A 60948-nucleotide genomic window follows, 5' to 3' on the forward strand; every position below is an offset into this window, starting at 1 on the left:
ACATATATAATACAGATATAATAAGTACATATTATATATCAATCATATATAATGTATATCATATGTAATACACATATAAAACAGGCAGGCAAAGTCCTTATGTATACACAACTTATATATAATGCACATGTAATATGTGTGTCTGTATGTAATGTGTGTGTGTGTGTGTGTGTACCCCTCCCATGTTCCCTCTGCGAGCTGGGCTGAGTAGCCTCTATTCACAGGGCTCTGAGGAGGCTCCTGAGGGATTTTTGCCAGCACAGTGCCATGCACACACTGGCTTGTTTTTCCTCCCTGGCAGCAAAAAGGTGGCAGCATTGCAGGCCATTAGAGAGGGCCCAGGCCGCAAGACCCACCTACCGCTGCTGGGTCTGCAGAGTCACCAAGTGGCCTCTGGGCTACAGCAGGACTCCATCCAGGAGGCCTCTATCCAGGAGAGACATTGTGTCCCCGAAGGACCCACATGTCTGATCCCCGTGGTGTTTCTAATGTTCACTGTAAACAAATGTCTTCACCTCCTGTTCGTCTCCAGTCTTCTCCGAGTCAGGTTAATGTGGGTCAGTTTTCTGGAGATAGGGCATTTCTGCGGCTCTCACAGGCTTTGGTTTCTATCTCTGCGAAGTGGACCCACCCAGCCTGGACACCTGTGGGCTTCCCAGGTAGCTTTGTGATCCTCTCTCTCTTGGCTCCTGGAGCTCCCCCAGATGTGGGGCTGCAGTGGGTAACGTGTCTGTTCAAACTATCCACTGTGTGTCCTAGGACAGGGTTGTACATCTCTGCCCTGTGGAAGAGGGGTGTGCATAGGGCTTGACCTGGTCACTGAAATGTGGGTGCAAATGGCCATGTCACATCTAAGCAGATGTGTCAGGGGCTAGCTTATGGTCTGCCACCTTTTTCAATTTTCTCTTCTGTGAGTACAGCAATGTCCCTGAGAGGGGCCATTCTACTGGCCTGGAATGAAGACAATAGAGAGTAGAGAAAAAGTGACCTGTAATGGCATGTAATAAAAGTGAGAGGTAAACATTTTTTAGAGGAAAAAATTGCCTGAGATTTTGGAGTCATTTGTAATTATAGAATCACCCAGCCCATCCTGCCTCTCTGATAAGCGACCTTGGACATGGTACTTGACCTGTTTGAGCCTGAGTGTTCTCATCTGTAAAATGGCCACAATGGTGCTTACTTCACTGACAGGGTTGTTTTGAGGATGTACATAAAACAGTAGGTTAAGAGCGCTTAGCCTACTTCCTGGAGCTCAGTAGCTGCTTAAAAACTGTCAGTTGAGTTTCAACATAATCAGTAATTGGAGAGAGGCCAAATACAGAATGATGTGTGGAGACCTTCCACTAAAAAGAATGGATAAGTCCTGGCTGGTGTAGCTCAGTAGACTGAGTGCTGGCCTGCGAACCAAATGGTAGCTGGTTCAACTCCCAGCCAGGGCACATGCCTGGGTTGCAGGCCAGGTCCCCAGTGGGGGGCATGTGAGAGGCAACCACACATGGATGTTTCTCTCCCTCTTTTTCTCCCTTCCTTCCCCTCTCTGAAAATAAATAAATAAAATTCTTTTAAAAAAATGGAATAAAACACCAGTGTCCACAGTAGCATCATTGACAACAGCCAAAAGGCAGAAACAACCCAAGTGTCATCAACAGATGAGTGGATAAACAAAATGTGGTAGATACATACAATGGAATATTATTCGGCACTGAAAAGGAAAATAATTCCACATGCTTCAACACGGATGAGCATTAAAGACATTGTGCTAAGTGAAATAAGCCAGACATGAAAGAACAAACAACGCACGACCCTGCTTACCGGCGGTGCCCAGAGAGTCAAATCCGCAGAGATGTAATACAGCGGTGGTCGAGGGGCGGGGGAGGGAGGAATGGGCAGTTACTCTTCAGTTTGGAGCTGAAGGTGGTGGACTCTCGGTTTGGAGCTGTTCGGTGGTGGTGGCACAACAGTGCGGATACACTTAATGCCACTGAACTGCACATTTAAAGACGGTTAAAGTGGCTTCTTTTATGTCACATATATTTTATTGCAATCAAGAAAAGCTGGGGAAAGCTTCATTTTCGCTCTTTTTTTACCTCACTTGGAGCTCTTTCTTGATACAGACCACCAATTTTGATCTTTTTATTTATTATTATTTTTATAACACATCACACATGATCATTTAAAAAATTAAAAAACAGATAAGCATTAAAAAATCTACACATGTACTCATGTAATAACCACTGTTAATGGTTTGCTGTATCTCATCCCAAACATTTTTCCAGGCATTTATACATATAATTACACACACATCTATCTATATATGGTAAACTTGCATTTGAGCTGATCATAAATTCGCATGAAATCAGATTCTATTCTATGTATCGATATACATATATACACTGATATACATCTATATACTGATACAGAATTTGCTTTTTTCCTACTAAGTGATAAATATGTGGAAAATTTTAATGAGTATAGTCAGCCCTCTGTGTCCATAGTTTCTGTGGACTCAACCAAACGAGGTTGAAAAATTAAAAAATAATTATGTTGGGGTTGGCATGTACGTATTAGGGCTATAGTGCTTGCCTCTGTGACGCACATGTATGGGCTTGTTTTTCTTATCATTGTTTCCTGACCAATACAGTGCAACAACTATTTACTCACGTTGCACTGACGTTGTATTCGGTATTCCAGGCAACCTAGAGATGGTTTGAAGTACACAAGAGAGTGTGCATCGGTTATAACCAGTGCTCTGCCACTTTATGTAGGAGACTTGGCCACCCTGGATTTTGGTGTCCATGGGGCAGCCCAGAACCCCAGGACCCAACCCCAGCAGACACTGAGGGGCCACTAAATAGATGCTCATGGCAGCACAGAATCCCGTAGTATGTATGATGTAACATCTTTATTCAACATTTTCCTGTTGGTAGACATTTAGATTGTTTCCACTTTTTGTTATCATAAGCAACTGTGTGGCAAATTAACAATGGTGGTACCATCTATATACCAGATACTATTGATTTGCTATGTACCAGATACTATGCTAAGCATTTTGCAAGCATTATATAAGTTAATCCTCCCCCAAATCCTAACTCAGCCCCAAGAGAAGCACAGCAGGCCCTCCGAGCTTTCTCCCAAGGTGGGGCCTGGAGACTGGCCACCCCAACCCCGAGCATCGTGCCTCCCTGCCAAAGAGAGAAGGTGCTCTCGTGAGCCTAGGTCTGCGGCTTCCTTGAGAGGACACACCTGAGAGCAGCAGCCACTAAGAAAGGGAGGTTTTGGTCCAGTACCCACTCGGGCAGCTGCCTCTGTTAACACAGGGCCTGCTTCCTCCCGAGGCCAACCCCAAGTCCAGATGTAAGTGCAGCGGTTCTTCAGGTAGTGCGGGACCACCAGCAGGGGTGCGGGGATATGATTCAGGGAAGGGAAGGCTGCCGATGATGGGCGTGTTACCATGCAGGCTACCACTCTGGAGCTGAAGTCCATGAGAAGCCGTGGAATGTGTCAGTGTGATCTCACCGGAGGGGCGAGGGAGCTGGGCTATGTTTATACCATCCCGTCAGTCCCTCTCAGGGCAGAGAGGTCTTGTGTAGCTTTAGCAAAAGCCTCCAGGGAATGAGATGCAGAAACTGGGAGGTGGAAATTGATGGGAACAGACTGAAGCGATGTGTGCTGAGGGGGCTGTGGGCGGGGTGGAGAACCACCAGTCTGTTACGCCCTGGTACCATTACTCCTGGGGTCAAGATTTCACTGGGAACTAGGTCTTCCCACACCAAGCCACCATCCCTCCTAGCCCCCTGATACATTTTTATTGTCCATATGGATGGAAGTCCACACGTATTCAAATCCTGCATATTCTTATTTATAGTTTTGTGTGCTTATTTTGTCAGTTATGAGAGAGGTTTGTTATTTTGCCTTGTCCTTTCTCCCCCTCCATCAGTTTGTAGAAAGCACTCTCTGTTTCTATTCTTATAGTAGTTACTCTAGTAATTTCAACTTGCAACCTGACTTATCAGAGTCTAAAATTAGTGCCTTTTCCCCCGAAGTATGCAACAACCTTAAAACATTTTTAACTCCATTAACCAGCCTCCAACTTTTTTACTACTGTTGTTGTCTATTTTAACGTCTTATGTTTCTTTCTTTTTTCTTTTAAAGTATATTTTATTGATTATGCTATTACAGTTGTCCCGTTTTTTTCCTCCCCTTTATTCCCCTCTGCTTCACACCCCCTTCCCTCCCCCTACTTCATGTCCGTGGGTCATACGTATAAGTTCTTTAGCTTCTCCATTTCCTATACTATTTGTAACGTCCCTCTGTCTATTTTGTACCTACCAATTATGCTCCTTATTCCCTGTATCTTTTTCCTTATTTTCCTTCCTCCCTCTCCCTGCTGGTAACCTTCCATGTGATCTCTGTTTCTGTGATTCTGTTCCTGTTCTAGTTGTTTGCTTTTGTTTTTGTTTTTTTCAGGTTCAGGTGCTGATGTGAGTTTGTTGTCATGTTCCTGTTCATAGTTTTGATCTTCTTTTTCTTTCTTATGTTTCTTCCTAACCCCAGAAAACATTATCATCATGTTTTTATGTAGTCAGTGATTAACATAGATTATTTAGAAGTATAACTCTTGAGCCCTGGCTGGTATCGATTGAGCTCGGACCTGCGAACCAGAGTTGCTGGTTCGATTCCCAGTCAAGGCACATGCCAGGGTTGCAGGCCAGGTCCCTGGTTGGGGGTACATGAGAGGCAACTACACATTGATGTTTCTCTCCCTCTCTTTTTCCTCCTCTTCCCCTCTGTCTAAAACTGAATAAGTAAAATCTTAAAAAGAGAAGTATAACTTTTTAAAAAAGATTTCATTTATTTACTTTTACAGAGAGGGGAAGGAAGGGAGAAAGAGGAGAGAAACAGCAATATGTGAGAGAGATACATTGGTTGCCTCTCGCACACCCCCAACCAGGGACCTGGCGTTCATACCCAGGCATGTACCCTGACTGGGAATCGAACTGGAGACTCTTCGGTTCACAGGCTGGTACTCAATACACTGAGCCATAGCAGCCAGGGCTAGAAGTATAATTCTTAATTTCCAAATATGCAGAAATTTTCTGGTTAACTTTTTCGTATTAACTGATAGCATAAATGCACTGTGACCTGAACACATATTCTGCATGGTTCCAATACTTTGAAATTTGTCCAGATCTGCTTGATGGCCTAGGGTATGGTTGACTTGTTCACGTTCCTTGTTTCTCCTGCGGGAAGCATGTTAATCATTTAAAGCTTTTATGTTCTTACTGTCTTGCTCTACTTGTTCTTGCAATTACTGAAAGAAGTATGTTAAAATATCCTGCTATGACCGTGGACAGTTTGTTTCTCCTTGTTGTTCTGTCTTTTTTGTGGTTGTTTTATACCTTTTAAAAAAGCATGTTATTAGGTACACACACATTTAGACTTGTTATGCCTTCCTGGCAAGTTGAATTTTGAAAATGGCTTTCCCCCATTATGAATTTTTTTGGCTTTAAAGTTTATTTTGTTCTGTAACGATCAGTAAGTTAGCTATGTCAATGTTCCTTTGTTTAGGATTTGCATAACATGCTTTTTCTACCTTTCTACTTTCAGTCTTTTCTTGGTATATTTACGTTTTTGATGGATTGGTTATAGTTGGATTTTTATTACCCATTCTGGCAATCTTTGTTTTTTAACTGGAGTAATTATTTTTTAAAACCTCAAGATATTATTATTATTATTATTTACAGACAATATTCATTTAGACTTTTTACTTGGGATCATATTTTGTCTGCTTATAATAAAAGGTTTAGAATGTCTTTAGGGTGTTGGATCTGCTAGTAGCAATCTCTTTTAGGTTCTTTTGGCCTGGAAATATCACTTTTATGGTTGTTTTCCTTTTAGCTGTCTACATTGCCCAAAAAGGTCAACTCACAATTCTACACCCAGCACAAACATCCTTCAAGAATGAACACAATGTAAAGACCTATCGTTTTAATGAACTCTTCATTCTTTCCACCCCACACCTGCTCTCCTGCAGCAATCCCAAGAATTTGGGTGGGAAGCACAAAAAAATTCTGAATTCATCTTCTTTTTCCTTCATCTCATATTCAGTTCTTTGTTAAATCTTGTAAACTCTGTTCACTCTAACCACTTCTTACTTCTTCCTCTGCTTCGACTACCTTAACTCGAAACACCACCATCTCCCACCCACACTGTAGCAATAGGCTCCTAATTAGTCTCTCTGTTTCCTTTCTTACCACCCACATGATGGTGACCCAATGTCCTTTTCCAATGCAAAGGAGATATTGTTATTTCCCTGCTCAGAACCCTCTGGTGTTTCCCATCACATTTAGAGCAAAATGCAAACTCTATGCATGGTGTGTGTACACGATGCGGTTCCCACCTCTGTGACTTGATTTCACTCTGTGCCCTCTCTTGTTCACTGAGCTTCAGCCGCACCGGGGGCCTGCTGTTCCTCCCTCATGCCCAGTTCGTTTCCATCTCAGAGCCTTTCCGTGTGCTCCTGCTCTTGCCTGGAGTGCTCCCCTTAGACTGAGCCTGCCTCCCTCTCTCACTTCATTCCATTCTCAAATGTTAATGTATCAGCAAGGGTTTCCCTGAGCCTCTCTTCTAACATAAAGTCCTTTCAGTCTCTATCCTCTTCTCTGCTTTGCCTTTCTTCATAATAACTGGAACCACCTGCATTATTTCATATGTACTAGACTGTAACCTCCACGAGGATGGGGACTATACTTTAGTCACTCTGTTCCGACTTAGTATCTCAAACAGGCCCTGGCACAGAGGTGGTTCTCAATAAATGCCTGTTACATGAATAGATTTGCATAGCTGTCTCTTTTATAATGAGAGTGCATATTAAAATGTTTTAATGCAAATATAGCCCAAGTATCCACCCTCACCAGCTTGCTACTATGAAGTTGGGTTTAGTTGCCTGGTTACCTTTCCATACTCAACTTATAATGACTTAACTCTCCATTCATGTGGTGACAAACCTCTGGTCTCCCCTCGGAGCCCCCTCTCCACAGTTATTTCTGAGAGTTGCTGAAAGTGGGCTCCCAGGGGTGGTGTGCTGGAGTTGTCGTGCACAGGCTCCTGAGAGCTGGTTGTTAAACATTTAAGAATTCTGTGAGTTGGCTGTTATACTCTGGTGACTTGAAACTGGCCACAGTGGGAGCATTTATATGATGGAAATCGGCAAATGCTACAAATCAGGGTGGTTTTTTAAATTAAAAAAAGCTTTTTTTTTTGAACCAGTTTACTGGTACAAGGCTCCCCAAACTAATTAGTAGACTACTGTCCCCAATGTGGCGTAAGCTCTCTTCCAACTGAGGGCCCTCTGAGATGGCCTTTGGAGAGCCCTGCCCGCTGTCACTCAGGTCCATCCTGAGAAGACCAATGTCTCTGCCAGCGCTGCGGTGTCATGTGCTCCGAGGCAGCTCAGGGAGAAGGGAAAGGCCACCCCCCAGTAGACACAGAGAGGCAGCAGGGCTTTGATGACACAGGACTTCTCTGAAACCTTCAGCTTCTTTCACCAGCAGATTTTCAAAGCTCTCAGACTTTTTTTCTTTTAAACCAAAGCTCCATAGTGGTGGTGCCCAGGTGTGGCTTGGTGAACTAACCACTGTACTGTATGGTCATGGCCTGTTGTGGTTCCATGTCCATTCCCCCTCCTTCCTCATGGTGGTTGAGACGCTGGAGCCGCAGAATGGCCGAGCAGGAGATAGAAGAAGTCACCACGAGGGCGCTGGAAACAAAATAAAATCCCTTACTCACTTAAGCCACTGTTAGCTGGCTTACTTGCTGCTGGAATCAGTTCCTAACTGAAGCGCTTATCTGTAACATCCCCCAGCTCTCCAAACCTGTGAAGGAAAGCTGCATATTTTCCATGCAGGTACAACTTCCAAACAAGACTCCAAGGTGTCCTCCCCACAGCAGGATCGCTGCTTCCGGGCCCCCAAATAGGCCGGAGCTGCCCTTGTGGTTCCCTGCAGGTCCCTCTGGCACACGTGCATTATCCCTCCCCACTGACCCACCCAAGCAGGAGGTACCCAGAAGACATTTCTCCTGAACCCGCCCCTCCCTAGGTCAAGGCCTTTACGTTAAGAAGATAGCACAATGTTGGGCCTTCAGGCTTGTAGTTTCAGCCCTGACACTTACAAGCATCCTGGAGAAAGTCACTGGTTTAATTGTCAACACTCCTGATGTCAAACAGTTGATTGCTGTGAGGATTCAGTGAGAAAGGGCCCAGATCAAGTGCTCCATGAGTATTGGCTCTTCCAGACAGCGCCGCAGTGGCTGTCGGGGTCTGCGTGTTGCACCTGATCATTTCCTTTCAACTTCTCACTGATTTGGAAAACAATCTATATCATACATCAAATTCTTTTAGGCACTTTGGTTTTATCTTTCTGTTCCGTTTCATTGATCATTGGTCTACTCTATTGTATTAATCATTTAAAATTTTTCTGTATTTTATGATGCAGTTGACATCTTGGGGCCTTAACTAATCCTGGAGAGACTGCCCCTCCCAGGACTGGTTAATTCCTAGAGTTAGTAAATGGTTGCCCTAGGACCATACCTTTCACATACAAAGCAACCGCTCCACAGCCCACAGCTACAATCATTCTTTAAAAAAATCTCACTCTGGCATACCAAGCCACTATCCCTCCCGCCCTAAATCACCCCAGGGCCAGGTACTAGACAACTCCAATAGCCCAGAGCCACCAATCCCAAACCTGCTTAGCTGCTTGTTCTACTTTGCCCACTCCTTCCTCTGAAACCACCGCAAAGGCCCTGGACCACTGTGTCCCCTCATTCCTACCTCACCTCCGGACCCTGGTGTGACCCCCATGCGGACCCACCTGGGGTGGCATACCCTCTCTTTTTGGGAGTCACAAATAATAAAATCTTCTTTCAAAAGCATTCATCTTTGTGTCTGTCACCTTACCCTACACAATGAAAACAAGATCCCAGGTACCTTGTAAAACAACTGGGCCGGTGCCATATTTTAATTTCTAAAACTTCGTCACATGTTAATGGTGGGAAAGTCCATTCTCACACCCAACCTGTTCAGGCTTTTCCGGAACAGTCTCATAATTTTCTTCTTCAAATTAACTTTAGTGCTGCTTTGTTAGGTTTTAACATAAGGCCTCTGGGGATTTTGAGTTGAAATATGCAAATTTTAAAGTTAATTTGGGGAGAATAAGTGGATTTTAAGCATTAATTTTTTTTCTATTCAAGACAAGATACATATCTCCAAAGATAAGATATGAATCTTCCGTGTCTCTCAACGTGAACACTTTCTGTAGGTTTATTTCTAGTGACTTCCTGTCTTTACTTATTTTGTGAGTGAAACCCTTCCCCACTGCATTTGCTAACCACTTTTTATTGTTCAGTGGGAATGTTATTGATTTCTGTATATTATTTTGCAGTTGGCTGTGTTCCTGGGCTCACTTAATGTTTTTTATAAATTTTGGGTGGATCTCCAGATATACAATCATATTAACTTTAAATAAAGATTATTTTGCCTCTTTTTCCCCCTAGTTCTTATACTTCTTTTTATGTGTTTCCATAACCAAATCACAGAGAGCTTTCAGAACTACGTTAACTGCGAGTTGTGGGAGGGAGCTTTCGTTGTTTTTTACCTAATAGGACTGTTTCTAGAGCTTCGTTCTGAAGCATAATGCTTCAAGTAGGTTTCAGACATTGAAAGAAATTATCATAAGCCCTGGCTGGTGTAGCTCAGTGGATTGAGCGCAGGCTGTGAACCAAAGGGTCACGGTTCGATTCCCAGTCAGGGCACATGCCTGGGTTGCGGGCCCTGTCCCCAGTGGGAGCCATGTGAGAGGCGACCACACATTGATGTTTCTCTCCCTCTCTTCCTCCTTCCCTTCCCCTCTCTCTACAAAAAAATTTTAAAAAAGAAAAAATTATCATAAGAAAGTATTTTATTTCTATTTTACTAAGATTTTAAAAACTTAGTCATGGATATTAAATTTATCAAATGCATTTTTATTGTCTTTTAATAATATTCTTTTTCTACTTATTAATAATATAAGTTCTATGAATGGATTTTTCTAACATTAATCTAGTTTTTTATTCTTATAAAGAATGCCACTGGTACATTTTTATTTTAAACCATTATTGCAGTCTATTTCTAGAATAAGTCATATTAACAGATTCATTAATATTGAACTATCTGAATGTTTTTATAATAAATGCTACCTGATCTTGGTATAGTCACCTTCCAATACACTATTAGGTCTCTCTGTTATACTTTTTAAAGGCCACAAAGTCAGTTGCACAAAAAATATCTCATTTCTCATTCAGAGGAATGAGATCTTTCTGTCACAATTTTATTCAGAAGTTTTGCATCAATACGAGTTAGCGAGGTTGGTCTGGCCTCTTCTGCACGATCCTCGAGCTTGGGGGGCAGGGTCTCCCTGAAGAAAACCAGGACTATTCTCTTTTTCTCTGTACCCATCGCCCCTGTTAATTGATGTGAACTGCCACCCAATATAACACATCTGATCTGTAGGATGTGTTATTTCCTTGCTATACCTGAGGAAACTGAGGTTCAGATCTGCCAGCCTGAAGCCTGATATCAAGGCCCCTGGGAAGCAAACTTTGTCAAGAAAGGCAAAGTAGCACGGCAGTTGAGGGTCTGGGCTCGGGGTTAATGAGCCAGGGACCTTGGGCGGAGTCCCCCACCCCCAGAGTTCTCATGAGAATTTAAAAGATGATTGTGTACAGAGCTGGTAACAGTGCCTGGCACACAGAAAACACTAAATAAATAGACAGGAGCTGAAAAACCGGGCAGGACAAGACAAAATCCACAAGGTTACTGGGTGAACCAGGAGTGAGGCCAAGGAGAAGGGTGTCCTGAGGGCGTCCTGAGGGTGTCTTCCTCCAGACGAGGAAAAGCTTCGGAAAGCATCTCTGCCCAGAGCACTCCCTCTCAGGACCCACTTCCCTGAGTTCAATACCCCCTTGCCTTCTGGATTCAAGGCACCTTCTGGGTTCAATACCCCTTTGCCAGGACAGAGATGCAGGGATGTTCTTGTAACATTGGGGAATCATAGCTCACCCCACCATTATTTTGACATTGTTTCAGTTAAATGTCGACTCTGACTAACAACAGCATGTTTGTATAAGAATCCTAGGAACTAACTTCAAAAGATACAGACTTTGGCCTTCAGACATCCCAGCTCTAGGAGATTTGCTGACCTTCCACTGTGGGGCCAGGATGACTAAGCCAGGATGACGCACGTCGGACCAGCACTCTCCTTATCAAAATGGAATGTGCTCATTGGCACATAGGGAACTTTTCAGCCCCTTCCCTTGTTCTCTTTGTTCTATTGCCTTCTCCCTCTGTAGAAAAACCTCTGCCTGCATTGAGAGGTGGACATGGACTTTGTGACGTGAGTCCCTCATCTTCCCGGGGACATGGGCTTAGTGACGTGAGTCCCTCATCTTCCCAGGGACATGGGCTTTGTGACATGAGTCCCTCATCTTCCTGGGGACATGGGCTTTGTGACGTGAGTCCCGCATCTTCCACATGGCCTGCATCTGAACACACTACTTTCCTTCACATGAGCACCTGCCCCTCCAGTACTGGCTTGCGTAGCGGCAGGCAGTCAGCCTTGTGTTTGGTTTCTGGCTCAACAATAAGCCTTCTCCCTGGAGACCCCAGACTTCCTCAGCCAGGGCCTTCCATGGTCCATACTTTTCCTCTGAATTCGTCTGACCTTCCAACTGCCTTGGAGACTCGTCCTTCGCGCCCAACTCCCACCCCAGCTGGGTGACCATCTTTCTCCTTTCAGTCCTCCCGCCTCCATTCCCTTTCTTCTTCACCCCGTGCCCACTCTCGGCTGGGCCCCAGCATGGCCCTCCCAGCAAGGTAGTTTGTCTCGGGCTCTGATTGCCTCTCCCCAGGATTCGTCGTTGGTCTTTGGTGCCCTGAAGGATGATGATTTTTGTCTGCAGAGAAGACTATGAAGAAGGTTTATTTGGGGTTTTAAAATGGAGTCAGTTTATTAAAATTACGAATTCAAAAATGCTGGTTCTTCTTCAGGCTTTTATGTTCAGCTTACAAGTCTTATTATTCTATTTAGAAGCTTAATACATTTTAAGAGTAATTTTTAATTATTCTTTTACTTGCATAATGTTTCGTCCCATTTGTGAGCTCAGTTAATTAAACACCTTCACCATTGTGAAACTGCACTGATAAATTTAAATATATTTGATTTCTTTTTAAGTATTTTAATTTTTTCACTTAACAAACAAAAACTCCCTCAGCACAAAATAATTTTTATCAATCTAGAAAATTAAACTATAAATGTGGTGAGCCTAAAACTCAATTAGGTGTTTCAATCTTGAGTAGGATTTTAACCTTAATCATATGTCTTAATCAATTACTCAGCGGCACATTTAAATTGGAGTTACATGGTTGTTCTAATAAACCAAATATAAGAGAACAGCAAATGTGAGTAGATTTCTTCTTGCCAGAGATTGTTCATGCTATGGTTGTGTATCTTTCTACACTTAATTTTAAATAACAGCAGCTAAAATTTATGTAATATTTTCTATGTGCCAGATTCTCAGTGCTTTTCATGTGCTATTCAGAAGCTTATGTCAGCCTCAAAGTTTTCGCCCACAGACTTCAAGTGGCCCCAAAGGCTGCTGCAGTCACACTGTGTGCCGACAGGCCCGTCCCTTGCATGTGTGTGAAAGTGGTTGTTTCATTTGTTCTACTCTGACCTTGACCTCCTGACACCTCCTGCGTGTCTCAGTCACAGCACTGACCTGCCTCACAATTCACTGGATTATTTCCACCAACCAACCCCCGTGCTGTGATTTCTTCTGTCTTGTAAGATACAACAAAATCAACGTTTTTAACCAGGTTTCCCCTGCCAGCAACCACCCCATTTTTTAAAAACTCCTTTGCAGCACAAGTCCTCGAAAGCCGTGGTGTGCTTGCAGGTGCCCCCGCCACCCAGCCCCTGGTGCCTTCGCAGCCCACTCCAAGGAGTTCTCTCCCAGCTCACACCTAAATTGCCTTCATTCATCTTGCCTGACCCATCAGCAGCATTTGACACAGCTAATCGCTCTTTCTTCCCGGAGACATGGCTTCCAGGGTGCCACTCTCTCTGGGGTTTCCGCCTAGCGCCCTGTGATCTGGGCCGTGGGAATCAATCACAGTCCCCAACCACTGCAGCCATAGACTAGAGGGATGTGGACTGGAGGGATGTGGCCCAGCCGGGCCAGTCCTGGCGCTGGCTCACGCAGCGACATGAGCCGGGCAGTCACGAGTCTTTGTTGTTGTTGCTGTTATTATTATTGTTATTATTGCTATTATAGTGAACCGGACGGGTGTACTCTTACGTTTATCAGGGGAATGGGGTGTAGATTGCCAGTGGGGTCACCTCTGAGGTCACACAGAGACGGTGCAACAGGAGGGAACCCAACCAGCACGCAAATAAAGGGAGAGAGAGGGAGGAGGAGAGAGAAAGAGAGGGAGGGAGAGCGGAGCTGGGTTTAATGCAGTTCTTTAATAGTCTTTTAAATCTTTTGTTTGATTACTGGTCTGTCCAGCTTTTCTGCTTCTTCTTGAGACAATTTTGGTAATTCATATTTTGATGGATTGTCACCATCCTGTGGACGTACACATTTGTTGCCATAATTTTATCTGTAAATTCTTGTAGCCACTTCTGCGTCTGAGTGAGAGCTCCCTTCCCCCTCTCCCCCCACTCTCTCTCTATAGACTTACTAGGGGTTTTGTACTTTAAAAATATTTTCAAAGAACCTGTTTTAATTTAGATCTTTAACTGTTTTTTATTTCATTAATTTCTTATTTTATTGTTTTAATTTGCCTCTACTTTATTTTTCCTCTTTCGAGGTCTTGGGTTGCATATTTAGTTCATTTGTTTTCAGTAGTTTTTCAACAAATAAAGCAACTTGAGGTCATAAACTATTTTCTAAATAAAAACCACTGTATCTCATAGGCTTTGATATGAAGAGTTGCTCTTTTTCTTATGTTGATTATTAGAATTTCTGTTTTTATTTCCTCTTTACCTAGATATTTTCCTCTACCCACTTTTCCTGGCTAATTCTTACTTGTTCATCAGATGTCAGCTTAGACATTATTCCTCAGGGAAATCTCCCTGACCCCCCAAATCAGGTGAGGGCTTCTTCTTGTAAACTTGATCCTGCTCCTTAACATACATCATGAGTGGTCATCTGTTCACCCTCACTTCCTTCCCAGATTGTAAGTTCCTAAGTTCAGGGACTGTGTTTATCTTTCTCACTTTTTCAATATGGGTGTATTAAATGAGTTACTGAAAACTGGTTATTACAGAGAATGCAAAAATAGGACAACTCTTTGGCGGGCGGGTGGGGGGGGGACTTGACAATACTTTTGGAAAGAATCCATGATTCCTTACATGTTCACCTTTGGCCCAGAGATCCCATTTCCAGGATTCTGACTTAAACGATGTCCTGGAAAGAATGTTACAATGATTTTTGCACAAGGCTGTTCATCATTGCATTATTCGAGATAAGGAAAGGTTGGAAACAAGCAAGCGGTCAGCATCAGGAGACCGGGTGTAGAACCCAGGGCCTGTGAGGCAGTGGCCACTCTGTTCCAGCCCTAAAGAGAAGCGTGGACAGTTCGCCGCAGTGGAATGAGCTCCAGGGCACAGTGTCCACTGTCAAGAGAAAAACGCAGCACGCTATCTTTTGTGTAACGGTGGGATAAGAAGTGGTATAAACATGTATATGAATTATTTATATTTGCAAAAAGAAACACTGGAAGAATAAACCAAAAAACCTCCTACAAAAACAAGCTAACAAGACAAATGACTAAAATGAGGGGAAAGAAGAGAGTGGAGGGTTGGGGATGGAAGCAACATTTTCTAAGTACCTATTATTAGGTGGTTTTGACTTTAGAATCGGATAACTATTTTGTATTCAAAAGTAACATTAAATCAAAAGGAAAGGAGAAAAAAAGCATCTCTAAAATTTGAAAATCTGAAATGAATGATTCTGAAAAATCAGAAATGTTTGGTACACATTGGACCTTAATATATACCAAGTTGGTGATGTGACCACTCGGTAAAGATAATGATCTCAGTGGCTTTACAGCAGATTGACTGTCCACACTTAAATAAATATTTTCTTGTTTTTTTTTTAAATAAATATTTTCTCAAGACAAAAAAGCTGCAAAGAAAACCTTAAAAATGCATTTGGAAGTAATATTGTTAGTGCAAATATTGGCACTATTTTGGAAACCACTTTATATAAATGCCAGGATAATGCAAATAAGTAATTATGCAAATGCTAGAATCCAAGATCTTCTTGGATTCTGTATGAGAAGAGTGATATAAGGATAAGACCAAAGAAGTTAAGTAAAAACCCTAAAATCTAATATTTGAATTTGAAACATGAACAGAAACTCATAATCCTTTTGTTTTTGGACTCAAAAGTCTGTGTTTTCCAGCTCTGTCCACAGAAAATGTTAGAGTCAATAATAACCTGTCATTAACAAGTACCCCTGGTGCCCAGGCTGCGTCTTCCAGCCACCCGGAACCAGCGCTCGCCGGGGGAACGGCTGCTCCCTGGTCTGGGGTGGGGAATGGGCTACAGGAGCCTGGGATGTCTGGTTAGGCCTGCAAAGAAGGACGTGGTCAAAGAGTATTGAGATCATGTCCAAAGGACATTTAGGGGCCGACAAGAGGAGGTGCCCACTGGTTAGGGGTGGGACCATCTGAGCATCAGAAAGGATAATAACTGATAATGATGGAAACACTGAATACAGAAGTGCTCATTTGTTCACATTGAGAGAGAGAGAGAGAGAGAGATTTAAATACCATTAGAGGAAACCAGGGCATCCTGAGAAGTGGCAGTGAAAAGGAAAGAATTAAGGCTTTCTCCTGTCACTCTTCTACTTTGTCCTCTCAACCTGAAAGTCCTGAAAGTTCCACACAAAAAAATTCCAGCAAATAAATATAAAAGAATTAGGGATTTTTAAAAACAACTCTTAATAGTGCACAATAATGGAGCCGGGCAATAATCGCCAATGGAGGAGAGGATTCTGGGAAAGGCTGATGGGGAACTTGACAATGGAAGGACCGGGTGTCACACCACCTGAGCTCACTGGCCAGGGTCCGCCCTGCTACAGAGGCCACACAGCTGACGTGACGCTACAGGGTGTGCACTGCCCCTCCAGTGAACTGTCTGCCTTAGTTTGGACTCCCCACAAAAAACAGACCCTAAGGAAAGGACTTGGGTGCACATAAGTTTATTTGGGAGATGATTCCACGGAGCGCCTTTAAGGGAGTGTGGAGGTAAGGCAGGGAAGGAAGAAATCCAATAAAAAGTGAATTAAGGGAGGGGGATTTCCACTCAGGTAACTGGGGCCGGTTCATTGGGGACCCCTGGAGACTGTGAAGAACACGTGACAGAAACCTCCTCTGACAGATAAGGAAGCTGGGCTATTGAGCTAACCCCTCCCTTGCACAGATCTGAGGCCGCTCCAGGGGTGGTTAATTCCCCAGCAGCTCTCAGCACCAGGGAATGCCCTCTGGTCGTGAGACTCAGAAGAACATTGGTCCAGCACATCTCCGAGTGGCCTCCAGGACTGGCTGAGAGCATGAGCCAGGCACCACACCACCTGCTATGGAGCCTTGCCAGAAGAGTTGAACTTGGGGCTGACTTCTGTTTACAGGAAATACGGGAGGTGGAGGAAACAGTAGATGATACCACAGAGACACAAGCAGGTGAACCTAGAATGGGGATATTTCACAGGACAAATGCTTCGTTGTATGTGAGTGTTCTCTGAGTTGGTCAACCCCGCTGGGGCCTGCCTACGGAACCACCACGAGGACGGGGCCTCAGGAGTGTTCCGTCTCAGGCAGAGAGGGGAGGCTTTTATCCAGGACTCCAGTCTCCCACAGTTGAAGGTTGCCCCAGGGTCATTAGCTTCCTGCATTTCTAAATTGTGTCCCCACTAAAGAAAAATCCCTGAGGCAGAGGAGCCAAGGGAAGCCAGAGGGCACATTTGGAATGGGCTGGGGCAGGCTGTGTAAAACTAGCTCCCCAGCTGCCACCAATTGTTGGCCCAAGGGGCTGTTAGGAGGGGCCAGTGCCAGCATCTGTAAATGTCTTGGCAGATTCCCATATGGGCTCAAAAACAAGTTCCCGCTGCCAAGTGCTTCCACTGTCCTACTGGGTGCCTCCAGCAGATAGCCCTGCCTCCACTGTGCGCCAGAGCCTCTCTCTGCAGGCTGCGACAGATGTGCGTGGGGGGTGAAAGCGACCTGGAGGCCCAGCCTTGCTGGCAGAAGCACTAGGTGCGTCTCACCGTGCTTGCTCAGGGCCAGCCCATTCCCCCCGTCACAGACTGGGGCTCTGTGACACCTCCCAGTTTCAATCATGTCACTTCCTCATTGAAGAGCATCCAAACAGTCCCAGAGGGTTCCTGAGATGCTGGAGCGGGGTGGAGGAGGGGCTGCTGCTCAGCTGCCCAGGTCAGGCCCCTGAGCCCGTGGGGTTGACGGAGGTATTGAGGTGGGCAGGATGGGGCCTGGCCCCTCCACACGCCAGGCAAGGGTCTGGTCTCTGCCCTGGGCCCCTGCCACACTCACCACCTGTGGGAGAGGGTTATCTCTCCCTCTTCCACACCTCTCCATCTCTCCCACCCATCCCTGTCTCCCCCCTGCCCCAGCTCCGGTTTCCCTAGCGTGACCCCTTTGCTGCCTCTCTGTGGTCTCTGACCTTCACCTCTACTCTCTGGTGTTCTTTGTATCCCTCCTCCTCCTTCAGAAGAGTTTTCTGCCTTCTCATAAAGAGCCAGTTAAAAAAAATCATATTAAAGATTTTAATCACACACATACTATAAAGAGACATTGAAAGTTGGATAGAAGAAAAAAATTAATAATCTCCTCACTCTAACTCAGCTGTGGTCGGTTTTGGTTATTTACTTTCAGTATTTTTTAAATGAGTTTTTAAACTCATTTTTTTAAAACATATCATCCTATAATTTGATTTTATATTCTACTTTTTAATCTTAACACTAACCCCCTCCAGTGATTTCCAATCTAAATTAGAGCGAAAACGGCAGTGCCTTTACGATGGCCTCCAGGTTCTGCACGCACCGCTCCACCTCCCACCCAGCACCCTGGGGCCTTACCTCCCAGACCCCTCTCCCCGGTCCCCACCACTCTGCCCCAGCTGCAGTGGCATCCTGGCTTCCTGGAACGTGCTGGGCCTGCTCCATCCTCAGGGCCTTCCCACCTGCTGTTCCCACTGCCTGGGATGTCTTGCCCCAAAACTTTGCATGGCTTACTTGTCAACCCTGTAAGGCTTTGCTGAAGGGTTACTCTCAGTCAAGTAAGCAGCAACCATGCTCCCCCACCCCCCCCCGCTAAATAGCAGCTCCCCCTAACTGCACTCCCAATCTGTTACCCAATTTTTCACAGTAACAGTGTTGCAGACACACGTGATTTTCTCAGCCATCCCCTGGTGGGACATTTTGAATGGAATTGCTGGGTTTCAATGTGTGCATTTAAAGGTGTACATTTAAAATTTCTATGGAGTTGCCAAATTGCCCTTTACTAAGGCTTCACCAGTGGCAGGTGACAGTGCTTCGTGATGCTTATCTGCCTTTCTATGTTTGCTTTCGCCAATGTGCTAAGCAAAATGTATCGTATTATTTTAATTTGCTTTATTCCTAATTAGAACTGATGCTGAACATCATATACTTACTAGATGTTTATATTTCTTCTGTGAATTATATTTTTCAGATCTGTTGTCCATATTTCTACTGGAGTATTGGTTCATTTTTACTGATTTATAGGAGCTCTTTATATATTGTGGATCTATTTAGGCAGGGTAGATTTTACCATTATCTAGTTCTGGCCAAACACAGGTTGCAGGGGTTCTTGACCTCCTCTGTGGGTGTCAAAGATCCCGCCCTTCGGTTTGGGAGGTTGATGAGTGTTCTGAGCCATTTGAAAAGGAGCTACATTAATAGGAATAAGTGCGGATGGGGCTCTCCAGCAAAGCCTCAGGCGTGGGTGGGTATCACTCCTGCTGCGCACTCCAGGCACCTGTCAACAAAGGCTTTGGCAGGCCCTGAGAGACCTGAATGACTGATGTGGCTCTTCAGCCAAATTGGCCTGTGGCACCCGTGGAAAAGGTCAAACCCAGGCATGGGGTTTGTCCCCAGGAAGCTCCCCGGTAGGGTGATGATGGGGGTGTAGCAGCGTCTGGGCACTGACTCCCTCCTGCTCCTTGTGGTCCTGCCTGTTCAGGTCCCTCGTCTCAGATCCCCTTGACCTCTTCCAAGGTCATGTCTCCTCCCATGCCCCTTTCCTCCCAGCCCAGGGACCCCATTTTTCTCCCCAGGTGGCACAGAGTGTAGGCTGTCTCTGTCCTCTTTTCAATCTATAATTAAGGCACACACTCTCTCTCCAGCTCTCTTCGAGACTTATCCTTTTAATTCTCAAGAGCATTTTCTTCTCTCAGGGAAAGCAGCCTCTTGCAAATCAAAGGCTCTGCTTTTCAAAAGTGTGGCTTCTGATGTGGGCTTCTGCAGCCTATCTGGGAAGCGAAAAACAATGGCATCCGAGAGGTGGCAGTTTCTCTTGCTTTATATTCCTGCGGTAGAAGCACGAATCCCCCTGGAGGTAAAACAGAACCTCTGACTGCCGTGAGAAAGTGGGAAACAGGAGAGCAAAAATTTGGTTTTGAGATGTGTTCTTGTTGCACACCTGCACATCAGGGCAGATTTGCTCTCCCAGGGCGGCCTTTGCTTTTAGCTTTGCTCATACAGTCTTCTGTCATTCAGAAGTTGAATGCTTTTATGTCGTCAAGTCTAACCACCTTTCTTACTCTTCTCCTAACACCTTTGTGGCATTTCGTTTCTTACATTGTGTCATTTAAGTCAAAGGTACTTTGTATGTGTGTCTGGTGTGCGGTTGCATTCAAATTTTATGTTTTTCACACTGGGAGCCATTTGCCCCAATGCCATTGTTGAATAGTTTATATTTTCCTCATGGATACAAAATGCTACACTCACAATGACAGACAGACACCTAGACTGACAGAAAGGCAGACACACACATAGAGGGTGCGGCAAAAAGTAGGTTATAGTTGTTTGTATGGAACACAATATAATAATTCATAAATAATAATACAAGAATAAACTGTATTTCATGTGCTCACAACTGTAAGCCTACTTTTGCCCCACCCTGTATATAGAATTTCTCTTGTTTTATAAGTATTTTTATTTCTGGCTTGATAGTTCATTCTTTTATTCATTAACATTTTTTCCTGAGCCCTAGCTGGTGTGGCTTGGTAGATTAAGCGCTGGCCTGTGAACCAAAAGGTTGCTGGTTCGATTCCCAGTCACGGCACATGCCTGGGTTGTGGGCCAGGTCCCCAGTAGGGGCCACAGGAGAGGCAACCACACATTGATGTTTCTCTCCATCTCTTTCTCCCTCTCTTCCCTTTTGTCTAAAAATAAACAAATAAAATCTTAATTTTTTTTCTGGTGGGAGAGGGGGAAGTGGGGAGTTATTGTTTATGGGTACAGGGTTTAAGTTTGGGGTGATGTAAACATTCTGGAGGTGAACGGTGGTCATGGTGGCACAGTGACGTGAATGTACTTAGAATTCTAAGAAAGATTTTTTATACTCTATTCTTTTGTATTTTACTGTATTTTACGTCTAGCTTAATTTGAGGATCAGCTTGTCAAATTGCATAAAGATGTCTTTGCTGTTTTGATTGAAATTACATTAAATTTATAGGCTCCTCTGGGGAGAACTGACATCTTTACAATACTGAGTCTTTCTCTCCAGGACATGGTGTGTCTCTCCATTTATTTGGATCTCCTTTTATGTCCTTCAGTAAAGTTTTATAATTTTATTCACATCAGCTCGTTTCTAGATATATGACGGCTTTCTCTGCCACTGTGAACGGAATGGTGAGCAGGGCTTGGGCACAATAACTCGGGCCTGTCCCCAGAGCCCCTGGGATGAATGCCTGGGCCCTAAAGACACAAGACAGGAAGTAAAAACTGCACAAATGCTTTCACTTAAAGCCTCTGAATTAGGCAGCAGGTAGATCCACACGAGCTGAGCTGAAGGGGCTGGAGGGTCGAGAGGAGGGACCTCCGGAATCAGAGAAGCCGGAGTTTATCATCCAAGGGGTCAGGAAGAGGGAGAAACCAAGAGGCTGGGGGGGGGCAGGACTGAAGCTCAACAGGAATACTGATGTGGCTGAAACATCTCTTTCATTCTGCAGAGCACACTGTGGCTTTGAAGCCAGGACACCCGAACTTGAACCCTGACTCTCGCTCACTAACCATGTGGCCTTGGGCCAACTACTTAGCTTCTTAGAAACCCAGCATCCTCACCGGTAAAATAAGGGTAATTCTAATTAAATATTCGGTTGTGTAATTATTTGTCTGTCTTTCACTAAACTATTACTCCATATGGACAGGGACCATATGGGTTTAATTTATGCAAGTACAGGGCTGCTTCTAGCCCAGACGGTGCTTTTGAGGGGAATTAGAGAAAGACATTCTGTTGAGCAGACAAGTTCTGTGAGCCCACAGTTTGGTGGTTGGTCTGTGGGCTAGATTTTGGTCCCCACTGGTCCCTCTGTTAGGTACTCTTGTGCAGTGGGTGACCTGCCCTGGTGGGTACGCCCAGTATTTAGCACAGGTGTGGCACGTGGAAGATGCTTAAGAAATTAATTGAATAAACAGATGGTTAGACGTGGGGTTTTAGAGAGAAGTAGGTGAGGGAGGTATTTCGGGGAGCCCCTGAGGGCTTCTCACTTGTGCTTAAAAAGAAGCCCTCTGCCGCCAGGTGCAGAATAACTGGGAATCCCCCAGTGCTTTAGTTCCTGTCTTTCTGAAGGGGATGGGGGTCGTGTCCATGGCATCCAGGCTGCGGCCATTCTGACGACCTGGTGGGATGGACACCCCAGGGCTTATCTGCATGGGTCCTAGGGAGCCTGACTTCATAATAAAATCTTGAGCAATCCAGGGAAGCAGAGATGAATGTAGATGAAGAGTAACTGGGGAGGCTCTGAGGAGGGGAGGAAGGGAGCCAGACACGTGAAGAGTGGAGAAGAGTGTTCTAGGCAAGGGGACGGCATGTGCAAAGGTCCTGGGATCCTCACTGCAGGGGCACCCTGAGCCCCTGAGGTACCCAGGGGTGAAAGAAGAGTCTTCTTAGTGAGGAAGGTGGGGGAAGTGCCAGGTGCCTCCCCAAGGGTTTTTAACCCAATGAAGAGGGACAGAAGATTCAGCAGGGTTGTTTCCTGGTATTGTTTGGGCAAAACCATGAGTGTGGGCCAGCGGCAAGGTGGGGCTCTGGTCCGTGGGTTTGGTGGAGGGACAGGAGTTGAACTGCCTTCCTGAGACAGCTCGGGCTGTTCTTTTAGTTGTGTTTTGATTGCACAAATGACATTTAAACAGCACTAAAGGCAATGTTTAAAAAGAAAGAAAAACCACTGGACTCCATCCATCTCCCGCATCTGACGCGTTGGAAAGATGACTGGACTTGGAGCCCAGCACACCAGGGTTGGCACTCTGCTCTGCCAGTTACTGGCTGTGCCACCTCGGCAGGTGACTGTCCCTTTCTGCGCCTTCACTGCCTTCCCTGGAAAGGGGGACCACTCCTGCCTCTTAGGGATTTGGGGGGGAATTGGGAAATTAAGTGAGATCACGTATATGGAAGCCCTTGGCATAATGGCTGGCATATGGTGGACACTCCATAAATTTTCTCTCCTTTATCAAGGCAACTGCTTGCATTTTCTTGTATTTTCTGCCAAGTTTTCATTAAATCCAGATGAACATTTTGCACACTTGTGATCATGCTTTAAATTAAATTTTGCAGTGTGCATATAAACTTATTGTATCATAAGCACTTGTTTTAACATTTTCATAATTATTTAATGGTGGAACACCATGCCGTTGAATCAAAGTATCATCACTTATGTAACGATTCTTCTGCGACTGGACCTTTTTTAGTGTTATAAACAATTCGGTGTTGAGTTCTGTTTATCGTTGCCTTTGTTTGTATCTCATTTTTATTTCTCCTGTTGGAGGGTGAGTATTCTCTCGTGTTTACTTACTACTTCTATTGCCTCCCTTGAGTTGCCTGCTTGTGACCTTTGTCCAGGTCTTAGCAACTCAGATATTGCATCCTGGTGTGCATGAAATATTTACATTAGCCATTGCCATTCTCCCCATTTCCGGGTGACATTTTAATTTTAGGTGTGTTTCTAATATACAAACTTTAAATGTTTTACCTATCAGTCTTTGCACTTACGATTTCTCTGACTGAGTTAATCATTCACCCAACAAAGTGTGCAAGCACCCAGTCTGTGTGACAGATGCATGGAGAGGTATGGGCGGGGCGTTTGGGACACCCTAGTTCCTAATTTCCAGAGGTGTCAGTTAAGTTGGGGACATAGACATGCAAACAATCATAATATTGCCCAGATAAGCACTAGCAGGGCGAGGCTAGCAACAGCAGCAGTGGAGTTGTCTCTCCGGGCCCGTTCTCTCTCTCTCAGACCCTGTTCTAAGAGCTTGCACACACTTTCTCATTCAAACCTCACAACAACTCTATACCGTAGATACTATAGTGTCCCCATTGCATAGATGAGGGGAATGGGCCTCAGAGTAGTGACATGACTTACCCAAGCTCCAACAGCGAGTAGGAGCTGAGGCCAGTGTTTGAAATCTGCCAGTTAGATGGTAGATGTGGTTTTCAACCACCCTACTAACTAGCTCACGAGGGCAGGGTATTTGCAGCAGCGACGATGGCACCGAAAGGGATAGAGTCGTACACCAAGGAAAGCCTCCAGGAGGAGGTGAGTCAAAGCCGAGAGACGAAAGATGAAGACAACTTCGCCATCAGGCAGGGGTTGTGGAGGCACGCACTTCATGAAGGAGCAGCGTTTCCAGACTCCTGGGGCTGCAGTCCCCCGAGGCTGTAAGCAGGCCTGCAGCCTCCAAGTCCAGGTGGCCCTTTGATTACCCACATTTGATTTTATCTGTTTGTTCATCACAGGCTCCATGTTACGTGCTGGGGCTACAGAGGTGAACAAGACATTTAGGATACCTGTCCATTGACCTTTCGTTCAAGGTGGGGGAAATAGACAAGAAGGAAGATGTATTGAATGCTTGTCATTCTTCACTGTCCAACAACTTAAAAAATCCCTGTCTCCATTGTGATCAGTCCTTATATCTTGAGTTCTGCCTTCTGGAAGCAGAAGCCAGCCTCCCTTGCAGCTAGTGTGCAGGTGTGTGACCCAGGTTCCTTGGATCACACTCACTGCCTGACACACCGAGCAGAAGATGAGCTCTATGTGGTGATGGCTGTATGTGGGTGTCCCTTTCACTGGCCTGTGTGGTGGCCAATGCGCTATGGCTCTGGGGTCAGGGGCAGCAGCAGCTGTTCCCCCATCGGTCTGATTTTGCAGCGTGCTTCTTAGAGATGCTTCTGAAAGCTGCATCTAGAGGCTGTCTCTCCATCACCCAGTGAGTCTAACATCCTTATGTGAATTTCTATTCTCCTTAAACTGGCCCGAGTGGACTCCAGTCTGCAAACGAGAATATTGATGAATATGCAAACAAATGAGTAAATGTACACTGAGGAAACTCAGACATGACAGCTCAAGAGACTGGCCCAGGGTCTCCCAGGGTAGAGTTGAGATCCAGACCCAGGAGAGTGAGAATCCAGAGCCCAAACTCTCATTCTAGATGCTGCTGGATGGACTCCCCCACCTGAGGCTCGTGGACACCCTGAGATGATCATATGCTCTTCCTTCTTTCACGCTCAGCCTGGGCAGAAGAACCCTGATCCCACTTCCCCTAGTCAGGTGCACAGGTTGCCAGCGGTTGTTGGGCAGAGAGCCTTTGGACATGATGCCCTGGCCCACGGCCCTTGATCTCTTATGGGGACCGCTGTACTGTCTTCCCTGCTGGAGGACTACAGTGTGATGGGGTTGTATCAGTATATTTTTATTAATGTTATTGTCATGCAATTCTGAATCCATCTTATGGTCAGAAATGAGCAAGGGGCTGGAGCCTGGCCAGGAAGGGAAGAAGGGGAGAAACCAGACAGCATGCATGGCCGTCAGGCTGCGAGCCTGAGCTCCGCGTGTCTCCACAGAGGAGGCTGCGCCAGCACCCCGAAGCCAGATTTAGGACCTTTGACAGTACAGTTAAGACCACCTGTAGAAAGGCGAGTGGGGGCTCCTGTCCACAATGTGGGGTCTGCTTTAATTAAATCAGCCTCTAGTCCTGGGAGATGAAAGAAGTCTCCAAGAGCAGGGGGAAGTCAGTCATACAGAAGTGGTTTATCCACTTGAAGGGCCAGCCCGTTAGCAGCTGAAGATGAGATGTATTTTTCTTCTTGGATGCATTGCTTTGCATTTTCCAGGGCTGGTGGATCGATAGCTAAAAACAGCTAAAATAAATTTCTGTCTCTCCTTCCCATCGGACAACTCAGGTTTCCATCAGATGACACTGCTGTCAGCGACCACTGTCCATGACCTTGCTAGGTCCTCGCAATAGCCTGGGGAGGTCAGGGCTACTGTGCCTACCTATTTCAGAAACTCGAAACTGAGGCTCAGAAGGGGAATGTCATTATCCACAGTCCCAGAGCTTGTCATTGGCCTCAAGGCCTCTGCGCATGTAAGCTGCTTGTTATTCCAAACTACGTTATTACCATTGTTAGTTTCCCAGGCTAGAGAATAATAATGATCCTCAGAGAGGGAAGAAGCATCGCTTGCTCAAGGTCACAGAGCTGGTGAATGGAGGGGCCGGAGTTAAAAGCCAGTTTGTCAGCTTCCAAAGCCCGCTGCTAGGATTGCTCGTCGGCCCGGTCGGGCCTGGCTCTGCATGCCCACCCTGGACACCGGTGGGAGAAAGGCGGGAGGCATGAAGATTTGTGTTTCTCCGAGAGGCCCCTGGGGAGAGAAGCGGGCTCCGTCCCCACCCACAGTATCAAGGGCATCAATTCCAGCTCTGGAAGGACCTACTCCTCAAGGCTGCAGCTCTATTTTTAGCCTTGAATCCATCAATAAATGGAGCCTGGCAGAGCAGGCAAGTCCTGGCTGCCTGGTATTAATAAAAAGAGAGAAAGTGACCGTTTGTGACGTGCTTTCTGTGTGCGGGGCATTATGTGAAGAGCTCCACATGGATCATCTACTTAGATCTTTACAACATTCCTATGAAATAACTATTCTTATTATTGTCGCTTAGGACCTTGCTTTAGGCCACACAGCTGATAAGCTGGAAATGCAGATCACACCCAGGTCTGTGGGACTCCAAGCCCATGCCTTTTCCTCCTTACCACTGGGTCTAATCAAAGATGACCCTGACCGTTGGAAAGCCTGATGGGTGAGGGGGTTGGGACGAGGTGGACACGTTAACACATAATTACTACATTAGGGAGGTGCTGCAGGGCAGGGAGCGGCCATAAACTCCAGAAGGTTGTTTGGTTTCTGTCACTGAGAACAGAGGCCTGGAACTGGCAGTCCCCAGGTGAGAAAGGCTGGAAGGTCGTTGTGGGCAGAGGGAACAGTGCAGGCAAAGGTGAGGTGTCAGTGAGGCTTGATTAGGGACCAGTGACTAGTCTGGTGGGGTTTGGGGAGAAAAGGAAGGTGAGGCCAGGTGCACAGAGCAAGACAGTATTCTAAAAGCTCCTGAATTCGGTGGGGGGTGGGTCCTGAATTCTGGATTCTCGAAGGACTAGGAGTGGAAGAGTGACATTGCTGTGTCTGAGCTGTAGTGTACAGAACGGATTCGAGGGGGAGGCTGGGGCGAAGGAGACAGATGACTACGGTATTATTGTTGTTTCAGGAGAAACTCCCAGAAACTTGGTTCTTCTTGCCAGTGCAGTAACGAATTATGGATCAGCGAGTCTGTTATTGTGAAAGTAGTGTTTATTGGTGATCTGTTCTCGTGGAAGAGAACGGGCCTTGTGGTGGTGGGGGAGAAAGGCAAGGGCAAGGGTGGCAAGGGTAAGGGTGTCAAGGGCAAGGGTGGCAAGGGCAAGAGAGAGATCCTTTGTTCTGAAGACTTAGAGTCGGTGGCATGGGGGAGAGTGTGAAGAAGTTACACATTGACAGGAAAAGGTGGTGCTAGCTTTCCAGGATGGGGGCGTGAATACCCAAAGGTATAGAGAGACTTCGCCCTTTAGGCACTCTGGGCCCTTTCCAGCCTTCCAGACCTTGGAACGAAAGCACAGTTTCAAAGGCTTTCTTTCCCAGTTAATGGAAGACGCATAGAATTTCAAGTACCTGTATGGGACGTGTCTCCCTCCTCCTCCCTGCCTCTGTCCGCTATCTGTCCCATGTGTCACAACTCCTAGCAGTAGTAATAGCTTCCACTTGTTGAGCACATACTATGTGTGTGAGGTGCTTTGCCTAAGTCACCCCCTAATCCACGTGGCGGGTGCTCAATCAGTGGTAGCCGCTCGGAGGCTGTTATTGTCCCTCTTCTCCAGGTGAGGAAACGCAGGCTTTGAGAGATCAAATGACGGCCCAGAGCCGCTGGGATTGGCATCTGAGTCTGGGTGACTCCGGGGCCCTTGATGCTCCATTGGCCAGATGGGAGGCCGTGCAACAAAAAGAGCTTCAGGCAAAAGGACACTGATCCGAAGTCCCGGAATGCAGCAGATAAGGTCAGTTTCAAAGATAATCAAGAGGCAGATTTTTCTGTTTTGTTTCGTCCTTTAAATAAGTGTATTCACACACATGGAGGATATAGTTACATTACTAAGGTTACAGAGCTTTTCTGCGGCCAGAACTGGGCAGACTCAGCTGGGCAGAGGGTGCTGTTTCCAGGGCAGTGGCTGCAGGAGGAAGGAAAGGGCTACGTCTCAAGTTCAGAGCGTCCAGCAGCTCCGAGGTCCCCCATGATCAGAGGCGCAGCCAGGGCTTGGGGTTCAGAGGCTCTGGAGCCAGTTGCCCGGGCGAATGAAGAGGGACCCAATCTGAGCCTCACCCACATCTGACATACGTCATCGGTGGAGTCGAACGTCTCCAAGGAGGTAGGAAGTGTATCCTCCCAAACAGTAATGTCAAAATGTCAAAGGGACAGAGGAGCCGAGCAAAAGAGCTCCCAGCGGCCAAAGCTGGAAGCACTTGAGCTACAAAATAAATAAAGTGGCATTGCATTACAGTCCAAAGTATAAAACAAATATCTGTGAGTCCACATTGCCACAAATAAATGATTAAATAAATGATATAAATAAATAATTTGGGAAGGATCCAATCTCCCAGGAAAAACTCCAATTATCTCGGTCGATATTCTGTGCTCCAGGAGGTGGCACACGCTGTCCAGTGCTTCAGTGTGGGCTGCACGGGGTGACTTCCTTCTTGAGAGTGCCATGTGGAAGGGAGGGGCAGAGGTACCTTCCTAGGGGGACACCTGGCAAACACTACCTCTGCTGGGAGACCAGGTCACCATCAACACCATGAGTCAGGCTTGCTCAATGCGCCAGCAGCCCCTGACAGCCCGGGGAAAGGTCTGCTTTTCATCAACACAGACGTATCTACCTGAGGCACCCATAGCTTCCATTCACTCCTGGCTGTGTCTGTCCATGACCTTGAGGGGTTGGAAGAAGCCCAGAGGCACAGGAAATCCAATCACTTCAGCTGTGGCCCAGGACTTAGAGGTACAGCCAGGTTCAGTGGCATCTCAGGGGGGTTCTGTCAGAGGCCCAGCAGGGGCCACTGAACTTGACCAGGATCACTAGCTGTAACAGAATTCACATTGTCTGGTGGCAGTGGGCATGACCTTAGTGAAGGGGGGCAACAGTGTCTAGAGGAGGTCCCAACAGCTGGGGTCAGGGGGATACCAGCACCTGGAAGCACGAGCAGAGTCACCCTGGTGGCCCTGAGGCTCAGCAGTGTCCATCTTCAGCAGGAGCCCAGCCTCGGGACACAGAGTTGCTCACTGTTCTTGGAAACCTCTTGCCTCGGGCCTAGAAGGTCTGCTTCTGGTTTTCCAGCTCATGAAGTCAACAACATGCTCTTCAGCAAATCAAAGTATTCATGTCAGAGGCAGGACCAGGCTTGTCTCGGCGGAGCCGTGGAGGGCCGGAGTGACCACTGGCCGAGCAGCCTGCTGCTGACCAGCGGCTCAGGGGGTGCTTCTGGGAGAGGAGGGTTCCCAGGGACTTTCTGTTCTCCTCCCAGGTGCTGTGCGCTGGCTGCCCAGTGTGGCCCAGATGGGCCCCTCTTCCCTTTGATTCCACGGCAATGACCGAGGATGAAGGCTGTGCACAAAATCACCCATGGAAAATGAACTCGTGTCCTCCTCCCCCCACCCCGGCAGTGGGAGAGGCCCAGTGACAAAAATCAGCCCAGCTCAGGGAGGCAAGACAGGGAGCATCCCCCAGCGGAATCCACGCTGGCCCCAGCGTTAAGCATCACACGTGACACTTTGTTTGCACCATCACGTATTCTTTGAAAATATCATCTCCCTCCATGTTAAAATTCTTAAAGTAATAACTTTGCAGTGGGGAAGTCTGGAAAACACCGTCTCACCGTGTGATGGAGGTCACTGCCCTTGTGATGCCATGTGGCTATTGCGTGCCCCTGACACGGTGTGACATTCTTGCCCTCTGTGTCATTCTTGCCCCAAACCCTTAAGGCCAGCTTAATCAGGAGAAAAACATCAGAAAAACCCAATGTGAGGAACATTTCACAAAATACCTGCGTATTATTCCTCAAAACTCTCAAGGTCATGAGAAACGAGGAAAGACTGAGCTGCGGTCACCGACCAGAGGAGACTGTGAGACATGCCGGCTGATTGCAGGGTGCATCGGGGCACCGTGTGACAGGTACCCGCCAACGGCTTCAGGGTGCTGCTCCGGACCCTGACACAGAAAACAAAGACGTCAGTGGAAAAACTGGTGAAAGCCAAATAAGTTTGTAGCTTAGTGAATAGTGACATTATTCATGTTGGTTTCTTAGCTGTGACAAATGTACCACGATAATGTGAGATGCTCACAGTGGAAGGAAATGGGTGAGGGTGTATAGAACTCCGTGTGTTACATTTCCAGCCTTTCTGGGAGCCGAAACTTATTTAGAGAAACCATTTATCACAGGGAAAAAAACCCACAAAAACCAAACACTCACCTTGGCTCCCATATATTGTGCCATTATGGTCTTCCTACATGTGTGTTCTTATTTACCAAATGGCAGCTACCACACTGGGTACTGTGAATAAACAAAGTGGCCCAGCAAGGTGGCCCCTGTCTGGCTCCTGCCCTCGTGAGAACATAGTTTGGAGAAGGAACTTCATATTGAGTTGGACTTGAGGTTGCGCCTCCAGTTCTGTTCTTCCCGTATCTCATGATCCTAGGTTAGTGACTTCATCTGCCGAAGTCTCAGTTTCCCTCCTCTGTTAAAAGTGAAGAATGATGTGCATATACTTCATAGTATTGATATGAAGATTCAATGAGATGATATACAAAAATCCCAACCCATAGTAAATGTTCAATAGATATTTATTAAAGAAACCCTCTGACCCCTGGATCAGCCTCCCATGCATTTACTCTAGCTCTAGTTTTACTTCTGCGGAAGGAGCTTTAATGCAGGAAGCAGCCAGGACCAACGAGAGTGAAGAGGGAAGTTCCGGTGATGAATAAGGAAGGCTGTGGAGAAGAGGTGCTGTCGTGAATCAGTGGAGCAATCGGCAAACAGTCTGGTCAAAGGCACTGGCCAAGACCTGAGCAAGACCTACCTGTGCTTGCTTTTTATGGCAATGAGATATTTTAGAATATCAGGAGACAGAGTGACTGGGTTCCTCAGTCCACTCTACCACCTACGAACCCTGGGCCAGTTACTTAATCTCTCTCTGCCTATTTCCTCATCTGCAAAATGGGGATAATAACATTGCATTCCTCATAGACTTGGTGAAAGGATTAATGTAGGTAATCCAAATAGGTAAATAGAGGCTTAAGCTAGGCAAAGCATTTAGACCAGTCCCTGGCTCCAAGTAGTGCTCACATGTGCTGGCTGTCACTGTCCATTTACCCCCAATACCATGTGGTGGGGGAGCGCCTCTGCTCCCCCTTTCTTTTCCCAATGGTGGGAGGCTTCCAGTGTGCAAATGGACCAGAATAACAGTTCACGGAGCCTTAGGGGCCCTGGCCAAGTCTCCGCCATAACGAGCAGGACATTCCGGGGTGAGAGGTCTTTTCACTCACACAAATGATTTCTTCGGAGCAGTAGCTGGATGCCATTGGCGATCCACTCTCAGCTCTTACTTCATCTGTGACCCTGGCAGCCAGAGTGTGATAGCGGTCAATGTGGATTACATAACAGCTTCCTTTTTTTTTTTTTTTTTGTAGTAAACCTTATTTGTAAGACAAATATACAGAAAAATAAATGGAAGACTAGTACAGAGATATTCCCAAATACCTGGCATTCGGTTTCCCTTGTTAACATCATCTTGCCTTTTCAATTCAACATTATGCCTTTGAGATGCGAGCACGCGGACACAGAGATCTAACTTACTCATTCTGACTGCGGTGTCATATTCCAATCACCTGGAAGTTTCTCATCCCCTCACACGGCACAGGTTTTAGTGCCGGAAATCCCATCTTCCTGTTACCGAGGTCTATAAAATCCTGAATGCTGCAGCGAAAATACTCACATAGTAGCAATGTTATAGATGTCACCTGGTTTTTAATGTGAAGAATCATTCTCCAGGCAAAAGCACGCCAACCTGAATTACCTACCCAGGAGAGAATGTGCTCACTAGAAACCTCAACAAAGCAAAAGTAACAACTGAGTCGGTGGAGGAAGGCAAAGGTGGGGAGGCGAAACTGATCATCTCACACAGAGGAGGATCAAAAGATACAGTCTAAAGGAGAAATAGACATGTAAGCCTATTATTCAAAGTCATAATCACAACCAGTGGAAATCTAAAAGTATGAATATAAAAAAATTGGGAGGAGAAAAGGGAAAAGGATGGCTGATGAAACCATCACAGCAGAGAATCACAGATACTGTTAGTAGATCAAGTGATGGAGGGTGAGTACGTTATTCCCAGTTATGAAGGTAACATAAAAAACTAAAACATAGTTAAAAAAAGAGAAAGGAACAACAAAAAAAGCAAGGTTACTCCTGAGTTGGGAAGTGAGAGGATATTTTTAAGTTATTTCTAACTTTTCTTTTGGGCTTGCATGTGCATTTTTATCTATATGTATTCTGTTTTTATATTTGAGATAATTAAGATAATAATTAGGCAAGCATGTGGGTCTGATTCTGACATTCCCCTAGGGGCTCAGGCACTTTCAGGGACTCTCTATCACCTTAGGATCAAGTTTAAACTCTCAGACAGATTCCAGGCCCTTCAACGTGGGACCTCTGGCTTCAGTCACTCACTCACCTGCCTCCGCTCTGGAGCGGGGGTGGGGGAGAGGATAGGCACCTCCTCCGGGAAGTCCTCTGGAGGGAGTGCGCCCTCTGCTGGTGCCAAGACATCAGCACGTCTGGGGGAAGCCCTTTGCGTTTCAACGGAGACTACGCCCCCATCCCTCGCCCAGTGCTCCTCGCCTCACGTGACTCCGGCCTCTTCCCAGCTTGGGGTGGACCCCTGGAAGGGGGAAGCCAAGGGGCTCCTGTTGAGAGCTACTGGACGGTTGGGAGCCGGATTCCTGGAGCGGTAGGGTACTGTTCTCAGGCTTGCGAACCTGGCTGTGGTGTCTAGCAGAACGAGACCGATGTGAGGGGAACCGGGAGGTGACAGGAATGAATGCCCTTCGGTGTCTGCTCCATAAGGAGTGGTTTAGAGCTGGGCTTTCCACTCCCATCTGCGCGTCCTTTGGCGAGTCCCCAAATATCTCTGTGTTTCCTCACTGCCGGTGTGAAATGAAATAATGCATAAGAGAAAGTAGTTAATAACTGGTAACTGTTGATATCACATCCCACTTGAGCAAAGTGTAAACCCTCAGAGATGGGAAGGCCGCAGGTTGCTGCAGCTCAACCCTGCTTGGTGGCGGGGCCTTTTCTTCCCCATCTGGGGCGGGGGCCTTGCTGGGTGCTGACATAAGTGGGTGCTGACCCTGGTCCCTGTGGCCTCCAGGCCTCAAGAGTGGGCAGGGCCTGGGGGTGGTGGCACCTGGAAGGGAAGCTGTTGCCCACGTTACCAATGGCCAGCTGTGTTGAATGGGCTGGTGAGTCAGACCTTCCGTGACGAAGCCTCTTCTCTGTCTCCTCACAGGGCCCACGCTCTGCTTTTGGCCCCTGTAGGTGGACAGACATGTTTCAGGAGGGGGCTGCAGAGGGCTCCAGCACAGAGGACCCTGATCTCAGACCCCGACGAAGCTGCGGGCTTTCCCAGGAGGGCATGGAAGAAGCATGCTCCGAGTCAGGCCTGGCCCCAGACCTGCCTGGGGGAAGCTCTGGGGCCTCAGTTGGGGCTGGCCGAAGAGAGAGGGTGCCCAGGGAAGAGATCCATCAAGGTGCCAGCTTCCAGGCTGGTGGTGCCCACCTGCCGGTCCTTGGTCAGCAAGCTGCAGGACAGAGGCAGGATCTGGTGCCTGGCCCTAAGCTCCACACCCAGCTGCCCGCAGTGCCTGCTCAGGGGAGGGCTCAGGCCACCAAGAAGCTCCAGACTTCTCTACACAACATCTTAGATGAAAATTGGGCCAGGAATCATTGTGGCATGTCCATGGGTCTCCCAGAGAGAGCTTTGGTTGGCAGGGAGAGGTGCCCCAGGCCCAGAGAGGTCAGAGAAGGAGGGAGGAGTTCTCCAGGATATGATGGAAGAAGCCCCACCCTCACTAAAGAGGAACCCCCCAAAAGGGAACTGCCATCCTCACTAGGCTCAGCCCCTGTGCAGCCAAGAAAGAAAAGCAGGAAGCGTAAGGCCTGCTCAGAGGGTGGGGAAGGGGTTGGTGGCTTCTTGTGGCTTGGTCAGAGGCCTGTTAGGGACAACTCCCAGTGTGTGGGACATCCTCCACAAGGTGCTGACTTGGCGTCATTGGGAGACCTTTGCTGGCCTCTTTCTCCCAAGGACACGGGGTCTGGGCCAGGAGGCTCAGGCGGAAGTCGTGTGGGATCTGCCTCAGGGACTGAGTTCAGGTGTTTGCCCGCTGCAGGGGGTGGGGCCCAACCAGGCAGCCCCTACGACCCTGTCCTGTTCCCACTGCCCAGTGGAGGGAAGCGCCTCAGGCCAGCTGCCCAGGATCCTGCGCAGAGCCCTGCATTGTGCCTGGGAATATGTGGAAAGGCTTCCACCACAGAGCGGCAAGAAGCTGAGTGGGTCGCTGTGGCAGCTGGCAGTGATGATGGCCCTGCGACCTCACCCAACCAGGAGGTCAAGGTTCAGCCATTATCCAAGGGGAGGCTGGGGCAAGGGCTCACTGCTCCCACTGACACTCCTGCCGGCTCCCCAGAGTCTGCAGCTGGCAAGGCTCTCTCAGACTCATTCAAAGGGCAGAGGATATCCAAGTGTGCCCTGTCCTGCACGGGCCCAGTGCCCCCTGCCAAGGACCAGGGCGCAGACAGAAGCCCAGACGACTCCAGCCAGGACCAGCCAGCAGCATCCTGCCTAGGAGGCTGCCCCAGACTGGTAAGTTGAGTCTGAGAGGTTGGATAGGAAGGGCCAGACCGGTCTCTGGATGCCATGCCTGGTGGTGGAATTTAATAGAGCTCAGCTGGGTGGACTTTTAGTGACTTATCCTTCATGCCCATTTCGTACATGACTAAACTGAAGCCCACCAAGTCAGGAAACAAAATAAACTACATTGGCTGCCATCTTGTGAGGGGTCAGTATCTTTTGGAATTGGTAAGTCCTGGGTTCGAATCTTGCCTCTTCCCAGTCCTTTGCTGAGTGAACTCGGAACATTTTTTAACCTCTCTGTTTCCTCATCTGTAAAAAAGGAAATACTAGTTCCAATCTAATGGGGTTGCCCTGAGGACTAAATAAGATGATGGTGTAAAATAATGTACCTAGCACAGCATATGGCACAAGGTAAATGACTTAATTTATGTTAAGTTGGCTTTTGTTTTAGTGTCCACAATAGCCTTATAAGGCGGGCATTGGCTCTGTATTTCCAGGTGGGGAAACTGAGGCTTGGGGAAATTCACAAACTTCTCTAAGTTCATGCACAGTGAGGAAGTCAGTTCCCTGTGTTGCTCTTTTACACATTATAATTGTCTTTTATTAATAATTATAGCTAACATGTTTATATACCAAAGGCAGATGATGGCACTGCCTGTTTTTTGGGTGTAGACTTCTCACATAATTGAATTTTTATCACATTTGTGTGCTGGGCCCTTTTCATTGAACCTTCTCACGAAGCCTGGAGAGGTAAGGTGACAGGCCCCAGGTCGCATATCTGGTAAGTGACAGAGCCCGGACGTGAATGTGGCAGCCTGCACTGCCTGCTTGCGCACCTTCCCCGCTGGGGGATTGCTGCTGTGCCTATCAGTGATGCCATCTGGCCTGCCTTCCCTGTGCTGAGCACCGTTCCAAGCACTTTATCTTCAACTTTGCTAACAGCCCTGTGAAGTAGATGCTGTTGACATGTACCCCTTTTACTGATGTGGACGCTGAAGCTCAGAGAGGTGAAATGACTAGTTCAAGGCCAAGCCGTGAGTCAGTAGAACTGGTGTAGGAACCAGCGAGCTGCCTGTGTGATTGACCGCTATGTGGAGCCGTGACTGCATTAGAATGTGTTTACACTGTCTTTGTAAGCATCCTGCAAAACCATTAATTTTTAATAAAAAAACTAATGTGCGTTCATCACAGAAAATGAAGAAATAAAAATCCCCGTAATGTCAACATTCAGAGCTATTTCCTGTTGACATTTTGGTATATGTCTTTTTTGCCACCCTTTTTCTGTGCGTATATCTTTGCCTAGAAATGGGATCACATGTACCAAACTTTATAACTTGGGACTTTCTGGTATTTCAATTTTTTTCACAATGAATTGTTAGTGCGGAATGAAGAAATCTCTCCTACCGCCTCCTGAACCCGTTGCCTTCCACCTGCAGATAACCACTGTTAACCGTCTTCTTCCTGTGAACTTCCGTGCGTGTGTGAACCCCTACATGGTGCACCCTCTTCTCTGTAAATAGGCTCACACTACACCTCATTGTTCTGGGGCTTGGGCTTTGTTTAGTTCACATGCACTGTCATATTTGAAGCTTTTTCCAAGTTTGTACATATTGTTCTGGCAAATCTCTGCTACGGACGGATTTGTCCCAGGCCCTGCCAGGACTAGAGGACGGGCTGGGACTCCCTTTTCTCCCTCTGCAGTGTGGTTCAGAGCACGGAGCCTGGGGGCCAGCAGACTGGCACTGGGTCCTGGCTTCGCTGCTACCCGAGTGACTCAGGCAAGTGACCTCACCTTTCTGGCCTATCTTATGGGCAGTAGTGAGGAGCATGAGATGACGTGTGCTTGGCATGTAGCAGGGTGCCTGGTGCAAGAAAGATATTCAAGAACATTGCCTGCTGTTGACACACAGTGTTGCCTGCTGTAAATAATGCCGGGATGGACATCGCTGCACATCTGGCTTCTCCCCATCTCTCATTAGTTGTTTGGGCCAGCTGCCTGGAATTGGGGTTCCTGGGTCCACAGTGTTTGAGGGGCTAGTTTGAGCCAGGCAGAGGAGCCAGGGCCCAGCTGCCTCAACTGGGAGCTGCCCACGGCTGCTCTTGCCTTCAGGCCCCATCCTTGACTCTGCGGCACAGCCCATCATCCCACAGCATCCCAAATAACCCGTTGCCATGGAAACTGGTGCCAGCTGCAGAAGAATTGAGGCTGGGCACCACAGGGATGGGTGGGTGGTTGAGGATGGGGTGTGGGCACAGTGTCCAGCAGGTCTAGAGCCCCCTTTAGGGCCCTAGCACCTTCTGGAGGCAGCCTGGCCTATGCCAGGGGCAGACAGGTGGATTCAAGGTCAGGCTCTGTTTCTTACTACCGGGCAACTTGAGATGACAGATGTCTCTTCTCTGACTCTTAGTTTTCTCCCCTATGAAATGGGGGAGTCAGCTGAGTCCCAGAACTGCTAGGATCTGGTATGTGAGGTTGGTTGCGTTGTATTCCTCTGGCTTGAGGTGGACATTCTTGAAGGGGTGTGGGGAGGTGGGTTGGAATGCTGTTTTCTTCTCTGTCCCGAGCCCTGCAGTGGCCAGCAAGGTCTGGAGCTGTTCTGCGGACGGCAGGGGACACAGGGAGGGCAGCTCTGACAGAGCTCCCTGCTCTGTCCCTCACAACCAGGGAGGCACAGAACCCCTCTCCCCACCCAGGTACCCAGCCTCAGGTGTCCTGTGCGTAGCTGCAGAGAGTCAGGAGGTGTGTGAGGGAGGACTGTACCTTTCCAACAGATGGGCAACCTAAGAAAAGCGCTTTTTATTGAATTTTTATTGTATACAAGGAGCTTCACATATGTCACCATCTCATACCTAATTCTCAACATAACATTAAAAGCCAGTGTTTATACTCCTGCTTTGCTTATTAAGAAAATCAGGATTCAGAGAGGGTAAATGATTCATTCAGGGTCTCCCAACAAGTGAGTGGTGCAGCCAGGATTTGAATCCAGGCCTGTAAGGCTCAAAAGTTCACATTCTGAGCAAGCTGCCAAAGGCTTGTCTGAGGGGGTTGGCTTTTTACTGGGACTTGGTTACCATCTGTTCAACAAGCAGGAAGTGGGAGGCAAGTCACCAGAGAGTCGATATAGACTGAAGGCCAGCAGACCCCGGATACCCAGAGGGCAATTGAGTCTTCCCTGGGGAGGGCTGGATGGGAGGTTTTAAGGCGTGTAGGGCAAGAGGAGGGGGCTGTCTGAGCTGGGTCTGGGCACAGGTGGTAGGTGTTCAACAAGGTGGGAAGAGTATACCAAGAGGAGGGCAGGGCGTGTGCAAAAGTCTAGAGGCAGGAGGCAGGTTGGAGCCTTATGGTCTTTGCTTCCAGTTATTTTTTGCCTTCAAGTCTGTTTCATCTGGTATTAATATAGCTACAAACCTGTATTCTGGTGGTAGTTCCCTGTTCACATATGATTCCATTTTTCTCCTCTATCTTTTTGCATTGTTGTATTTTAGAAATGGGTCTTTTGAATATTTTATAACTGGATTTTCTTTGTTAAAGCTCTGCTAATAATTTTTATTAGTCCGCTTACATTTGTTCTAATTGCTGATTTATTTGACGCTAATCCTACTGTCTTATTCTGTGCTTTGCATATATCCTGCCTTTTCTATCCTTTCCCTCCTTTTATTTCCACCTTTTAGATGTTTTTCTCATTCTTTTTTATCCCACTAGTAGGTTGGAAGTTTTCTATGCCCCACTTATGTTCTTTTGGTGGTTATTTTAGAAATTTTAAAACAAGTACCGAACTTGTTAAAGTATAAAGGTAGTTACTGTCTTTACCTTCCTCTGAAATGATATAAGGATCTTGGAATACTTGAATTCCAAGCATGAACCTTCGCAGTCAGTGGGCTGCTGTTATCCACTAGTTGGTCCTAAGTTGTTTTTTAATCCCACAAATTACACACGGTTGTTATAGTGTCATAAATCAGTGCTTCTTCCATTGAACAACATATTTATCACTTTCTTTGCTCAGAATTCCTTCTTGCCACTCAGCTTTTCTATCTGGGATCATTTTTCCTTTCTTCTGCCTCCCGTTTATCCTTTACCATTTTGTTTACTGATAAAATTAAATTATCAAGAAAAATAATAACTCAGTTTTCTCTATGATATTTTTATTTTATCTTTTTAAATTATTTTTTTAAAGATTGTATTTATTTATCTTTAGAAGGGAAGGGAAGGAGAGAGGGAAAGAAATATCAATGTATGGTTGCCTCTCATGGGTCCCCTGCCAGGAACCGGCCTGCAACCCAGGCATGTGCCCTGACTGGGAATTGAACTGCGATTGTTTGGTTCACAGGCCCACGCTCAATCCACTGAGCTATACCAGCCAGGGCTATTTTATCCTCATTCTCAGAAAAGATGTTGTCTGGGTCCACCATTGATAGTTATTTTCTTCTTTTATAAAAAATATATTTCATTGATTATGCTGTTATAGTTGTCCCATTTTTTTTCCTCCCCTTTATTCCCCACTCCCACCAGCATTCCTTTCCCCTTAGTTCATGTCCAGGGGTCGTACATACAAGTTCTTTGGCTTCTCCATTTCCTATACTATCCTTAACCTCCTCCTGTCTATTTTGTACCTGCCATTTATGCTTATTCCCTGTACTTTTCCCCTCATTCTTCCCCCTCCCCCACTGATAACCCTCTTGTGATCTCCATTTCTGTGATTCTGTTCCTGTTCTAGTTGTTCCCTTAGTTTGCGTTTGGGTTTTTTTAAACTGTTGTTCAGTTGTTGAAGTTCTGAGTTTGTTGTCATCTTATTGTTCATATTTTTAATCATCTTATTTTTCCTAGATAAGTCCCTTTAACATTTCATATAATAAGGGCTTGGTGATGATGTACTCCTTTAACTTGACCTTATCTGGGAAGCACTTTATCTGCCCTTCCATTCTAAATGAAAGCTTTGTTGGATAGAGTAATTTTGGATGTAGGTCCTTGCCTTTCATGACTTGGAATACATCTTGATTTGACAAATCAGCTGATAGTTTTATAGAAACTCCTTTGTAGGTAATTGTCTCCTTTTCTCTTGCTGCTTTTAAGATTTTCTCCTCATCTTTAATCTTGGGTAATGTAATTATGATGTGCCTTGGTGTGTACTTCTTTGGCTGCAACTTCTTTGGGATGCTGAGCTTCCTGGATTTCTTGGAAGTCTATTTCCTTTGCCAGATTGGGGAAATTCTCCAGTTGTTTTTTCAAATAAGTTTTCAGTTTCTTGCTCATCTTCTTGCCCTTATGGTACCCCTATGGTTTGGATGTTGGAATGTTTAAAGTTGTCCTGGCGGTTCCTAAGTCTCTCCTCATTTTTCTGAATTCTTGTTTCTTCCTTCTGTTCTGGTTGAATGTTTATCCCTTCCTGCTGCTCCAAATTGTTGATTTGAGTCCCAGTTTCCTTCCCTTCACTGTTGGCACCCTATATATTTTGCTTTATTTCGCTTTGCATAGTCTTCACTTCTTCCTATATTTTGCGAACATACTCAACCATTTCTGTGAGCATCCTGATTACCAATGTTTTGAACTCTGCATCTGATAGCTTGGCCGTCTCTTCATTGCTTAATTCTATTTTGGAGCTTTGATCTGCTTTTTCATTTGGGCCATTTTTTTTTCTCAGCCTGCCTGTTACATTCTAAGGGATGGAGCCTTAGGTATTCACTAGGTTGGGGCAACCCATGTGACTGTGTTGCGGTGCTGTTTGTGGGGGAGGGATCTGAGAGGGAACAGTTCTGCTTGCTGGGCTCGGCAGGCGCTCAAGCAAATTGGGCCCTTCTGGTGCTGACTCCCAGGTGGGTGGGTTTGTATACGTTCTAGGACCTTGTGGGTCTCTCCAACAAACTCCTCTGTGATGCTAGGAGTTTTTCCCACAACTGCAATTCCCACAGATTTTTACAGCCAGAGGCTTTATTTCACCGTACTGGAACCCTGGGTTGCATGGTTTGTCTCGCTCCCCAGTTGTTCCTCCCAGTTTATTAGCACTCGAATGTGGGACCACCTGGTCCTCCAGCTGCCACCTTGCTGTGTGTCCTCTCCACCAGGCTGCCTGTCTCTGCCCCTCCTACAGGTCTGCATGAGTGTTTCTTCTTTAACTCCTTGGTTGTTGTACTTCCATACAGTTCGACTTTCTGGCAGTTGTGGTTGTTTTTTTGTTTTTAAATTTATTGTTGTCCTTCTTTTGGTTGTGCAATGAGGCAAAGTGTATCTACCTATGCCTTCATCTTGGCCAAAAGTCCTCGATAGTTGTTTTCTTTTTTTTATTTAATTTATTTATCTTTAGAGGGGAAGGGAAGGAGAGAGGGAGAGAAATATCAATGCATTGTTGCCTCTCATGCGTCCCCTGCTGGGAACTGGCCTGCAACCCAGGCATGTGCCCTGGCTGGGAATCGAACTGCAATCCTCTGGTTCACAGGCCCACACTCAATCCACTGAGCTACACCAGCCAGGGCTTCATATTGTTTTTGATAATAGCTGAATGAGGTCAGAAATTAGGGACCAGGACCCTAGAAGGAACAAATTATCTAAGCAAGGAAAAAGAATAATTAATTAAAAGATACTAGACAGTCCGTGGAAATGATGTATCGTATTTTTTGTTTCCAGAAGCTGTGTTTGGTTCTCAACTAAATCTGCTCAATCATTTTTAAAATATATATATTTTTGCTCTGATGTTTGACTCCTTTCATTTTGTCAAACGGATGACACGTGTGTATTTTGTTTTCTTATCTGAGAAGTCCAGGATCAAGCAGGGGCGTCCAACCCACGGCCCCTGGGCCACATGCAGCCCAGGATGGCTATGAGTACGGCCCAACACAAAATCATAAATTTACTTAAAACATTATGAGATTTTACTGTTTTTGTTAGTGTCAGTGTACTTAACATGTGGCCAGAGCCAGCTCTTCTTGCAGTGTGGCCCAGAGACACCAAACGGTTGGACGCCCCTCAGCGTCTTTGCTGGTCTGATTGCTGCCCATTGTTGGGGGCCCGATAACGCCACTCTGCGGACCCCCTCCATGGAGGCCGGCCACAGGGCTTTCAATTGCGAGGGGCTGTTCTTAATACCTTTCCTGCTTTCCCTCCCAGATGTCCCATTTTCTTTCTCCCCCCAACTCTTTCTCAATTTATTTTTTTTTGGAAGGCTGATTCATTCCCATGGTTTAAAAAAAAGGAAGAGTGAGACCCCCTCCTTCCCAGCTCCCTCCCTTCCTGTTGGCAGCCTCGGTGATTAGGTTCCGGTAGATCCTTCCAGAGATATTTTACGCAGATTCAAGCAAATACAAATTTAAAAATTCTTTTTCCCCTCTTTTTAGTGCAAGTGGTAGCACATGACACACATTGTTCTGGACTTGTTTTTTAGTTTAAAAAAATGTTTCCTATTATAAGCAAAAGACGTGCTCATTTTGAATAGCACAAACACACGAGTGTCTGCAAGAGGAAAGGGAAGGCCACCCCCCCTGGAATTTCATTCCCCAGAGGTAACCTCTATTACGCATCTATAAATATATATTTACATAAATGGGCTTATGCAACAGATTCTGTCAGCTATTCTTTCTCTTTTTGTCCTAATGGTGCAGCATGACATCTTTCCACGCCAGCCAGTGTTTCAGCAGAGCTCAGCAGTTAAGTGGTTTGGAGTCAGAAAGAACTAGGTTCTACTCCCAGCTCACTGCTTAGTAGCAACAGGACTTTTCAGACTCTCTCTGAGCCTCAGTCTCCTCATCTGTAAAATGGGGTGGGAAATAGCACATACCTCATAGTGTTCTGAGACCTTCGTAAGATGACATGTGATGTGCTCCCTCCAGGGCCGGTCACCTACTAAGCCCCTGATGAATCGTAGTTTTTAGGACTCACTCTTTTTAATGGCCACACGGTATAGTGTACTGCTGTTTATTAACCATCCCCCTAGGATGGACATTAGCTCTCACTCATTTCATTTTGGTTGCAAATGCCAACCCAGTGAACACGGAACATACATCTTCCACCTCTATGTGAGTGTCTTTTATTAATTCCCTGCAGTGGGTCGCTGGGTCGTCTGCATTCTAACCTCTGCACCCTCTCTCTCTCCAAGGAGGAAATGAAGATGCCCCACGGGGTGAAGCATGTGTGTTACGTAGGTTTTTTTACTTTTTATTCCTGCCCTTCTTCTTCCCTCTCCCAGGTCTGGTGGGGTGGGGGGTGGGGCTCTCCACAACAGAGGCAATCCCCGCCTCCTGCTTTTCTCCACCTTTCTCGGACTTCCAGTCTTCCCCAGACCTTGGGACCTGGCCATCACTTTCCAACCCCGTTTGCTTTCAAAACAATTCCCCATAGTTTGTAACAAATTAAATGGATCAAAACGTGCTTAAAATGGGATAAATGCCTAAAGAAAGCAAGAAAAAGGGAAGGAGGAAGGGAAACCTTACTACATTAACCACTCCCCTCTCCTCATGTTGGAAAGGTACAACTGCAAGGCTCAAAGTTTACACTGAGCTTCCTGGCAACCAGGGCAAAAGGAGAGCAGGATAGATTCTGCAGCTCTATAAAAACCAAGACCACCTAGCCAAGTAGCTTATTTAGTTAGAGTGTCGTACAGGTATGCCAAGGTATGGATTCCATTCCTGGTCAGGGCACGTACAAGCATCAGCCAATGAATGCATAGATCAGTGGAACAACAAATTGATGTGTGTGTGTATCTCTCTCTCTCCCCCCTCCTCTCTCTAAAAGTCAATTAAGAATTATTTTTAAAAAAAGAAGACCAAACGCCCACTCAGCACCTGATGAGATGCATCTCTGGTCAGGAGGCTGAGAAGGGTCCATTTAACTCTGAATGTACCTGAGAGTGAGGGGGGAAGGCTCCCTTCTTGGGACACAGGTCAGATGGCAAGCATGTGTTGAACCCTACTACGTGCCAGGCTTTTGTAGGCATTGGGAACATATCCGGGACTGAGATGTGTTCCCTGTCCTCTTGAGCTAACAGTCCAGGGGTGGGGGAGGGTGGCATAAGCAGTCACCAGTGAGGTGAGCCCTCTGAGGGGAAGGGCCTCCGCTCGCCCTGCTCGGTTTTGTGAGTAGTGTGAGTTGGGTTTGTGAGTAGGGTTTTGTTCTCCCCCTGCAGTTTGATTCCGGAGCAGTGATCTGCCTCCTGGGTGCCATCAGCCTCGGCCAGGCAGCGGGGCTGCAGCCTCCAAAGCTGGGGCCTCTGGACAACATGATGGAGGTCAGCTCAGCCTCATCTGCCCAAAGGCCCCGAAGGAAGGAAACGCCCAGGGCCCAGGGCCCCATGGGGTGCCAGGTACAGAACAGTTCTTTCCATAGGTGATGTCACTTAATCCTGTTGAGAGACACCTTCACACCCGACTCACAGAGATGCTGCTGCAGCCCAGAGAGAGGCTGTCACTTGCTCACGGTCACACCGAACGCAGCAGCCAGAGGGTTAGATCACCACCGGGCTGGCCAGCCTGGGGGTCTGTGTGCTCTTTCTCCTGGGAGGGCAGGGCTGGGCCTCCCATGCGTTTGGAGAGGGAGCAGTCACCCACTTCTGTTCCTGGTGATCCCAAGTCCCTCCAGTGGCCTCCCTCAGGAGGGACAGCCTGGGGCTCTGGTGTCCTCTCTGACCCCTTCCACCGTCTGGGAGTGGCTCGCTGGTCCTCAGGGACGTCACTTCTCCTTCACATGCTCATTCTCTTGCAGGAGGGGTTTCCTCTTCAGGAGGCCCGTGTTGAGGATCGAGGGGTGAGTGCTTCTGTCCCTGTCACTTGGCTGCCTTCTCTGGAACGTGGGTCAGGGAGAATGTGGGAATCGGGGTGTGGCTGGGGGAAGTGTCCCTGGGGGGCCGGCAGGCTGGGCCCAGATACATGGTCTCGGTTCCTTGCCCCTCCCCCACAGTGCAGCCCAGTGGAGGCTGAAGAGGAGGAGCAGGGTGAACAGGACTGGGGAGAAGACTCAGGTGAGGGGCCATGGGTGGTGCCTTCAGCATTCACCTGTCTTCCGGGGACTGGTGGCACTGAAGGGGACTCATGCCCAGCAGGCCCTGGAAGACAGGATATGTCCCCTCTTCTCCCCACCCCTCTCCAATCAGCTCGTAGTCCTTCCCCAAGAGGCATGGGCTGCTGGCTGCCTCTGCTCAGCTCTCAGACAGATAGGGGGCAGGTCTCTGAGAGTGGGCCCCCCCTCTGCCTGCCTAAGCCCCTCAGGGTGGAGTCACTCCCTCCCCTTGCCCTGAGCATCCCCTGGACTTTCAACCCTTTCCCCACAGTTTGGCTCCCACTCCAAAAGGACAAGCTACTCCTGGATATTGGGACAAGGGACACTGTGGTTCGTGTCATGCAGAACGTGCTGTGGAGTCGGTAAGGCCTGTTCCCCACTTCCCTGACACCCCAACATCCCGACGGGCTACCATCCCCTTCCTGGGCCATGCCATATGGTAAGGGCTTCTGTGTGTGTGACTAACTCACTTTGTAGCCATGAGGTCACTTGCCTGCACAAAAAGTGAGAAGAGAGCTGAAATTTGACCCTGGGCCTCTCTGGCTTCAAGGTCATCCTTTCCCATTAAGCCTCCACAGCTCTCAGCATCTGCTCAGGTGCTGCGGATGTCACCCACAGCAGATATGTTCAGACACAATGAGACTCTGTGGTGGGAGCGCCTCAGAGATCTGAGCCCAGAGCTGTCATTTACCAATGGTGAGACCACCATCCAGAGAGGGCGGGACTTTGCAAAAGCCACCCAGCCAGTCAATGGCAGATTCAAGGCTACATCCAGGGCAAAGGCTCTGACCTCTGCCTTGGCTAATGCCTTACCCTCCCCCAGGCTTCCTCCCCTTATACATACATTTCTCACTTCCACTGGCCAGGGCTGGAGCGTGAGCTGAGCAGTCAGGTCTTGCTTTGCCACTACCCACGTGGCCTCGAGCAAGCCCGTAATCTTCTCTGAGTCTCCATCTGTAAATGGAGAATGCTGATACTTACCCCTCACGGCCTTGGGGGGAGAATAAATGGGTTCATGTAGGAACATGCCCAGACTCTGCTTCCCACCCATCTCTGTCCCTCCTGGGCTGAGTGCCTGGCTAGCCTCACGGTGCAGTGCCATGGCCCTGTCCTTGTCGCCCGCAGCCTTCGGCAGCTCCCACACCTGGTGCTGAGTGAGGACATGGTGGAGGGCGTCGCTGCTGGCATCGAGGCAGCCCTCTTCGACCTGACACGAGCCACCAACTGCCACTACAAGAACAAGTACCGCAGCCTGCTGTTCAACCTGCGTGACCCCAGGAACCACGTGAGGGGGACTCTTGGCTGGGCCGGGCCCCTCTCAGAGGCACGGAGCCCTGGCAGGATGTTGGGGTGGGGGCTCTCAGAGCAGTGTGGTGCAGCCCCTGCCCCTGCCCCTGCAGGACCTGTTTCTCAAAGTGGTTCATGGAGAGGTCACCCCCCATGGCCTGGTGCGGATGAACTCATTTCAGCTGGCCCCCCAAGAGCTGGCCCGCTGGCGGGACCAGGAGGAGAAAAGGGTGAGCTGCTGGGTCACAGGTCTCGACAGGTGACAGGACGTGGGGGAGCTGGTGGGGGAGGGGCGACCCGAGGATGGAGCAGGAAGGGAGACAGCGCCAAGCAGGGAGGAAGGTGGGAGACGTAGGTGCACAGATGGAGAGAGGCGGAGAAACGAGGAGATGAACGAGCAGGCAGATAGTGAGAGTCAGAGACTCCACCAAACAGATTAGGGGAAGAGGCCCAAGTGAGAGGGCATAGGGATGGAGAGCTTGGTAGAGAAGTGACACTCCCAGGAGGTATTGTCTTCCACTCGCTTTTCTCCGGAGCTGGGCTTGGAGGGGCCTGGGAATGGTGGTCCAGACTCAGGAGTCCATCCATGACTGACATCCACCATCCGTGGGAAATAGGCCCCCGGGGTGCCTCCTCTCATTCCAGCCTCAGGAGCCCCAGAAAGGCTGGAAGTCTTCCTGGTGCCCCAGGCTGGGTAAGGGACCCCCCCATATTTCACAATGACCCCTCATAGACCCTGTGTCCATGCCCCCGCCCCTACCTGGGAACTCTTCAGAGGCAGGGACGGTGTGGGCACTGAGTTGGCTCTGGGGTGTTGGCGTGGTGGTGTTTGTGGCCCAGTGAGAGAGGGAAGGGCTGACCTAGGAGGCGGGGGCAGTAGGATGGAGCGGGTGCTACGGCTCCGGTTCTGGTGGACGCTGATTAGGATTAATCACTAGAATCCATTAGGTGAGTCTGTCCACTGTAGGTTGAACTTTTATCCGGGCACTGTGGCGGGGGAGGGGGACCAGGGAGCGGGGGCAGCTGCATGGTTTGTGAGGTCCGTGCTGAATGAAAATGCGGGATCCTCTGTCTGACGACTATTAAGAATTTCAAGGTGACGGCAGCATGGAGCACGGGGCCTTTCTAAACAGAGACCCGTGCAGCTGCGCCAGAGCCGTGAAGTGAAGCCAGCACTGCCGGGGGTGGGGGTAGGACCTCTGTCCTCCAGGGGCAGTTACAAAGGGAGAGATGGGCGTCCAGGAAACATTTCAGGTAGGACGGCATTGATCAAGGATAAGAATCACAAGTAGCCTTTACTATGAGCCAGGCTCTGGGCTCAGCACTCCACATTTGCTGTTTAGTATGATGCTCTCAGTTTAATTCCTAGGGAACAGATCAGCTGAGGCATAGAGCAGTGAAGCACCTCCCAAGGCCACTCTGCCTTGTGGGTCTTACTAATGATCCAGCTGGTACCCCAGAGCCTGCAGTCTTCCCAGGATGGAGGGTGGGGTGCAGTCAGAAGTAGAATTCACTTGTAGGTAAAAGTGAAGTTCAAGGAGGCTTCCTGGAGGAGGCAGAGCTTATGTTGGAGGGTGAACAAGTGGACTGTGGAGGGGTAGGGCAGAGGGCAGAGGACTTGCCAGGTGAAAGGAATGGTAGAAGCAAAAGTGTGGGGGAAGGGAAAGGGCTGTCATGGAAGAGGACCACAGGAAAGAGGCCTCAGTGGAGGACAGTGGGCACTTGGGTTCTTGGTGGCCAGAGACCCCCGAAACCGGCTGAGTTTGGGCTGCTCCTCTCTGCCAGGGCCTGGAGATCATTGAGCAGCAACAGAAGGAGTCCTGCTGCCTCCCGACCTCCAAACTGACCCACAAAGGTGAAGTTGAGATTCTGCGGGACACGGACCAAATGCTAACCCTGGAGGACCTGGTGGTGAGCGGGGGCCTGACCTGGTGCCGGCAGGGTCCGTGGCTGGGGAGTCCACTCCTTACTTCACCGGCCGTGGCAACTCATCTGACTACTCTGTGGCCCACGGTCTTCATGGAAAAGCTGGGTAATGACCTAACACACAGGGTCCAGCTGAGCCTGGGGCGAGACAGCTGCTGGCCGGAGGCCTGGCAGCTCCTTCTCGATGCCTGTCCCCCTCCTTTAGTCCTAACCCCAAAGGATCCCATGTAAATGGTCTGGTCCTAGAACTGCAGTTTCCCCCAGATCGCAGATCTTCGATTTGCAGGAGGGCCGCATTGTGTGAGGTGGTGTCTGTGCGTGTAAGAAACCCAGACCCGCTCTGTTCAGCGGAAGGACCTAGGTGCTCCAGGCAGGGAACCACCGGATGGCGGGGCAGTTGGTACAGAGAATCCTCTTACTGCTGGGGATCTGTGCTGTCTGAATGTCCACCCTGCTCCTTCCTCCTTGGCCCCTCCGTCTCGAACATGGCCTGACAGGGTGGCCCAGCGGCCCTCCAGTCAATAAACCCATCAGCTTCCTCCCTGCAGCTGTCAGAACTTGCCCGTGGCTCCCTTCAGTCGCTCTCAGAAGGCAGCTCTGGCTTGTGTCGGGTGTTCCGTGGGTCAGGCGTCCACCCCAGTCGCAGCAGTGTGCCTAGGACGGGAGTGCAGGGAAGGCCCCTTGAGCATGCTCACTGGGGAAATGGCAGTGAACATGACAGACAGAAATCCCTGCTCCTTCCAACCCATAGCAGCAACCAGAGCTGCTGCCTGTGCAGAGAGGAGCCCTCAGGGGTGGAGATGAGTGTAAGTGGAGGGGGAGGAGCTCAGAAAACCTGGAGAGAAGAGAGAGAGGAAGAGCAAGGGGGTGGCAGAGTAGGAGAGGGAAGACAACACACAGCAGCCTTTACTCCTTATTGAAACACCTACTGTGTGTGCCTTTTACAAACAATGCCTTCTTCATTCAAATCTCACAGTGACCCGTGAGGGGGGTGATGCCAGTTTCCTGGGTGAGGAACCTGGAGCCACGTGCCTGGGTCAGCTGGTTGGCAGAGGGGCAGCTGAGGTTCGAAGCCCGCTGTCTGACTCCGAAGCCTGGGCTTTGGCTCCACTCTGGAGGTGGCTTATAGGGGCCAGGGTCGAGTTCTAAAGATCTCCTTGAATCTTCCTAAAGCAATGCTTGTGTTTGAAGCTGTTTCTCTTATGAGCTTGAAAGGCGATTTGGCAGTGGGCATCAGGAGTCTCACAAACATTCATCCTCCCTGCGCTGTCATCTGCTTCTGAGAACTTGTCCTTAGGAAATAACTGGAAGTTTAGGAAAGTCCTTACTGAATGAGGATGTCCTTGGGACCATTTGTAATAGGGAAAACCTGGGAATGAGCCGAAGGGACGCATGCGCACTGCGACCCACCCCCGTCCCTGCGATAGCTACAGGGCCCACGGGACGTGGCAGATGCCTTCTACTGTAATTCACAGAGTGAGGGCACGGGCTCACCTTGTGCTGTTGCACTTTGCTGTACTGCGCTCTGCAAATATCACTTGCTTTATTTATTTATTTATTTGCAAATGGAAGGTTTGTAGGCGCCCTGTGTCAAGTGAGTCTGTGGGCACAATTTTTCCATTGGGCTCAGGCAATGGCTAGGATTTTTAACAGAAAAGTATTCTTCCTCTTTTGATTTGGGGGAACCTAAAATGTATTTTGGGGACACCATGATATTGTCTTCCCATATTTTGTATTTTGCTCTAGTTTTTAAAAAAATTTATTGAATGTATTGGGGGGGGACATTGGTTAATAAAATTAATAGGTTTCAGGTGTACGATTCTATAATACATCATCTGTATACTGTACTGTGTGTTCACCACAATAAAGTATTTTTAATTAAGGTAGGTACATTCATTAATACATGAAGCTATTGAACACTCAATAGACTGTAGAACAGTGTAAACAAAACTTTCGCATGCACGGGGAAAGTTGCTCTGACTCCCTGAATTGCAATATTTGCTTTGTTGTGGGGTCTGGAACCGAACCCACAATGCCTCTGAGCTGTGTGCCTGTTGGGTGGAGTATTTGACCCTAGCTATTTCAGTGCAAGGATCCCCAGAACCTGTGTATCGAAAAACTATTCTAATGGAATACCCAGAACATCAACGGTTGTCTCTGAGGACAAGGGGTGATTTCTTTTCTTTTTAATTTTGGAATTTTCTGTGGTTTCCAGGTTTTCTTGAACAAGTTCACAGTACTTTTGTAAGAAAATAACATACTCTTTGGAAAAATAAAACCGCGCCCCTGAGGCTTTCTGCTTGTGGAGGGCCTCTGACTCCCGTGCTGCCTTTCCAGTGCTCCCCTCTCCTCCTGTGCCTCCCAGGAACCCACGGTGTCCATCGACTGCCGCCCACTGGCCTTGCCTGCCACGTCAAAGGAGCCCACAGAGCAGCAGGAGGGCCCCACGGAGCAGCAGGAAAGCCTCACAGAGCGGCATGAGCACTCCTTCTCAGACCTCAGCAGCCACCTCTACAAGGGTTGTAGGAGACACGGGGAGGGCCCAGGTGGGGGCAGGGAGGGGCAGGCTGGAGCCGAGCGTGGGGTTTGCAGTAAGGGATGTGTGGCCTGGGAAGAAGGTGGCAGGGTGGGGAAAACCCTGGGCTGGCTTCAGCCCAGCTGCCTGCACCTGTTTCAGCTCCTGCCTCTCCTGTTTGCAGACTGGAAGTCCTTATGTGAGCTACGAGGCTTCTCCGAGGCCAACAGAAGGGTGGAGGACAATGTCTTACAGAGAGCCCTAAGCCCAGCCTCTGTGTCCTCTTCAGAGACGCCCCAACTCGGGGAGAAACCTTCCATGGAGCCCCAGGACAGGTGGGGAGTGGGGGGCAGCGAGGTGGAGGGGAACGTCACTGGGGCAGCAGACTCAGCATGGGCTTTTCTTTCTGTGGGGCCTTGGACAAATCTTACCTTTTCTGTGGGTATCAGTTTCTGCTTCTGTGCAATGAATGGATCTAATCGTTCTGGCCTGCTGGTTTCCCCCTACATAAGACTGTGCTGGGACCCACAGCGAGGACACAGGATTTCCTTTGGAAAGGAAGGAGATGCTGGGGGAAGCCCTGAGGATGTGTTCCGCCTAGCCCTGTCCCTCTGTCCCTCCTTCTAGGCTCCAGATGCCTGTGGGCCCTATAAAGGCCCTGTCCAGCCCGCCACCCTGGGAAGGGGCTCTGCACATGTTCTCCATCAAGCAGTTCCGGGTCAAGGCCCAGCTGGTCTCAGGACTCAGCTGTCAGCTCATCACGGTACTACTGCCCTATTCGCCAGGGAGTCCCTCACACACTGACCAGCTCAGTCAGCTCCTCACACCCTCATTCACTCACTCATTAATTAATTAATTAATTAGTAACTCTTTTATGCGTTCTAAGATTCTCTATGCCTGGCTCTGCACTACACATGGGGACAGCTGGGATTCCAGCCCCCTCCTGCAGAGTTACCCGTGGGCTGGGGAGCCAAAGCTTAAAGCAGGAAGGCCCAGAAGAGGGGTCTGTGCCTCCCTGGCCCAGAGGGGATTTTAGGAGTGCTTGTGAAGTGACTGATGATCAGCTAAGAGGTGGGATGACAGCAGGAGGTTAGAGGAGGGAGTGAGGGGCTTCTGAAAATTGTAGGAGACTGGCTGCGACAGTAGGACCCCAGGGGTGATTAGGACTTCCGGGGCAGCCACCTGGGGTCCTGGTAGGTTGCCTGCTCATCGGCTTTGCCACGGCCTGTGGCCTTCACTTAGCTGATATTTAGTCTGCCCTACGGGGATGAGAATCTGGACGGGCCTGACTGGCCATGCCCCCTGCCCTCAGGCCCTGCCCCAGGTGATCTGCTCAGCAGGCTGCATCCCTCCCAACACCATCTGGGACCTTCTGGCCAGCATCTGCCCAGCCAAGGCCAAGGTAACTGCCCACCCTTGGGCGTCACCTCTTCTGCTAGCACCTGAGCCCCAGCTCTGGGTGCGCTCCCTCTCTCTCCCTGTCTGGAGCAGAGGCCTGGTGTAGAATGTTTGGGTTGAGTTCCCACTGGGACTACAGGCTCCCTGTGTGGCCCTGGGCAAGCCCCTCTGTTTCCTTCTCTGGGAAATGGGGACACACTTCCTCACAGTGGGTTGGGTGAGAGCAGGGGCGTTCGCAGGAGTGAGGGATGACTGCTCCTAAAGCTGCCCTCTCTCCTGTGACTCCAGGACTTCTGCGTGGTCAGGCTGTGCCCGCAGGGGGCTCGGGACGCCCAGAACTGCCGCCTGCTCTACTCCTACCTCAACAATAAGCAGTGCCACGGCCTGGCAGACGTGGAACACGTGGTGGTGGTCCTGCTGCCCTTGCCTGCCTTCCAGCCCCTGCCCACCAGACTGCGCTCTCTTGGAGGCCCAGGTGGGTACCCCGATGCCCATCCAGACTCTGCCTCCCCTCCCTTGGTGACCAGATGAGGCGTTGTTGACACAGTCACAGTGTCTCTCTGAAGGCAGGCATGTCTCAGAAGAGAACTCTTGTGATAGGAAAATGTGATAACAGTAAGAACAGTAGCCCATAGTTGTATATTGCTTACCACATGGCATACAGTGTTCTAAAAGCATATTTATAGTCCTGGCTGATGTGGCTCAGTGGTTGAGTTCTGGCCTTTGAGTCAAAGGGTCGTTGGTTCGATTCCCAGTCAGGCACAAGCTTGGGTTCTAGGCCAGGTCTCCAGTAGGGGGGACCACAAGAAGCAACCACACATTGATGTTTCTCTCTTTCTTTCTCCCTCCCTTCTCCTCTCTAAAAATAAATACATAAAATCTTTTTTAAAGTGCATTTATAGTAATTCATTCAGTCCTCAGGATAACCCTAGCAGAATGGTGCTACTGGTTTTTTCATTTCACAGATGAAGAAACTGGGGTAGGGTCAAACCATCCATGCCCACCTTCAGCCAGGTGAACCCTTTCCCACACTGAGAGCAGATCTTCCGAGGCTGGAAGATCACCCTCCCACTTACCTTTCCCAGCATCTCATGGGCCACCGTCTCACTACTGGAAAGCTCTTCTTGGGGTCTAACCTCCAGACCTCCTGCCACAGCCAGAATGCAGCTTCTGCTGGGCTGTGCATTCTTTCCCACCGGACCTTTGGTTTCTCCTCTCGTCTTTCCCAGGCCTGGAAACCACCCACTCAAGCCTGCTGCTGGCTGTGCTGTTCCCCAAGGCAGGGCTCCCAGACACAGCAGAGTTCAGCCCCTTGCTGGGGAAGGTTCGCAAGACGGTCTCCTTCAACAAAAAAGTGGAGATGAGACGCTACCAGCAGAAGGACAAGAGGCCAGATGTGGCTCAGAAGGGGTCCCCTCCCCCAGGGGGTACCCTTCAGCAAAACCAGGGCAAAGGCAGCCTGGCTCCGAGGGGAATTTGTGCTTGGCAGAGGCCCTCTAGAGGCAGGGGGAGACTGTGGGAAGAGTCTGACACCTGGCAGGGTCCCGGGCAAGGGCAGGGGCCCACAAGACCAGGCTGGTGCCAGTCCTGGCACCCCTATTCAGCAGCACCGGCTGGTCACGGGTGGCACCTCCACAGGGCTTCCTGTCCCCAGCAAGCCCTGCTCCAGCATCTCGAATGCCTGGTGACTATGAGCCACCAGCTCCAAGCCTCCCTGAGATTCTCAGGCCAGGAGCTTCTTCCCCAGCCCCATGCAGCCCGTGGAATTCTTGGCCTCTTTGGCCAGCCCCCTGGCCCAGCCCCTGACTCCTCTCTGAGACCTGCAGATGGAGCTGGCTCTGAATGTCCCCTCCCTTAAAGAAACATGACCCTCATTACCCACCAGAAGAGGGGTGTTGATTCTCTCACCAGTGCTGAACCCTGAGCTCTTCCAGGGAGAGGCAGGGGCAGAGGAGGGGAGAGCCAGCTCAGTCCACCTGCCCCTTCTGAGTTTCCTGTTCTGCAAGCTATTTAGCATTGATCGTTGGTTCAATAAAAATTTTGACAAAGTTGAGACTGCATGCATCTGCTGGCTGTGCAGGAGAGATCTTGAGCCTGGCCAGGCCTGGGTTGGGGTGGGTGTATCTGTGAGTTTTTTGTGCACAGGTGCAGTAGCAAAGCCAAAGTGCCGGGGTGGAGGGGGCCACCTTGCCTGTTGCTTGTCTGAGGTTCCTAACCATCACTTTGCGCTAGGTCACAGCTGTTGCCACAGTAGGTTCTGGAAGCATTTTGTAAGTATTCTGAACTAAGAGGAAGAAAAGGTAATGGGAGAGAAGGCAGGACCAGGGTGGGGAGAGAGAATTAGGCTTTTGACAGGGCAAAAGCACGTACAGATTGTTAGGGAGAAATGGGACAGCAAGTTGCGATGCTGGTAAAAATGTTCAGTTACCAAACTTTTTTCCTTTGGACAGTTGGGGTCGGGGTGGGGCCGCCACCAGAGTCCCTATGTGTCTCTGTGTCTGTGGGCATCAGTCCGTGAGTGCGTGTGTATATCTGTGTGTGGGTGTCTGCTGAGGAAGTCAGGAGAACCATAAAGGATGACTCCTCTCTGTATCTCTTGCCAGCTCCTGGACACTGGGCCTGGAGAAAGTCTCTAGTCCTTGGCCTGGCAGTGGGACACTCAGGCAGGTGTTAGGGTTGGATGGTGCTGCTTTGCCTGGGGCCTGGGGTGAGCTACTAACTGCAGCTACAATTGTAAAGCATATCAGTGTGGGGCGCACCTCGGGTGAACTGAGTCTGGGGACTGATCTGCAAACTCGCTGCCCTTGGCTGCCCAACCCATGCCGTTAAGCAGGGTCTGGTTCTTGGAGAACTTCTGACAGGACTACACCCTTCATCCAGGCCTAAAGGGGTGTACCCATACGCATCCCTTCTCAAAGTCTACCTGTGTACCAGCCTCACCCTGGGCCATGCTGGACTGGGAAAGATAGGGTGCATGTCTGGGGGAGTCCCTGTTCTCCGGCCCCATGAGCTCTGCTACTGTCCTACCCACGGACGACAGCAGAGGGGGCCCTCGGCCTTGGGATGTAGGTCGGGGCTGGCACGGCTGGAGGCTGAGCTGGGGGTGGGGCGAGGTGTGGGATTTTAGCCAAAGACTTTGTAAACCCGGTGGGGCGCGGGGTGGGACAGAGACAAGGAAAAAGGTGAACCAGCAGAGGGCTCGGGGTTCCTTCGGGAACTTTTCCTGCCTGAGAAGCTTGTGAGTGCCACAGCCTCTGTGCTGTATGTAAATGACACAAATTACTATGCAACCTACGGCTCTATTCCGAGTCGGCAATTTGGGTCATTTTCCTAACGCAGTTGAAGCTGGAGCAGTTGGAGCAGGAGACGCCTGCCTCCCCCGAGGTGCAGGGCTCTTTTCCAGGGAGCCGAGAGCATTCGCTGCCTTCCGGGGCACTCAGGAAAGAACAAGCTCTGTACTCTGGGCTGGGACTTCCTTTCAGTTTTCCCCTCCGTGAGGAGAGGGCTACAGATGGGCCCCGAAATCCTGCAGTCTGCTTCGGGGCTAGGGGCTGGTCAATATGACGCCCACCCCACGTTTTGGACTTAGTCCACAAGCCTCTTGTCTTTCTTTGGGTAGAGGAGGCCAGGACAGTGGATTAGCCGAGCTGTTGCTAGGGGGCGAGGCCGGCGGTTGCTAGGCTCGACGGATGTTGCTAGGCAACGCTAGGCGGGGCTCACGTCGCTAGGCTGGAGTAGAAGATGCCAGGTTCTGGAAGGGCTACGAAGGTCCCCTCGGTTTTAGTGGAAGGTGCCCAACAGCGCTGCTCTCCCTGCGACTTTCTCCAGGCATCGGCTTCATCGGCTGGACGCTGGCTCTGTCGGACCTTGCGGTTCACACCCTCTGCGACTCCGTGATCCTCTGGGCTCTGAGCGAGGAACCCTGGGTCTTTTTACACATGTCTTTATGATTGCTTGTGCAGTGAGGTGGGAGGGAGTGTCGCTTTTGGGTTTCCATAGCAACTTCTAGGTCATCCCATTGCTTCCAAAGGTTTGAGCTGTTGCTTGTGCAAATTTACATACATCTGCATGTCATTAACATAGAGGCCCGAAACTAGTTTGGGCAACTGTCCCTTGCTTCTTTCTCATCCTGCCTGATGGGCACGTGGGCTGCACATGCCTGCACACTCATGTTTTTCTTATTAATGTTCCCAGACTTGGGTTGGGTGGGTAAAATGTAATAGTGATCACCAGTTCCCATTCCTGGTCACCCTATTGAACTATTAGGATGAATCAATCCAGGTACCCCTGACCAACAACAACCAGCCCCCCAGGCAATGGTTGGAATCCCAGTTCTGCCCCTTGCCTGGCTGTGTGACCTTGGGCAAGTTTAGTTTCCCTCTTTGTGGCTCAATTTCCTTCTGCGTAAGAGGGTCACTAATCCCTAACTCATCAGGTTATATGAGCGTTCAGTGAGATGTCACTTTTGCATACACTTATTTCTGCTCTGGCACACAGTAGGCATTTGATGGCAGCTCCCTCCCTCTCTCCATAGAGCCCAGCTGCTCTCAGGACCCAACCAAAGCAAATCAACTTCACCTTTGCAGGTGAAGACATGACAGTGAACAGCTTCCAGATGTCAGGGCAGACTGGAGTTGGGGCACAGGATGTGAACTATTGGTTTGCTCATTTGTCCTTCTTGGAGGTTGCAGACCAGGTTGGTGAAGCATGAGCCCAGCTCCCTACTCATCCCTGTGTCCTGACCTCTTCACCACCGCTGCCGCCACACATGTACACACTTAACACACTTGTCTGTCTCTGGGGCCAGGTCTTTCCAGAAACCTTGCATTCCTGTTTGCAGCTTGAGGCAGCTGCAGCTGTGCCAGCTGAGGTTGAGAAGCTTAAAGACCAGAGCTAAGAAGGTGGTGACGGAGAAAAGTCCCCACCAGGTCTGAGATGTGTGGGCTGGAGCAGGGTCTGCGGGGAGGAGCAGAAACTTTGCTTGGAGACCTGCATATCTGAGCCCTTACCAGAGGGGACTGTGGGACCCTGGAGTCATTCCCTTTCCCCTTTTGGGCCTCAGGGTCCCATTGTGGACAATTGGGACTCCCCTGCTGTGACTTGGGGCAGGGGAAGGCAGAAGTCAGCTCAGTACAGAGAACCTCCCACTGCTGCAGCGCATAGGAGCTGTGCCATGGGGAGGAGGGGGCTGAGAAAGCAGAGGCTGAGAGGGGACCCCTTGAGCGTGGCTGGGATGGAGCAGTAGATCTCCTGGAAGCTCTCAGTCTTATGCAGCCTCTCATTGTTCCAGGTGAGTGCTCCAAAAGCTGGGAAGTCCTTCCTGGGTCTGAGTTCACCTTCCTGCTCTGCCAGAATCTCCTTTGTCTTGCCCTCCTTTCTCCTTTCAGACACTGGTGTCTCTGTCACCTTAACAGCCTTGACAGCCAGAATCAGAGGGGAGGTAGGGGAGGTGTTGGTCTCTTAGGTCTCAGTTAGGTTCAGATAATTAAAATAAATGAGGTTGGCTACTATCCTGGGTAGAGGAAGGTTGTTGAAGATGAGAGGGAGTATAGGATCTGGATTCTAATGGGTTGGTTGGCTTCTGGGAGGAGGGGACCACACCTTGTAGTCATGACTTGCTTCTGTGTGCTGGAGTACTCACTATGTGCTAGTGAATGGCGATGGGCCAGCTCCTTCCCTGGTAGCCACCTGTGCTCCATAGCTTAGGATTCCAGGGACAGCTGAGAGCATGGCAGTGTCCTGCTGGCCTGCTTGTGTCCCACTCTGGGGGCCAATTATATCTCCATCCCTAGCGGCGCTGATTAACAGTTAATAAAGCAGTGAACACCTGCAGCTATGAAGGCGAATTAAAAGCAACAGTCGGCATAATACACAACCCGATAAGTGAGCAATTAACAACCAGAGAAAGATTAATAGAAGCAATTATGCTCTACTCTGAGCTCTGTAAATACGACTGTCAGTGGTTGAGGGATCCTGTGCAGCCCCACCTGGCCCCACCCCAGGCCACAGCCTCTGCTGGGCAGGAGCCAGCCCAGCTGGGTGACTTGCAGACCACAGAGCCGTGGACACATGAGCAATACACACATATGCAAACGTGCACATGGTCATACATACACTGACATGCTCAGATAGTCCATGAAATGCAGTTGTACGGATAAACAAATTCCGCACCATCTTCCAGTCTCACATCCGTGCAAACGGGTGCACACAGCTACGTGTAGGTCCTGCCAGAAATATACACAAACATGCACAGAAAAATGCCCACCATGTCCCAAAGAGACACTTCCCTGTTGTACACAGAGTTAGAGCCACACAAGCTGCCAGACTCACAGTGACAGCCACATAAACAAATTTGGACAAGTGGACACACAGAGCCACCTACTCATAGGGCCCCTCTGCATACGGCATCTGGCCTTCTCTGACGCCACCTTACAAAGGGCCACCTGCAGTGGGTGAGCGTGGCAGCAGTCGGTCAGACTGAGAACTGGAGCAAGGGTGGGAGGGACAGGACATGTGCGAACACACATTACAGCATGTCTGCAGGTATGCCACGCAAGCACGTGTGTCCTTGCAAGAGTGTGCTTACCATTGTATAAGCATGTTCCTACATATAAAGAGCATGTGCCTATACATCTGTGTCTCTCAATGAATGTTTGTGTGTCGTGGTATGTGCGTGGGCTTGTGTGCATGTGCTTGTGTCCAGAAGATCTGTGACTACACACCTGGGCTTCTGGTTCGTGTGTGATGCTGTGCCAGTGCCCGTGTCTGGGTAATTGTGTGACTGTACCTCAGAGTGGCTTTACATGGGACCTGTCTCTGTGCCCACAAGGTGCTTCCTGGGGGGCCCCAAACGAGGGCCCACCTCCAGGAGACAGGGCTCGAGGACAGTCAGGGATCCTCCAGGACTCCTGGGGCTGCATTGGTTTCCCTCCCTGGGATTTCCAGCCCCCCCTAGTGTGATTCAGCACTACAGGGCCTCTCCCAGGACAGAGGGGAGAACTGTTGCTGATGAAATGCCCCTGGGGGTTAATTTCTCCCAGTGGGAAAGTGGAGGTGGGAATTCACCCAGAACAGGCACTTTCCTCTTGAGACCACAGCCCCAGTCCCACAGGGCCCGGGCCCTCCCCGCCCCTGCCTCCCCCTCAGAGCTCCCATGGAAAGCCCCCAGACCCACGTACTCAGAGACACCCCGTAGTCTGAGACATACACTGTCCTATGCAGAGGCCCCAGACCACCAGGAGACAGCCATGCAGACACACAAACACAGTGTCGTGAATACAAATGCATTGAATCCTACCCATAGCTGTCCCCAGACCTAGCCACCCACACACGAAATCTCTCTCTTTCTCACACACACACACACCCTAGAGCACTTGCTGTGAGACACACACACATCTGCATTCCCACATGTCCGTACACCCATGACTCTTGAGACAAGCCTAGTGCCAAGCCTGTGGGCCCAGCAGGGCGTCCTGCGACAAGGCCCCTCCCCTTCCTCAACACTAGTCTGGCCCGGTGGCCGAGGTAGCCAGGCCCTGTGAGAGCTCTGGGTCACCAGCTAGCCCACCAGCTGACAGGCGGGGGCACAGAGGCCTGGCTCGGTCAGAGGGGCGCAGGGGTGTCAGTCAATAAAGGGGTAATGAGGTTCACTAACATCCCCCACCCCAGATCCTGATGCAGTGGTGTGCCCTGGGCCGCTCATTATTGGGCAGGAAGGAGTTCCTGAGTGGGGACACACACAGAGACACTTGGACTCCTGTGGAGACACCCCCACACACTCAGACTTCCCCAGGACACAAAAGGACTTATTCCGGCAGGTACTTCCTCTCTGACACTCACAGGCACCGGCATTTCCCGCTCCGGGAGTGAGCCCTCCCACCGAAGCCCAGGCTGACTTTGCAGAGAGCCCACTGGGGGCCCTCACCCCCCATCTCTGCCTCCCACTCTCTAATGAGAGCAAATAGAAAACGCTGATGTGGTTCAGGGAAATAGATCAGAGGGGCCCCAAAGCCAAGACATCTGCTGGTCACTCTTCTGTTTGACTTGTATTCATTCGGTCTTCGTTAGTCATTCATTCATTCGACCAACAACAGCAAGGACATTAAACAAATCAGTATATTCAGTTCAACAACCTGGCTGCCCTCCTGGTCAGGGGGTACAGTAACTGGGGAAGGAGAAACGGGGAGTCTGGGCTCTGAGGGAGGAGCAGGAGGGAGTGGAGGGTATGTCCCCATTCCCTTCCTCTTCCTCAGTCTCTCAAAGCCGAAGAAAAGGTGCTTCTTCGGCAGCAGGGAGGAAGAAGGCCAAATCCCCAAATAATCGGTACTAACAGCACCTCTTCCTCTGTGCGGGCGGGCGCTGTTCTCGGTGTTCAACATGCACTCGGCTGGTCCTCACCACGACTCTGTGAGGAGGCTACTCCTGCCCCTTCTGGGGCTCACAGGGAGGGTAAGTAACTCGCCCAAGGTCATAGCTTGTCAGAGCCAACCCAAGTGTTTAAAGAGCCTGGGGCAGGAATATAAAAGGAGCCCCTAGCCCTCTACCCACACTGCACCCCTCCTACCCCCCGCCCCTTCCATCCTTTCATCCCCGGGCTCCGGGGTTATTGTATGCAGGCGTATGGGCACCCCGACACTTGAGTTTCTGCTTGGGCCACACTCCTGGCCAACAGCCACCCCTCTGCCACGCTTAAAGCTTAAGGAGAAAGGTCGTGGGAAAGAGGCCACCCAGGCCCTGGCAGCTGGCCCCGGCTGTTGCACAGGGAATTCCAGGGTCCTGGGCTGGGGGATGGTCCAGAAAGAGGCTGGAGCTGCAGGTGGGCGCAACCCTGTGAACTCCACGCAGAAGAGGGCCAAAGTGTTGTCATCTGAAGCTGGTGGCCCAGGTCAGGTTCCTGGGTTGCCTGGGTCTGACACCATTAGAGTCCGTAAGTGGCAGGTCCAGGACATGATCCGGGCACTCGGCTGGGAGTCTGCACTTAACCAGGCTAGGGGGCACTGAGGGGTCCGGGGCTGATGGGGGCAGCAGCTGCTGAGCTTTACTTCCCCACCCCCACTCCCAACTCTGCCCTTACCACTTTCAGGCCCCTCCCAGCCGAGGCAATGCTCTTCTCCAGCTCCATCTGGGTGCTGGGGACTAAGTCTGGGCACCCCTGCTGCCCGATTGATTCCCCCTGAGACCCGAGCCTCTGCTGCACCAGGGAGGGGGAGAAGGGGAGGC

The 60948-nt window shown here is 49.1% G+C and overlaps 1 protein-coding gene across 1 annotated transcript; it reads left to right on the forward strand.

Moving 5' to 3' along the window:
• Positions 1 to 27551: 27551 nt before the first annotated feature.
• SPOCD1 (SPOC domain containing 1) lies at positions 27552 to 53782 on the forward strand. The gene is made up of 16 exons (XM_037061418.1): positions 27552 to 27722; positions 33281 to 34633; positions 42709 to 42750; positions 43735 to 43911; positions 44310 to 44351; positions 44505 to 44565; positions 44875 to 44965; positions 45729 to 45888; positions 46004 to 46120; positions 47676 to 47801; positions 50182 to 50335; positions 50516 to 50666; positions 50959 to 51094; positions 51644 to 51733; positions 52018 to 52204; positions 52959 to 53782. Exons 1-16 carry the CDS (start codon positions 27633 to 27635, stop codon positions 53585 to 53587), a joined length of 3606 nt encoding a protein of 1201 aa, XP_036917313.1. The 5' UTR covers positions 27552 to 27632; the 3' UTR covers positions 53588 to 53782.
• Positions 53783 to 60948: the final 7166 nt, after the last annotated feature.

Source organism: Sturnira hondurensis, unplaced genomic scaffold (genome assembly GCF_014824575.4).
Source record: "Sturnira hondurensis isolate 20B ecotype Veracruz unplaced genomic scaffold, ASM1482457v3 Scaffold0013381, whole genome shotgun sequence".
In the NCBI taxonomy this organism is placed as follows: Eukaryota; Metazoa; Chordata; class Mammalia; order Chiroptera; family Phyllostomidae; genus Sturnira; species Sturnira hondurensis.

Excerpts from the sequence above, each read along its gene's own strand:
- SPOCD1 (XM_037061418.1), top strand. The coding sequence starts at position 27,633 with ATGCTCCATTGGCCAGATGGGAGGCCGTGCAACAAAAAGAGCTTCAGG. Across the intron at positions 45,889-46,003 it reads TGCGTGACCCCAGGAACCAC|GACCTGTTTCTCAAAGTGGT; the intron begins GTGAGGGGGACT and ends CTGCCCCTGCAG. Across the intron at positions 51,734-52,017 it reads TCTGCCCAGCCAAGGCCAAG|GACTTCTGCGTGGTCAGGCT; the intron begins GTAACTGCCCAC and ends CTGTGACTCCAG.